The sequence below is a fragment of the Cicer arietinum genome, chromosome 7 (genome assembly GCF_000331145.2).
Source record: "Cicer arietinum cultivar CDC Frontier isolate Library 1 chromosome 7, Cicar.CDCFrontier_v2.0, whole genome shotgun sequence".
Classification (NCBI taxonomy): Eukaryota; Viridiplantae; Streptophyta; class Magnoliopsida; order Fabales; family Fabaceae; genus Cicer; species Cicer arietinum.
Genome location: NC_021166.2, coordinates 59,936,465 through 60,008,553, shown reverse-complemented (window position 1 = coordinate 60,008,553; position 72,089 = coordinate 59,936,465). Strand labels below are relative to the sequence as shown.

At 28.2% G+C, this 72,089-nt stretch overlaps 8 protein-coding genes across 8 annotated transcripts in view; 2 read left to right on the top strand and 6 right to left on the bottom strand.

Annotated features, from left to right (window-relative positions):
• LOC101512780 (uncharacterized) overlaps positions 1-1,572 on the bottom strand; it is a 1,755-nt gene extending 183 nt beyond the window's left edge. Inside the window, exon 1 of the mRNA XM_004510172.4 lies at positions 1-1,572. This exon is cut by the window's left edge and continues 183 nt beyond it. Within this exon, the coding sequence (XP_004510229.1) occupies positions 302-1,414 (1,113 nt within the window). The 5' untranslated portion in view covers positions 1,415-1,572 and the 3' untranslated portion in view covers positions 1-301.
• Positions 1,573-6,033: 4,461 nt separating this feature from the next.
• LOC101513106 (uncharacterized) lies at positions 6,034-7,665 on the bottom strand. Its single transcript, XM_004510173.4, has one exon. It carries the CDS (start codon positions 7,390-7,392, stop codon positions 6,490-6,492), a length of 903 nt encoding a protein of 300 aa, XP_004510230.1. The 5' UTR covers positions 7,393-7,665; the 3' UTR covers positions 6,034-6,489.
• Positions 7,666-29,394: 21,729 nt separating this feature from the next.
• LOC101513433 (transcription factor bHLH62-like) lies at positions 29,395-33,132 on the top strand. The gene is made up of 8 exons (XM_004510174.4): positions 29,395-30,466; positions 30,760-30,993; positions 31,354-31,419; positions 31,539-31,607; positions 31,708-31,779; positions 31,874-32,083; positions 32,510-32,612; positions 32,730-33,132. Exons 1-8 carry the CDS (start codon positions 29,726-29,728, stop codon positions 32,765-32,767), a joined length of 1,533 nt encoding a protein of 510 aa, XP_004510231.1. The 5' UTR covers positions 29,395-29,725; the 3' UTR covers positions 32,768-33,132.
• A 10,848-nt stretch (positions 33,133-43,980) lies between these two features.
• LOC101513981 (probable xyloglucan glycosyltransferase 6) lies at positions 43,981-49,815 on the top strand. The gene is made up of 5 exons (XM_004510176.4): positions 43,981-45,098; positions 46,084-46,392; positions 47,379-47,669; positions 47,752-47,865; positions 48,682-49,815. Exons 1-5 carry the CDS (start codon positions 44,370-44,372, stop codon positions 49,315-49,317), a joined length of 2,079 nt encoding a protein of 692 aa, XP_004510233.1. The 5' UTR covers positions 43,981-44,369; the 3' UTR covers positions 49,318-49,815.
• A 1,213-nt stretch (positions 49,816-51,028) lies between these two features.
• On the bottom strand, positions 51,029-53,694 carry LOC101514314 (small ribosomal subunit protein eS8). The gene is made up of 5 exons (XM_004510177.3): positions 53,543-53,694; positions 53,367-53,439; positions 52,112-52,442; positions 51,417-51,586; positions 51,029-51,327 (listed from the first exon to the last, which is right to left on the bottom strand). Exons 1-5 carry the CDS (start codon positions 53,544-53,546, stop codon positions 51,252-51,254), a joined length of 654 nt encoding a protein of 217 aa, XP_004510234.1. The 5' UTR covers positions 53,547-53,694; the 3' UTR covers positions 51,029-51,251.
• A 3,953-nt stretch (positions 53,695-57,647) lies between these two features.
• On the bottom strand, positions 57,648-58,799 carry LOC101514635 (class II metallothionein-like protein 1A). The gene is made up of 2 exons (XM_004510178.4): positions 58,582-58,799; positions 57,648-58,022 (listed from the first exon to the last, which is right to left on the bottom strand). Exons 1-2 carry the CDS (start codon positions 58,659-58,661, stop codon positions 57,866-57,868), a joined length of 237 nt encoding a protein of 78 aa, XP_004510235.1. The 5' UTR covers positions 58,662-58,799; the 3' UTR covers positions 57,648-57,865.
• A 523-nt stretch (positions 58,800-59,322) lies between these two features.
• Positions 59,323-63,745, bottom strand: LOC101514965 (peptidyl-prolyl cis-trans isomerase FKBP62-like). Its single transcript, XM_004510179.4, has 13 exons — positions 63,339-63,745; positions 63,121-63,207; positions 62,307-62,567; positions 62,141-62,215; positions 61,967-62,047; positions 61,665-61,859; positions 61,463-61,558; positions 61,202-61,377; positions 60,535-60,657; positions 60,298-60,444; positions 60,086-60,213; positions 59,840-59,960; positions 59,323-59,695 (listed from the first exon to the last, which is right to left on the bottom strand). The coding sequence occupies exons 1-13, from the start codon at positions 63,529-63,531 to the stop codon at positions 59,645-59,647; spliced, it is 1,734 nt and encodes a 577-aa protein (XP_004510236.1). The 5' UTR covers positions 63,532-63,745; the 3' UTR covers positions 59,323-59,644.
• A 7,534-nt stretch (positions 63,746-71,279) lies between these two features.
• The window catches only part of LOC101515288 (FK506-binding protein 2), a 3,592-nt gene continuing 2,782 nt past the window's right edge, over positions 71,280-72,089 (bottom strand). The window contains exons 5-6 of the mRNA XM_004510180.3: positions 71,984-72,088; positions 71,280-71,581 (exon numbers count right to left, since the gene is read on the bottom strand). Coding sequence (XP_004510237.1) covers positions 71,496-71,581; positions 71,984-72,088 — 191 coding nt within the window. The 3' untranslated portion in view covers positions 71,280-71,495. The remainder of the gene's footprint in view (positions 71,582-71,983; position 72,089) is intronic.

Below are 72,089 nucleotides of genomic sequence, written 5' to 3'. Positions count from 1 at the left end.
GAAAGTTCTCTTTTAGGACTCGTTTCCATAATCTGTTTACTTAATTAATTTGGAATAGGATTCTAATATAAGCATAAATAAGGTTTAGTGCATTGGCATTTGTAATAACATCCAACATAAAATTTACATCAATACCAGAGGGCTATGAGGAATAAACTTCACAATCCTACATTATTTCTTCACTTCAAGACTTAGCAGCTCACCTGTAACACAAAACTAATAATAAGAATCAGAAAAATAATTTCCACAAAATAGAAATCAACTTCAGCTCCAAACTTATTGCATAGCATATAAAAGTAGTTCAAAATGGGAATCCTCTAGCACGGCAATTCTTTGATGAAGCTGCTAATCTCTTAACCTCTTTTGTCCTTTTATAAAATTCCATTAACTCATCAGCAATTTCCTTGTCATGGCATTTGATAAACAATTTTATAAACCTCTCCTCTGACATCCTCAATGACTTAACGGTTGAGGGTAATTGCTTATTAGAATCCATATCTCGTATCTTCAATGCTAGAAGCACTCGTGGCTTCAAAACAGTCTCCAAATTAACAAACAAGAGATGAGGGTATGTCAAAATCATCTTAGCCTCAAGCTTCATTGTGCCTAAAATGAATGTCATATGCCTCTGAACCTTATCAGTTGACAATGTCAAAATATTAGGAGACTTCCCAAAAAAAGCAAGTATCTCATCTTCCGAAAAACCAAACTTTGTCAAATTCAACATCTTTTCGCGAATTGTGTCGATGCGAGAGATGCCTATTAATGTCACCACATATTTGTACAATTTTGAATCCTTGGAAACCCCGATCCTACTTATATATTCCATCTTCTCATCATCAAAGGAAGTTCTGGAAACAATTGTAGGCCGCAAAATCATCATTTGAACCAGATCACTTTTGCTCACACCTAACTCTTCATATTGTGCAAAAACACCTTTGATGTCATAGTTATTTTCACATAGCAATGAAGGGTTTCTTGCAATGGCTTTATGAAGTAAATCCTTTGACTCAAACAATGACGTAAGCAATTCAAGCCTCTCGTTGAATTTATGGTTAATCCGATACCTGAAAAATCGAGGTCTACAATTGATAATCTTCAAAAGTACAGATGACTCTAAACCCAATTCGCTGAGCAAGCAAAGTTTAGCTTGAACTTGAGAAGGCTCAGCATTACGCAACGAGGGACAACGAGCGAAAATTGTCATCAAATCATCATCACTACAACCCCATTTACTCAAAACTTCAGCGGCATCCTTCCATGTGTCTCCAGATTTTTGCAATTCAACCTCGCTTTGGGCTAGGACTTTCGTCGAATAGGTTGCAGACGTAAAAATTGGCAAGGCTTTCGTAGTAACTGGGGTGAATGTAAAATGTTGAAAAAGATTTGACCCATTGGAAAGAAATCGAAGCATGAGTGATTTTTGTAATCAAGTTAAAAAAAATTGAACGAGATTCAGTAATAATTGTAACGAAACAAATGACAAGTTTCTTCGAATGAACAAGGTAACAAGGAAAAGGGAGAGAGAGAGAGAGAGAGAGAGAGAGAGAGTTCGCAGTTTAATGAATCGTTAGATTTTATAACTTTAAAATCTTAACGGTGAAAGCATGTGCATAACTATAAACACGGTTGGATGTTAAAATTCAAGAAACAGAAAACAAAACAAATGAAAAGAAGAGACATTCCAATTTCATAAATATAATAATTATTAATTTATTTTACTGAATTACTGATATTATTTTTAAATTTCCATTTTCTATTATTCCTTTTTATCAAATTTAAGAAATGCAGTCATTTTTTTTATTATATCAAAATATTTAATTGAAATTATTACTTAATCTATTTTGCAAAAAGTGTTACATTTATAAATAAATTATTTAAAATTAATATTATTTATAATTTATAATGTAATATTAATTATTATATTTTTTTAATTAGTATTATATGCATTATTTTAAGTCTTTATATTTAACTTTAAATTTATGATAATAGTAAATCTATGATTTAGTAAAAATGTTATGCTCTTTCGATTATAATTTTTTTTAATTCGTGTAAAATAAGTAATTATGACAATTATGTAGGCCAAGTAAAATATCTTTAACAATGTGAGGTACTTCTCTACCTTATATTGAACGAAGTATATTTATTTTTCAATTTTATTATTATTTTAAAATATAAATAATGTATTAATTATTTTTTAATACGTCATCCGTTTATAATGATTGACACATTGACAAAATAAATTATCTTAAATTTTTAATGTAATATTAATAATAATTTTCTAATTGTACTATCCAACAAATATTGTATTTGTCACTCAATTCAACAAATAGTAAGTTTTGATAAAAATAAAATAAAATAACTAATCTTGTTAATATTCTCCACTTCACTCTCCATATCAAAGTTCAAAAACTCAATGTACCAAATCATATGTTTTTTGAAAATCAATTTTGAATTGGAAGAATTTTTGTTTTTTCATCTACCACTTCATTTGCTATTAAAATATCATATAAGATTTGAAGTCCTACAAGGAAAGTTGTTTGGTTCTCAATAATTACTCTGAGTTATTATATATTTCAACTTATATATTCACCAACACCTTAGCTAAAATTTTATATATGCAACCATTTTTAGAAATAGGACAAAATTCTAACACATTTTGTGTCCAATCTGTTGTAACTAAGTTGATTTTATATTTAGAGTTTTAATTATAGCAAAAGTATTTTATGAAAATAATATATTTGACTTCAAATAGTATGAAAGAATATTCATATTTTTGAAGAAAATCTAAAATAAGATTTAATTCAAATTTATAATTGAAGAAAATCTAAAATAAGATTTTATTCAGATTTATAATTGATGAAAATCTAAAATAAGATTTAATTTATATTTATAATTGAAGAAAATATTTGACAAAGTTGAAAAGAAGATATGGTAAAGATTTGAAGAAATTTTGATAAAGATTTTTCTACAACAAAATATAAACATAATCAATTTGAATAAATTACAACCGCAATCTTAACAAAAATACGAATTCATAAATCTTAAGTAATTATTTATACTTACATTGTTTGCTGGATGTAGTCAAGTTAGTGGTGAACCAGAATAAATCTGTGTCAAATTATTTATACTTTCATTGTTTGCTCCTTTTGAATATGATTGTTTCTTATTAAGTAATTCATAAAAACTAACTAATGTTCATCAAATTAACAAAAGATTATCAATTTTATCAAATGCAATTCAACTCATTTCTCATGTTTTCAGGTTCACAATAACAAGACAATAAATAAATTATTTACTTCTTTTATGAAACGACTACTGAAATGACATTTTGTCAATAACCTCATAAAATTAGGTATATATCATTCAATTTTTGTCACATATTCCGAGCTCGTTTGATGGACAGGATATGATAGAGACATTATAAGATAAGAAGCATGATAAAGACATAAAGACATGATGTACACATGAACATAATAAGGAGTTATCCTATCATGTGTTTGATGTTGATAATAAACTTAATAAGATTAATTTATCATATTCATTGTTTGATACACAATAGATAATCAAACGATATGATTTATATTGTGATAAAATAACAAATTTGTCTTTATATTATGTTTAATTTTTTTCTTTCAAAATAACATTCATATATTTTTTTTATAAAAAAATGGTAAAAAAAATAGAAATAATTTATGAAGTAATTTTATATACTTTAAAATTTTAAAAATGCTAAAAACACATGTGACATCATCTCAATTGATCAAACTCTCTAAAAATTCTCCCTTCATCCCTCTCTATCAATTAGTCGATTTATAATACTATGATTTTCATAAAACCACATTAAATAATGATTCATTATCATAAAAATTGTTAAATAAAGTCCAACCATATCTAAAAGCATTTGATCTAACATTAGATATAACATTGCATCATTTTGTTCTTGTGAATTCATATTTATGTATCAACATTATTATTATTATTATTATTATTATTATTATTATTATTATTATTATTATTATTATCTCTCAACAAAAAATAGAATATCAATAAATCATAACACACATAACATAGATGTTAGAGAAAAATAATTATTATTCTCCATCATTTTTTTTAAACATCAATCAAAGTTTATTATTAGTAACTATATAAAAAAATAATTAACATAAAACTCAAACATAAAAAATCATAGAGACAAAAGGCAAATATGACAAACAAAAAACAATAAAAAAATCCTTTGAATCAAAGTTTATTTTTCCAGCCTTTCGATATGAACTCAATCAAAAAACATTCATAACTTTTATCAGATTGTCAAATTATCTTCATTACCTCCTTCTTGGACAATTCGTCTACTAACAACTCATTTTAATCACACGTAATATGCTAAAAGAACTTTCCAACATCAATCTCCACCCAATTTTTCGACACCAATCTTCTTCCATCTGTCTTAAATTGGTCACAAAAACAGTCAAATAATGTTTTCTTTAATTTGGTTAATTCATACATGGTCGTTCCAACGGTAAAATTATTAAAATGATTAATTTAGATTTCTATAAAAAATAAATTTTTTATTTAATTAAAAAGATTAAAAGAAACTATTTAATTATTAAGTCTTAGATTTTAATTTTTTTAAATTAAAATATATAAATCATTTTTAAATTTAATATTATTTAATAATATTAAATTAATTTAAAAAAATTACATCAATTATATTAATTTAATAATATTATATTAAAATTTTAAATCTCATATTAAAATTAAATCTAAATCTCTATATATGTTAAATCGAACCTGAATTCGCACTTCATTAATAGTTCCAACATATAATTTGCATCGTAATTTGTAACTTTGTATCAGAATCTATGTTTTCAAACCAACTATCATCACAATTTAGCAAGCCTTTATCATTGATGATACTTGCCACCCCAAAAAAAGTTCATTGTATTTCATTGTTATAATTTGAGACCATATTATCTGCACTGTTATAACTTTTTTAAGACTAAATTTCTAAATTACCTTCGTCATTCTACAATAATTATCACATTATTGAAAAATATGAATGATTTTCTTAATGCTTGTACAATGAATGTTTGTATGTCACTAGCAATTTTTTAAAATTTCATCTTTTTATTTAAAACAATAGTAGATATATATACAACGCTTAGTAAAAAGTAGTTGATAAAATTATTAGTTTTTTTTCTTTCATTTCTATATATATATATATATATATAAATCTATTTTAAAATATAAGTAATTTATAATTTATTATGATTTAAAATGACTTAATTGCAATTTTAGTTCCTCTATTATTATTAATTCACAGAATTAGTTTTCTTATTTTAAAAGCTGACAATTTAAAATCTCTTCCTTTGATTTTTAAACTACAAAATAATAATTTGACATATTTTTAGTAACATAATATACAATTCTATGATATAAAACTATCTAGATGTATCAATTATTCATACGTCATTAGTTTAATTAAATATGAAAAAATTCGAAGTTGAAAACTAAATTTTAACAATATTAACAATATTTTATTATAATTTAATGAATATTAATTATTCTACATCATCGTCGTATTACGTGATTTGAAGTATCCCACATGATTATTTTTTAATTAAAAAATCAAAAAATTAACTAAAATTATCAATTTTTAAAATAGAATGACCAATTTAAAAAATCATTAAAATTATAGCAAGTAAAATTATAATTAAAACATTTAAAATCAAACAGAATAGTATTTTAGTTCAATATTAAAAAACTTTAGAATAAATAACTTTACAAAAAAGAAATTTACATGTGTATCATGACATCAATGGAGCTCAATCTTCAAAATTCAAATCCAACTCAATCTTCAAAATACAAATCCAATGTCATTTTTTTATCATTAAATTGTTTATCATTTTAATTTCTAAAAGTATAAAATATTTTAATATTTGATTCAATAAAAAAAACACAAATCTATCATAAAAATATCAATCGATTTGGTCTGAGATGTTAAAACAACTATAAACTATTTTTGACAACAAATTAAATCTCTAAAAAAAATGTATAATGTTATATATTTAGTAGAGGTACAAAAAGACAATACAAGGACTAGAAATGTTGTTCTAAAATAAATTATTGGAGCTAAAATATTTACCATTACATAATATTGAAATTCAGACATGGTCCTCCACTTCTGTGTTTCATTGAATGAACGGTTTTGGATTTTTCAATGAGACAAAAGTTTAAAGTTCAGGTCCCAACAATAATATTTCCAATGGTTCAACACGCATGTAAATAACCTTCTGCTCGCCGCAGATAAATTATAGACGATGTACATTTGCCGCATATTAAATTATCTTTCTCAAACTTCCATCATTTTCATTCACCTGTTCCTTAATTTAAAAATTAAAGGTACACAGTTTCACAAAATCGACCCAATCCAATTATCTACTTATTAATAATAATAAAAAATTCAAAAATTCACGAGCATTTTCTCTTTCAGACAAACGCAACGCTGCGCCTGGTCTCCGAAACGGCGTCGTCAAACCCCAGTAACCTACATTTGGTTCCGCTGTATGAGGAAACGTTAACTGGAACCGGGTTTCCATGAACCGGGTTTGTGGTTCTACGATACGGTCCAAACCACTTTTTTTGCATGTACCGGTTCTTTCTCCAAGGAGGAACAGATAACCCGCCACTCCTTAAACACCTTTTCACAGCACCACACATAGCCAAAACGATGCGTTTCATTTCCTCCGAAGTTCCGACGAATATTCCAGGAACGTAACTCAAAACCTCCGTGTAGCGGCTCGTCGGCCGCGCAACTTCGAACTGTCCGGCGAAATTGAGTTCGACGAAATACCTAGTCTGCCACGTGGACGATTCAGATCGCACCACATCGATAAACTCGTGGCTGCCGGCGGTGAGTCCGCCGGCGAAATCCCACCGCGTCTTGCAAATCGCCGCATTGTGTCCCTTCTCACGCAAAAACGACATCAGGTTTCGATTATAAACTGAAACGTTTCGTTCTTTCAGAAACGCGAATTTCTCCGCAGCTTCGGAAACATGCGCGCGAAGAAGATTCTTGTAAGAATCAACATTATCATTTTCAGAGTTTAACTTTAACCTAAGTAGATCCTCAACCGAGTCCATGGAATCGGATACCGAGTCAACTCGCTCCGAGTCGAAATCGTTTCCAGATGAGTAGCACTCGTTTCCGTCATCGTCTTCGAGGAAACCATGCACGAGTTCAGAGAGCGACGGTGAAGTGCATTCGCTGTCGCCTGAATGTTCGCTTCCGCTACTGACGCCGCTCAGTGGCCGGAGACCACCGCCGACGAGTCGAGCTTTGGCTTCGTCGTCGAACGGATCTGTGATTCGTTTCTTTCTAGCAAAACTCATCGCTGATAAATTATCGATTCGAATAGAAAACGGGTTCGGGTTATGTTTTTTTTGGGTGCAAATGGGTTCTTTGTTTGTGAAGGAAGGAAAAGTGTGAGAGTTTGGTTATATAGATGATGAGAATTGTTGGAATTTTCTAGAGAATATTCGAGGAAACTATTGAGACTTTAAACATGTAAAAGTTGATGGTATTTTGATTCAATTTTTGTGTGATAAATGAATTTGACCAAGTTAAAGCATTAAATAATAGGTATATTCTTAGATCAAAATTAAAAAGAAGGATATGCTGAGATTACACATTATTACATGTAGTTATATAGATGCTTTGGCATATTCATTTCCTTATTTGGGTTAGTTGTTACGTGTGACAGTGCGATTTCAACAAGTGTGTGTAAGGGAAGGGTGAGTTTGCACGAGATTGGCACGTGTGTGGAATGAGACAGTAGTTGGATAAGGAAGTTAGTGAAAGGTGGGGTCGTTTTGATGGATAGGGGTTGCCGTTTAGTGACCTGGAAGGTCGAGTTTTGTTACAATGTTAACATTTCTGAATCATTGTTTTGTGAGGGGCCAAGTCTAAATAATTTGTTTTGTTAGTTGATAATTGAATAGATTAATTAATGCTATTTGATAAGAACAAGGGAAAAGTTTGCTGTTTCGACGAGGATTGTTGAATGTTAATTACTCTTGTTTATTAATTAAAAGGTTAAATAAAATGTTAACAAGATTTGGTTATGCAATGGATAGATATTCCAAAGCCAATGGAGTCACAATGAACTCATCATGTTGATGGTTATCTTTACAACGCATAGACATCCCTGTCATGTACATTTTGTTATGTTAGACCGTTTCATTGTACGTATTTTGTAAAAAATAAGTTGAACGAAAATAAAACGTGTTATGTTGAGACCACTTTTTAAACATTATCTACTTGAAAATAAATAAATGAACGGCACCAACATTTTGTAAGTTCAAACTTTTAAAATGCTACAAATAAATCCACTAGAACAATAAGAAAGGCTTAACTGTATGTTGTATAACATCGATAAAGCTTTGCAAAATAAAGCAATGCAAATTTGTCAGTTTATTGTATAGTTTGATGAGCTTCAATCTCACTCTCCTCAAATCTAATTCAAGGAATTCTTTATATAATATTGGAAATTTTGATAATACCAACCTAAATATATCTACAACATTATCCAAGATTGTCATTCTTATTAAGCCCTAATACCACAAATGATTTAAATTTCACTCTTAATTGTTAACTCAAAGGATAATAAAAGAGATATATCTAATGAGAATAATATTTTTTTTATGAGAGTAAAATAATTAATTATTGGCCATTGAATAAAAATTTAAGTTGAGATTAAAAACTCTACTAAGTTACTCATGTCACTTATTTTTTTGTCTCTTCCAACTCCCTTCACAATAGGATACTGGGCCATATAGAAGTTCTATCGATTTGGCATTTGGAATTGGATTTTGCACCAAACACAAAGTGTTGATTTAGATTTTGCAGAAATAAAATTTAATAAGCAACTAGAAAAATAATATAGAAACCGTCATAACCCTTTATGGTTAATGAATCCATCTTGCAGTGTGCAATAAAAATTCATAATATTAAAATAATACAAAATTTATATGTAAAAGTTGTAACCCAATTTAAAATTCACTAAGGTAATTAATCTTCTAGGCTTCTAGGCATTTATGATCTGATCTACACTTGCAATAATTGCTGATTGTGGTTTTATTTTTCTTCCACTAAAAAAAAAAACTAGTCTAAAGTAAAAAGAACAATAGATGTCAATTATTGTAATTTGAATGTAAAAAATGTACATCTGGTAGCAATAGCACTAGCCACTAGCTAGAAGATGTTGACACTATGTGAACATGGTTGATTGGATTGCTACTAGGCTATCTACAATTAATAAACTTCTTTTTCTTTTTCAAGATATTTTTAGGAGCTTTAAAAGTTTCTAAAAAGAAATATAATTAAAACATTTCACTATACAAGTGACGTTTAAAGAATTCAAAACAAGTATAATACCGTATAAAGATATGTCAATTATATTGTGAGTCAAATTCAATGTCTTGCACTCTTTGGTGTAAATTGTTCATCTTCGACCTACAACTGAATAGACTTGTCAACAAATAACAATCGAGATTTATAGGAAAAAGATAGAAGAGGAAAAAGAAAAAGGAACATAGAAAATTTTAGTATTTCTTTTTTTTGTCTGAATTCAAATTTTCCAATTCTTTTATATTTACATCAAATAAGTTGAACTATTCACCACTTCACAAACTCAATTTTATTTATAAGGATATATGAATTCAATCATAAATCATCAACAAATAATAATAATAATAATAATAATATAATATATAATATATAATATTAAAATCTAATTATAAGAAATAATTTAAGATTAAAAACTAATTTTAAAACGCATGTTTCTAATATTCTAACACGTTCTCTTAAAATTAAGTTTGTCAAACTTTTAAGATTGTTACGAATATATCTTAAAAGAGAAGATCAAATTAAATCATTAATAACATAACCAATAGAGATAAGTAACCAAAGAAAGAACATCAACTATATCAAGTAATAATAAAGAGATGATCCAACACAACGAGGAGTAAACATTGAAAGATCAACAACCATACGAGACAATCACAATAAAGAGAGGAACAAACAAAAAGAGGAGCAACCAAAGAAGAAAAAACAACAACTAAAGAGTGGAACCAACAACGAGATGAACAACCAAAGAAGGAGCATCATTCATACCAAACAAAGACAATAAAGATAGGAACAACCAACATATTAGCAACTGAAGAAAGAGGAGTCGCTGTATCAAACTATCACAATCAAATTAAGAACCATACCAACAAGAAATTCAACAATAGAAATGTAAGACCAAAAGAAAAACGAGAACATGAGAGAGGAACAGCCAAATAACCAATCACAAAAATATCAAACAAAACACAACCGCATTGAAAAAGAGAAAGTAGAACAACATTGAAATCATAAAAATTATTATTACATTTCCAAATTTTGGGGAACTCGACAATATAATGATGACGAGACATTTGAAAGAGGATTAACTCAAACTCTAGATACCATATAGACAATAAAGATTAGTAGAAAATGAGATAAGGAGAAAATGAGGCTAAAAATCCAATAGAATTCGTAGAATTATCCATTAAGTTGAGTATGATCACAAATGGCGAATAAGTTCCCTTTAAGAGTTTTAATGTTGGTTCATTCTTATTATTTAATTGGAACTCATCACTTTTGATTACGTTGAAACAAATTTGAATCATCTCATCCAAGTACATAATGTCAATATATATAAAATTATATCAATGAATGTTGGTTTAATTCGTAAGGAATCAACTCATATTCTATAAAGAAGCTTAACCTTGAATCTCATTATTAACATGAAATCTCATTGATAGATAGTATATAAATATTCAAGCAATTTTTAAATCTTGGGTGCAATCTTTAAATATTGGGTTTTCCTACCTTAAAATTGAAGAGAGGATCCAAGTTGGCACTATGTTTCCTTGTCCTCCCTCCCCATGGTGTGCCTAACTCCAATAAAGTTGAATGAAATTTATTTTACCGTAAAAAGAAACATGTTATACATGTACACAATAGAGACAAAATTGAATTATGTAATATAAATTTTTTAGTGATAGAGATAAAATTGAATTATGTAATGTTAATTTTTTAGCGCATTCACATATTTTTAACATTTCAAAATATACAAGCGATTGTTCAATTATTTCTGATCGCACGATCTAAAAAGTTATAATTTTTTATTTAAAATTTAAAACACTAAACTTAAATTTGAATTATTCTATATTTGTTGGAAGTAGACAATCCAAGATGACATAGTACTACTACCTTCATGACTTTTTGTTGGAATCTTTGAAAAAGGCGTAACAAAACTATCTTTCAGGAATATTTTCAAAGGTCACTCAATCCTACCTTTGTTATTAAGATAGTGTTATATATGTTAATTCATTGAATACTGAATTGAAATAAAATATGAATCCTAAATTATGATTGGACACTTATCTTTATCAGCTATTTGAGGTGTTGTTAAGCTATGTATGAAAAATGTCACGACACATGTTTGTTCAATTTAATTCAAAAAAGAAAAAATAAATAAAAAAGACAAGGTGCTTGAAGACATGCCAAAATGTTAGATTAAATATTTAATTAATTATAGAATAATAATAATAATTATTATTATTATTAATTTTTTGTCAATTATTATTAACTACTAATTAATTGATTAATTATATGTTGGACATTGTTTTTAAATCCATCGTGATGAGTCAGTCCAACGAGAGATCAATGTCATCGATGTAACTATTTAATTGTAGACCTATAAAATGGTTAACCATATATATCATTGAAAATCTTGACGATAATGAAAATAGTCTACTCTGGTCTCTATTGATCCTAATCATCTCGTCATCTCCTGTTTCTGACTTCTAATGTAAATATGATATAACTTAATTTGTATCTATAATAATTATGAATATTATGTTAAATCCCTCAGAAATTTAGCAAGAACTTCATGAAGACCCAAGAAAATTGGAAGCTGCATGGGTTAGTAATGCCACTATGTTGATTTAGCTAGAAAGTGTGTTATACAGAATGTTGTCTTATAATCCCCCAAATTTATCTTGTAATGCCACACGTATTTCTTTGCCTTTCCTTTCAAATAATTTCCAGACATTGCATATGCTTGCTGTGTGAGTTTTGTCAAAAGTCATGTGAAACTCGTGCTTTACTAGAGAAATAATATCTAGTAGCAAAAGATATTTGTATAACTTCCATTGTAAAAAAAAATGGTTAAATATATTTTTGTCCTGAAAAATAAATGTATTTTGATTTTTGTATATACATTTTCTTTAAATTTTGTTAATAAGAATGAAAATAAGTGAACAATTTTGCAAGTTGATCTATTGTTGGATTTCAAGGAGAGTTTGAGAGATCATTACATTGAACTAAAAATAATTATACAAATGAGTTGGATATTATATCTATTACTCAAAATTTTAAGGATGTGTTTGAAAGATTAAGTCTATATTTTGATATATATTTGATATTTTAAAAAATTAAAAGAATAATATGATATAATAGGCTAATTTACCATGTTGTTCTTTGAATTTTTTTTGACAAAAATACACTTTTAGTCATTTTAGTTTAACTCTATTTTTAGGTCCTTTAAGTTTATTTTTTTTTTTTCCGATCCAATCATTTAAGTTATATTCGTTTCTCAAATTGCTCTAATGAAATGTTAAGATCTAATAAAAACGTCGCAACGATTTGACTATCTAAACTACTTTACATATAAAAGAAGTTAAAAACATTGAATATGTGGACATATATTTATTACCTTATCTTTAAAGTTTTACGTGAATTTAAATTGCTGTAAAGAAAATCAAGAATTTTAAAATATAAAATGTAACATATTGTTGAATATTTTTTGAATGATTATTATGAATTGTTGTAGCATTTAGTAGAATTTTAATGATCAAAATATTTCAATTGAATTAATTATTGTCGAAAATAAGATAAATGACTAACAATGCAAACATAAAGTAACTTAAAAGACCAAATTTTGATTAAAAAATTTTAAAGGACCTAAATAGAAATTAAGTTAACCTCAAAGGACTATATATGTATTTTTGTCATTTTTTTAAATAAATATATTATTAAAATATAAAATTAATCTTTCAAATCATTCCAATATCTAACTAGCAAATAGACATAAAACATCAAAATATATAAATTTTTCCTCTTATATATTTATTTTTAAATAAATAATAGCACAATTACATTACTGATTGATAATATATATTTATTTCTGCTTCATTATCGTTACAAAAAGCAGAAAATTAATTAGAGCCGGGTCAAGAAACTATAAAAGAACAAGTATAGTTTTCATATTGACGTAGTTTTGTACCGCGGTTTTAAGGGTTGGCGTGATTTCTTTACGAAGAACTCAGCCCATCTTAGAGGACAATGCTTTGATCGAGAAACCAAATTTTATATTTCTCACATTGAATTAGCCAAGCAAGGATTCAATATGTAAAATAGGAGTATGATACAAATCTGATTCCAAGCACATGTAACATCATTTTCTCAACCCTGATGAGCCAACTTTCTTGTCTCATACATTATTGCATATCACAAATCATCCAAACACTATTTTCAATTATATAATCTACACTATGACTCACCTTAGCAACAACATAACCGCAAAAAAGACCTTTATCCTTGTAACAGTTATTGAAGGCCGATGATAGGATTATATAAAAATGTTTAATGTGGTATTTAACTTGGATTTGGTTTTTAGATTAGGCTTTTACATAGGTTTAACTCATAACAATTGATATTACATCGCAAATACTGATATGTGGGTGAATTCGTCAAAAAATAAAATGAGTTATTGTCAGATCAATACCGGTAGAGTGAAAGTCGTTCTCCTCCTTATAGACTAGTCTTGTGATAAAGGAGAATGATTGAAAATTGATTTATTCAATCATTTAATTATAAGGATGTCGATCAAAATATTTTTGATATTGGAAGAGAAAAAAAGTATTGTTGTCAGTTGTGGGTCGTGAAAAATTATGCTTTGTTCAAATTCAATTAGACTACATTATTTGACAACTTTTTGTATTAAATAGTTTATCGAAAAATAATAATATTTTGTTTAAATTTCATTGTTATAATGTCATTATAGTTGCTATTTGAGAACACGATTATAAAAAAATTTCTCACTTATACCACATGTTGTGTTATTTTAAGAAGACAATATAATTTGCATGAACTGTTTGTTCAAAATCCTAAAAAAAAAATCATTTTTGATGTTTTAGTTACAATAGTGGATAAGTTTTTTTCAAAAGTTATTTTGTTAAAAACTAATTTTTATGCTGAAAATGAAATAGCTATTTCATTAATAAATGTTAAATAGAGGTGCAATAATGTACCCAAAATTTAATAAACTATTAATGTTTTCTGATACACAATTTAATAAAAAAGTGTTCTCAAATAACAATTATTATAGCACTTTAGTGATGTAAATTGTAATGAAGCAATTTTTGAACAAATACCTATTTTTTTATCTACTATTTGACAATATTGACTCAATATATAATATCTAATAATTAATCTTACTTCAGAACGAAACATCCATCATGAACTAGAGACAATGTTTAATGGAATGTTAGCTGCTTATGTTTTAGGGTAACACAAAATTTAGATTTTTTATATAAAAAAAAAAAACTAGATTTTGCTAAGTGCTAATGCTTTTCTTTTAGAATGTTATAGCTACTAATGTTTAATGGTATTACTTCCTTGAAATTTAAGAAAATTAATTAAAATCATTAATTGATTGAACATAATTATAAGAGTCAACTTAAATTTTGAATTGACCTGAAGTTACCTTTTCAATTGAGCAATGTTGTTGTCCCTTTTTATTTGAGGAATTAGGGTCGGATTCAGCCCAAATCTATTGGGCCTTGATACATTGATGGATTAGATCCAATGTTGTATAGTACAATCGTAGTATACACTATTTAGAACTTTAGCACCTTTTGAAAGAAAAAAATGACTTTAGCACCTAACTAATAATATTTTAGTTTTAACCATTTGGACATAAAAAGCAAAAACCAGGACTTATTAAAAAATGTGTACAATTTTCCTTGCCTTTCAGCACCATCTCTATAATAAATTTTAGGCTTAAATACAATTTAATCTCCCTATTTTATTTTATTTTAGATTTTAATTTTTTTTATACACAATTTTGGTCCATAATTTTTGAAAGGGTTAAAATTAATTTTTATTCTCTACAAATATCAATCTTTTAATTTTAATCTATATAAAATATATATACAACTTTTAATCCTTGCATATACAACTTTTAAATCAACATATATTATTGAATTAATTTTTGTAAGCCTATTTACAACACTATAAAAGGCTTGTCAACAAATAATGAGCTCCAAGTTTGATTTTTAGATCAATATTTTTATTATTTTTATATTTAGTTTTTTCATTTAAAAGTTTCATATTTAATGTTAAAAAATATAAATTTTTGTGGAGGAACTTTTCATAGTATTTTAAACATGCTAGAAAAAAATAATTTAAAAGTTTTAAAATTGAAAAATAATTAAACATGTTTCATTTTAACACAAACTAAAACCGCTTTATAATAATTTTGTAGAGATTAAAATTTGTATTTTTTTTACAACAACTAAAATTAAAATGTTGAAAATTTTGCATTGACTAAAATTATATTTAACCACACAAAAAGATAAACATATTGAACCATTTTTAAAATGTATGACTTTTTTCCCATTTATAGATTCTGAGGCCAAATTTTGATATTAATATGCTTATGTGACAACTGATTTGATGGTGTAACACTATCTATCAAGATAATCGTTTAATAACCATCTCCAGTTTTTACCACAATATATCTTAATTTATATCACAAAAGCAATCAAATTTGATGAAGTAAATTTTCATTTAATAACTTAATTTTATGTCAGCAATTGAGTTGCAACGCAAATAATTATCTCATTTGCTAAATCATCAAAATTAAGCCCTAAAATACATAGGTTACAAAAAAATAAGATATTTTGATAATTAAGGAATCAAAATCATTAATTTTAAAATAGAGAGACCAAAATCGTGATTTAGATAAAATAAAAGACCAAAACTACAACTAACCTAGATTTTATATGTCTTCTCATAATTCAAACTAGTAACAAAATTTGTTGCTACTAAAATTTTAATATGAATAACGGTTACTCCTCTCATTTGGTTAGATGTGTTGGTCAACGAGATGATACATGCATATGGTAAAATATAGGCTTAAATATAATGTTGGTCATTTATCGTTTATCAAATAATTATTTTGATCCTTTATTTTTTTTAATTTTTTTTTTGTCTTTTATTTTTTATAAATGATGAATGTTAGTCATTTTTGTCATACTTCTTTCAAACAACTGTAAGATTATTATCACGAACTGTTAAAATCTAATCTTAGATTAGTTGAAAAGTTAACTATATAATCTGGACAAAGATAAAATGAAAATATAGAGAACATATGTTTCAAAGAATACAAGAAATGTTTTTTAAGCATATAAGAAATATTTTTAAGTGCAAATTTATTATGTGATTAAATGAATATTTTTTTTGAAAGAATATTACATAACGAATATGTATTAACAGATGTCAGAAGATATTCAAATGATCAAATGTTGTTATAATTTGTTGTGTGATTTTTATATAAACTAAAATACATCACTTATAAATTATAAAAATAAATTAATAAAAAGAGATTAATTATTAAAAAAAGTATTAAATTAAAATTAAAGAACAAATTTATATTTAAGTCTATAATATATATATATTAAGTTAATCAATTAAACTCCGCAATTGTATGCAGAAATACATTGATTTACAATTATAAAAAAAAACTCATAATTTGAAACTATATTACTAGGCACACTACCAATCAATGTTTACTCAACCTTGTAACAGAAAAATAAAATTACATACGCATTAGTTAATGTAGACGTTATCACAGTTTCTCTTAAATATAACTCATTAATTATGTCAACAACAAATAAAAATTATTAGCCATCAATCAATAAAATCAAAAGCAAAAATAATTAAAGATATAACTGATAAGTTATAAAACAATGCTATTGTCTTATAATAGGGACACATTACAGCACCGACGGGATTATGAAATTTTAATTAGTACAAATTATCATTGCTTGTTTGGCGTATAGCCACATGCATACAAATAGTCAATAAATTAAGAATTCAATTCTTAATAATTCTCAGTTAATTAAAGAATTTATCATTGTCTAAAAATGTTTAAAAACGGAACAGCTTTAACATTAATTAAGTTCGTACAGTGATTAAACTATAAGCTATACGATGATGACATATTGTGTCGAATACGTCTGTACTGCTTTCTGTGTAGGAGCTGGATTTTGATTGGACTCACATTATAAATCAAAATTAATGGTTCAATAGTTTATGACTGTACGATTAAATAAATTAAAAGCTTTGACAAAGAAAAATGAAAGGTAGAATCTTCGAGTCATTTTGAGTTTCTAATACAGATAATCAACCTTTATGTGACCTATTTATATATATTTGTATTTGATTTATATAGTCAACTAAATAGATAATTAATATAGTATCAATCAATTATAATTATTAAATTACTAATATATTTGATTTTTATGGTAATTATTTTTAAAATCATGATTATAAATAATTATAGTGAATATATTTACACTTACTATACATGAGGTTAAATTCGATGGATGTACAATAGAAATAAAATATATATACTATTTTTGTTTGAAAAAGTAAAAGTTATGCTCTCATCAGCCGAATATAAAGTGAAGATACTCAAGTTACTTAATTACAATTTCACAATTATTATTAGCATTAAAAATTGGACTAATCTACAACGTTACCAAAGGATTTGGTGAGGCCAGCACTAATTTCAGGACATTACCCGTGTAAGTTGACAAGGATGTCAAATAATACTTTTATCTAATAACATATTTTTTTTTTTGGGAAAGGGGTTTAGAGGACCACTGCATTGCATTAAGGTTCATTGTATTAGCTTATACTAGTACTAAATTTGTATGATCAAACAAGAAGAATTTGATAAACAAGCTTAATTATCTCACTATTTTATACTCTATATGTCCCACGTATAATGAGTGATTCATTAAATTATTTTCCATATATTAACATAAATGTATAATAATTAATGAAAAAGAGAATAATATTTTATTAAATTATTTGCATTGATATATGTATTAATGATTATTATAAATGTAAAGTATAATAAATTGACTTGACTTGAGAATGATACAATTAGTATTATTTACATTGCTAAAATGAAAAAATATTAAATCGAAAAATTAAAAAAGGTAATTCATTTTTTTTTTTTGCATGTTAGTATCAAAATAGGAGTAACTTCTTTTAGTGCTATCTATAGAAGCATAAATTTTTCCCTTTTTTTTTTCCCTTCTATTTTACTGACCTTGTACTTTATTTTTTCTAAATTAAAGATCAAGTTAAACTCTTAACGATTATAGCAAAAAATTAAATAACATATTCTTAATGTCGTTTTACATTTACCAAATAATTGAACAATTATATATAAAATAGTTAAATAACGAATTTTATCAAATACTTTTAATTTCAATCATCTAATATTTTTTAAATTAACCAGATTAGTTTTTATCGGTTCGAATATTCTTAATGTTTTTATCTTATGAGAAATCCATACGATAATATGTAAAACTTTATAATCAAATGGAGATATATGGTCTCTCACGGTGAGAGATATGACATAGATATGCATGCTACTATTCACCTAATTTGGTTTTCTTTTTCTTCTTTTTAGCCACTTAATTTGATTTTGATTTGTTAAGTTTAGATCCATAAATTTTAAGAAATTCACACAAGAATGTGAGTTCAACTTTTACCGTCAATATAAAGAATTTTTCAGTGGATTATTTATAAATATTTTTATAATTTTAAATCTTTAAACATGTCTTAACTTTGATGAACTTTTAAGACTCGACTCATCTAAATTTTTTTAATAAAAAATATAAAAGTATAAGTTAGTTAACTTATACAATTTATGGCCGAAAAATTTCCTAAACAATAGAAAAATATACAATTTATGATTTATATTGAAATAATATAAAAATAAAAATTGTATATACATAATATGGATAGAGTTTAAAATTGTTGCCTATAAACTTTAGCAACATTTTATTAATGTTCTCGTTGTATTACTTTAAGACAACATTTATCAATTGTCTTAGATGTGTTAAAAAATTGTTTCTTATATTATTTCTATAGTTTAAACAACATTTATAAGTAATATACTCATATTGTCAAAAATAATAAATAATATTAAAAAATATTTTTCCGTATTTTGACAACATTTTTCAAATGTTGAAAAACAAAAATATTGTAGTGATTTATCTTTAATTTAATTGAAATTCATTAGCAAATGGAGGATTTGAGCTCAATCACATAGTTTAACATTTTGAAATTCATTTCGAATAGTTTAACAAAATTGGATCCGAACTACCCAACCGAAATTCTCAGCCCTAGACCTGGAACCAGCCAATGCCCCTTTGAAATTTGAAGCACCAATAAGAATGCAGCATCCACTACATCTAATTAATTCACACTACTACATTAATCAAAAGCAAATGTGAAAGCATACAAAAAAATATTAAATTTCATTCTGCATGCATATTTTAGGTATGCATTATAAATACTCCACTATTTAATTGCTTATGTACGGTGGATAGTCACTCATGCTTCATTGATAGGTCCATTCTCATATCATTTAATTTACTATATAATTTCAGCATGAACAATGTGTTGTTGCCCATGAGATTTATTTGAACACAAGTGTAAAACTTGGACTTGGACTCAAATACATGGTCCAATTGGTGTATACTACAAAATAAATGTTGTGGTTTTAATGATATGGATATAGTATTAGTGCGATACACTGTCACAGGAAACAATTGGAAAGTAATAATTATTCTACACCAAACGGATATAGGCCAAATAAATGCAAGATAATATTTATTTTCCTTGAATTTTAAAAAAGTACAGGTGGATGAGATTTTTTCGTTGAAAAATGGATTACATGCATTCCAGCTAGTAATGATCTTCAACTTTTCCATTGACTATACTACTTTTTTTTTCTGAACAGTTTTATTGAATGTCCAATCTATTACAAAATAAATTGCTTATATTGAGTAAAAAGAAAAAAAGAATTGATTATTAAAAATAAAATAAAAACTCATATTCCACCTTTTAAATATAACAATACTATCTCATTGACTAAATTATTATCAATATTAAGAAAATGGAATGATGATTATAAAAATAGTGTTTTTTTACTCCTTTATTCAAGATGTTAGTTTTTTGTTCGATTTTTTTTTTTTAAAATAAACAGTAAATATCATCATAAATTTATATATAATTGTAAAGTTTCATATTCAAATCTGAAATAAGACATCCAATCTAATAAATTAATTAAGAAAATTAATGTAAGAAGTGGAGTATATATGATTAAATTTATTGGCAATGTTAGTATTATTTTTTAAAATCATCTAACATAGTATTTGTTGCTCACTTAATTATTTGTTGATTACAATGAAAGATGTAATATTGGAGATTTTTTATAGAAAATTTATTTGATACATATTTTAATTCGACATGTACTGGTACATTTGATTTTTAAATTAATAGTTAAATGATTTTTTTAGAAAAAATATTTCTTATCATTTATATAATTATAATACTTAAATATTATTTTTCAAAAGTATCAATAAAATAAAATAATTTTTTAAATTTTTTTTACTATTAAATATTATTAAGATAAAATGTAAAAACAATAAGTGTAATGCTTAATTGCTTATAAACAATGAAATCACATTTTTTTTTCTTATGATATGATATTTTTAACATACAAAAACAATAAATAACTCTTTTATTAATAAAATAATCTTTAATTTATTAATTTATAGAATGTACTATAAAAATTTCCCTCTTTACGATCAAATTCATGGTATTGATAATAGGAAATACAGAATGTTACTAGAGGGATTAAAAAGAAACTATATTTTGTTGGTTATCACACTTTTGTCCAAGTTTCACTTTCTATTTGCCACTGTATGTCTATATATGGTTAATTTGGCATTATTGTCAAATTTGGCCATGTTAATTTCAAACACTATTAGTCATTGTAGAATAAGTATCAAATGAACGAACTAGTTGTTGTGGCAACACGCTAACGTATAATTTTAGTTTTGCGATGGATTGTCAAAACAACGATGAATCACAAGTTCGTATAAAAAATATAGATTTAATTTCAGTTTTGGTCCCTCTATTTTAGCTGAATCACGAAAGTAGTCCCCCCATTTTGTTTCTCCCCAATTTTGGTCCCCCAATCAGAATTTTGGTCCAAAACTTCATGAAATTTCATTTTTTTGCATTTATTTAAATCACACAATGCCTCAATATCTCATTTGCAACAATTGTACCTGAAATATATGATCATAAATGGCGTCGTACGGCTTTAAAAAATGAAATTTCATCAAATTTTGGACCAAAATTCTGTTTGGGGGACCAAAACTAGAAAGAAACAAAATGGGGAGACCAAAACTGCAATTAAGTCAAAAATATAACACTAGTTCGTATGTTAATCACTTGAAAGTAGATAAATGCACGTTAATAACAATATTATTGTGAAAATACAAGTCTCCAAAAGCACATTTTTTGACGTGGATTTGAGTTGTTTTTACATGATATGGTGGATCTATCTAGTGATTTCTTCAAATAAAGTGACCAATAAAAATAAAAAAGAAAAAGACAAATATGAAATAGATTGAGATTATGGATCTATTAAGTGATTTCTTGAAATGGTAAAATAAAAAGAAAAAATAAAGAAACAAACATAGATTAAATTGAGAAGATGAAGAATGCCCTGCAATCAATAACGATTGAGTAGCCAACGAGTAATTGCCACAATAGAAAGAAAACCATTGGTAAAATTTAAATAAATTCTAATTCAAAAATTCAAAGAAAAGACATAGCTCGTTGAATATTCTCATTAAAAGAAAATTCTAATTCATTTTAAACATCTCAAATGAGATTATCAATGTCTATTTATAACAGGATTGTCTCTAAAGCAAAACGAATCATAAGAGACACAATTCTTTAAGTCTATATTGGACATACTTCATATTTTTCTATAATAAATTAAACGCAAGGAAGTAAAATATTTTCACTTACCAATGACATTAACTAAATCTAAATTAAAACTATTACAATTTTAAATTAAAACAAACTAAGAATTATTATAAATCAAATAAAAATAAATAAAGTTCGTATTAATTTATTAAAATATGAAGCGTCTTCGTGCTATTGAGATTCTTATCACACTTAATTTATGGTTGGCTTTGTGTTGTATTGTGTATTATCGCGTTCCTATGCATTTTGAAGGTGATATTCTCAAAGCTAGAAAGTGTAGTGTTTAGTAATAGAGAGTTTTGAACAAGAAAATCCCTTAGTCTTTGTAAAATTATCGTAGCTCTATGTGATTTTGGCAACGCACTATAGTATATTTTAGTTTTGCGGTCTATTGTCAAAACAATGATTAATCACCGTAGTTTAGTAAAATATTAACACTAGCTCGTATGATAATCACCTAAGAGTAGGTAAACATACCTTAATAATGATACTACTAGTTGTAGCTTTATGTTTGATGTGGGACTTTACTCTGGGAATATAATTAAGTTTCCAAATTATGTTTCCAAACACACACTTAATCTATGGTTGGTTTTGAGTTGTATTGTGTATTCTCGTGTCCCTATGCATTTTCAAGCGATATTTTCATAGTTAGAAAGTTTATTGTTTAGTAATCGTGAGTTTTGAATGAGAATACAAACACGCCCTTAGAAATCCTTCCTCAAGTGATGAATATAAGATAAAGTTAAATTAATAAAAGTTAATATATTTAGTCTAAAATTTAAGTCAAATACATCTATTTTTGTTGATTTATTTATTTTATTTTATTTATATTTGAGACTTGAGACCAAATAAATTACTATTTATATTTGAGACTTGAGACCAAATAAATTACTATTCTTCACGAACAATCATATAGCATAACAAATGTTACGGTTTCAAAAGCATGAATAACTTCTTCTTTTTTGCCAAATAATAAATAACTTATAATAAAATAAAGACTTAATTGCAGTTTTGGTCTCTCTATCTTAGTTGAATCGCAAAAGTAGTATTTCCATTTTATTTCTCCCAAATTTTAGTCCTTCAAACAGAATTTTGATAAAAGATCTGATGAAGTTTTTTTTTTTTTATTTAAATCACATTATGCCTTAAAATTTCGTAGTACAACAACTTTACCTGAAATCTATGATTATAAATGATGTGGTGTGACTTGAAAAAATGAAACTTCATCAAGTTTTGGACTAAAATTCTATTTGAGGGACCAAAACTGAGAAGAAATAAAATAGATGAACTACTTTTGCGATTCAGCTAAAATAGAGGGACCAAAACTGCAATTAAACCTAAAATAAAAGTTAGGATTTGAGATATATGAAAATCTTATAAAGGAATCAAAACCCGGCTAGAGAAACTAAAGACCTGGAGAAAATAAAAATTTAGACGTTTCATAAAATGACCAATATTCAATCAATTCAAATGAATGGCATATTATTCATAATTCATATAATATTTTAAAAAGATTATAAGTTTTTTATGAAGCTTTTGTATACTAATTTTGATAAAAATAATGAATTAATTTATGATTCGTTTGGGGTGGTAGTGAGTTTTTAAATTTTCAAAACTAAAATTTATTCGGATAAAATGGAGTTGAATGGATTTTTTAATTGATTTTAAAATAGTTTTTCTAGATAATTGGCACCCCAAAAAAATATTTATAATTCTTGTTTTTAAATTAACATGTCACACATAAATACCACTCAAACAACCATCAATTACCACCACCGATCACCACTTTTGACATCACCACCATTTACTTCCAACCATTGCTATCACTATCGACCACTCACTCCCGCCACAACCAACACCACCAACAACCACCTCCGACATCTACCCACCACCACTGACCTCCAACCACCATCTGCCATCACCCACCACCCACTTCTAACCATCACCATCTCGATCACCTCCATCGTCACCATCCACCCACCTCTGACCACTGTGAACACCACCGACCACCCACCTCTAACTACCTCCACCACCATCTTCAACCAGTGATTATCCACTCTGGCCACAACCACCACCATCTCTGACACCCTTCATCATCGTCGACCACCCATTTCCGACCACCACCACAATCTTTGACACCCACCACTACTAATCACTTACCTCCAACCACCATTCACTACTACAATCATTGTCAGTCACACTCTGACCACAATCTCCAATATCAATTATCCGTTTTGACTGCTACAACCGCTTTCAACGATCGATCACTTCTATAATAGTCTTTTTTTCACAACTACCATTTGCAACTATTATTACTAAAATTATTATAATTAAAAAATTAGGCAGAGTTATCTGTATATAGTGGAATTCTATAACCGATTTGAGCAAAATCCTCGTGAGCGGTTCTAATCCGTTCACTCAAAACGGATGACTCACACATGCAATAATTGACAAAGAGAAGTTGAACATATTGGAGGAGGACTCAATCAAATAAAAACAGACGTGGAGAGAGAATAAAAAACACACGCATTAAAAAAATATTATTTTGTGTACAAAAAAAATAATATACAACCCAATCTCAATTAATCAGAGGTGACACGCACGTATAGTGTTTAATTTGAATGTGTTTTTTCTCCCCACAAAATTAGATATCTTATGACACTTTCCAAAATTCATATCTCTTATTTATAAAATACTATTAGATATATGATATTTCTCATACACGAAACTTGTTAATTCTTTTAATTCACATATCACTGACTTTAAATTACAGCACTATCTAATTATTTGTTGTTATGTAAATTATTATTGATTATCAATATAAAACAATTTAAAAAGGATAGTAAATGACCACAAAACAACAATAAAAGATTTTTTGTGTTTTCCATTGCCATAACGAAATTACCGGTTTGCCTAACCAGATCTAATTGGCTATGAAATAATGAAGAAAACCTGTTTTTCAGTGCCTTATTTCAAGGAAACAATCGTAAAATATAAAAACATAAATTTATACTTCTATGTTCTGAATTTTTTTATTTACTCAATATCTGTATAGTTTAAATACTATGTAATTATAAAAATTATTTTACATCATACTCTTACATTCAATTAGAATATATCAATACATATTAATAAAATATTGAAAAAAAGAAGTTATGTAAGTATTTGATGTATTAAAATATTTTAATCGGTAGTCAATAAAAAATAACTTTATATTTACGATATATATTCTTTAAACTTTATATAAATATATACTCTCTTTATCACTATAACAGTGAATATATATTTTGAAAATTGTGATACGCTTTTCTTGCACTTCTCATTAATTTTATTAATTTTTTTTAACAAGTTAAGGGGAAATTCAATGATTATCTATGTGAACCCGACAACGACCCGGTTAACCGCCTATTTTCAGAATTAAATGCAACATTTGACTCAACCAAATCATGTTGAGACTTATTTTATTTTTGTTTTGACCAACTTCAAACAATTTTTAAATAAACAAAAACTAATTCTTTATTTTGTGTCTAAAACATATGAGCAAATGTTGGTGTTTATCAACCGTCCAATAGAATAACCAAATTAAATTTGGTTTGACTTTTTATTTATTTTACTCCTCAAATTACTCCTTAATTCATTAGAATTAGTAATTTATTAGCATAACTAAGATTTTACTCCAATCATTGGTAAATATGAAATTTATTTGTAAATTTTAATTCGAAGTGACAAATGTTGATGTTGTTAAGTTGAATATTTTATTCCGACTTTGAGTTTAAGATTTTGTAGTTGTGTAAATTAATTATAATGATATTTATTGTATATTCTAAGATCAATAAAAAACTTGTTTTGCTTTAAAGAAAAAAATACAAATGTAAGTGGTTAATTACAGCAGTGAGGAGGAGAAAATTTAATGATAGAGATTTAACCTTTATCTTTCTTCTCACTATTTCATTGGTGTTTCAATCAAATCATTGAGCTAAATATTCAGAAACATGTTATTTTTCAATTAAATCACACAATAATATAGATTTATCATATTTGTTGCATAAATATCTTCACCATTGTTTATGTAGTAAGACTCTAATTGTATGATCTAGTGGTAAAAAAATATACATTGAATTGACAAGTTGCAAATTCAAACCCTACAATTTTCATTAGATGAATGCAAATGTAAATTCTTTTGTAAGTAATTCCTAAAGTTTTCCATACATTTGATTGAGACATCATCCTCTTACCTTAAATTTATTTTATCACAAAATTATGTGGTGAGATATGACTATAGATGCATATGTAAAAAAGGAGTTTAATGATTATATATTGTAAGTGTAAAATAGATTTACATAGACATCCAAAAGGTCACCATATTTAAAGTGCAGGATTAGTAACAAGTCAAATGTTTAGAGATCTCTAAAAGATTTTCACACCACATCTTAATCCAAAACCTTAGTAATTAATATATGAGTCACCAATCATATATATTCAACATTTAACTCATTTTTAGTTGATGTGAAACTTAACCACTCACACTTGAATCCAATATTTTCATGTCATATAATTGATTTCAAAATACTCATACAAAAGTGGAGTAATTGGAAAAATGAGTGACTTTTTATTACATGTTAATGTAAAATTATTTTACACTAATGATGTATATTTTTTAATACTGTAAAAAAGTATGTCTCTTCAAATTACAATACATTGACGATGTAAATTTTTGCATCCCCACAAAATATTTCTTGAATTGTGGCATAATGAGGAAGTTCACGATCCTAATTTCAAACAAATTGAATCACACTTCAAGGGTGGCTATGCAGCATGTTGGTCCTTACTTGCATGGTGTGTGTCGCATTTGAATCCAAAGTGTTTTTAACGTGGTTGAGTATGTGTTGGTCACCTCCAAAGTGTGGGTGGACACTATGTTTTGGGTTCTTTATAATTTTATCTTAAAAGGAGTGTGTGTCATGCTATATTAAACGATAGAAATAGGCTAAACTACATGAGAGCTCTCGCCAACAAGTGCAATTAGTAGTTTGGTTAAAGCTGCCAAAACTTCAAACTATTCCCAAACATATTCATTTGAGTTGACATATTTTGAAACATAATTTCCCCACAAAAAAAAAAAATATATAAACTTTCTTTATAAAGACATGATACTAAAGCCTTTTGTCATAGATGAGGTTCAATTGAGGAAGATACTGACCATCTTTTTAAGGATTCAATTTGAATTGAAGGAGTCTACAATTTCTTTTATTCATTGACTTGAAAATGTGATCAATCATGACTTAAATATTTTGTTTTATCTTTAGGCACAAGTCTCAACTATTTTTTTTATAAAGTTAACGTGGATGCAGTTGAACTAATAAATAATAAATGGAGAGTTTGAACCGTTATTCGTAATACGAATGACTTATTTATAGTTGTTGTCACTTGGTATTTTGAACCACTTTCAAATTTTGATATTACAAAAAATTTAAATTTCAAATTAATCTTTTAGTTTATCCTAAACATTTAATTCATATAAGGTGTTTTTGAAGGAGAATGTCTTAATGTGGTATGAAGAATTCATATCAAATCCAAAAATTTATTCTATTTTATTTTGGTATTTGCTAATTGTTAAAAGATTAATAGTTATTATTATTTTTTTTTTATATGTTGTGCATAAGCACATCCATTTGTGTCTTGATTTTTTAAAAGAAAAACATTTTTATAAAAAAAAAAAAAAAAAACTTAATTATGTACTATTCATCCTCGTTTTTATAATACAAGAGAATAATAACATATTAAAATATCAATATTAATACATCAAATTTTTACATTGATAACAAAATTTTAATAAATCACACTCTCATTTAGCTAATTTTACCAACTTACTAATAAATATAGATATGCATCATTACGAGTACCTTTACTTCTAAATTTACCTTTGTCAACTATTAAATAGTTGAAATATCTATTTATTTTATCCACATAAATCCATTAAACTATCTACTCTATATCCATAATAAATGGTTATTATCTAAACCAATAAAATATTATCACATAAGATTTTGATATTTCTTTGACTAACTTTGATAACAATAAACATTTTGTATCGATAAACAAAGCAAACAAAAAGAAATAGTAAGAATATTAAAATAAGTTGAATGGAGCTGTCTATCTTCCCTGGCTTGCATTAGATGGGATGTGAAGTGTAGATTCTACTAATAATAAAGTTTAAGAAAATGAAAGGAGACATTTTGGGTGTTTGTTTCTTTTGACGTCCAAGGCCCGGCAGCATACACCGTCTTCCGTATTTTACGGAGAGAGATGCTCGTCACTCTAAAATAAACAGACAGATTGAGAAACATAAACTATTTCTTTATTACTCACTCACTCTCCAACCCAATAATACCCTATCAATTCTAAATTAGTTAGTACACATTTTGTCTTTTACTTATTTAATACATTATTTCTTTTTTTTTAAACTAATAGTAAGTATTTCTTTGAGATCCATTCGCTTATCATACACTAACAATATAAAATAATGTGTTCTAAAAAAATATTTCATGCATTATCAATATTAAAAAATTATATTCGTATTCACAAAAAAAATGACAAAAATATAATAAAACATACATAACAAAATTTTAAGGGTATAATGGAGGTACAATAATATTTACATAAAATTCTAAGAGTATAATAGAGGTGCACTGAAGTAAAAATAATTTTATTCCATCATTTGTTAATCATTTATGTTATTGCCGTATATGCATGTTACAAAACTTTTTTTAAAATAACCGTCAAATATTTGATTTTAATTGGTTGTTTGAGTAAAATAAAATAAATTTACACTAATATACGCTTTATTTTCTCAAATTTTAACATGAAATTATTTATTTTTTAAATATTATTAACCAATCCTTAAAAAAAAGGTATAATTATCACCCCAAAAAATAATTAAAATATTTTATTATTATTTTAATGTCTTCATTTTTTATTAAATATTCTTTGGAACAATGTACTTTTGAATAACAATTGTTCTATAGACTATAGGTACAGTTTACCTGTATGATACCTTTACTAAAGTGCCTTTGATAATAATAATAAATTAAAAACAAATATTGAACCCAAAATTTCTATTAGTCCTTTGTGTCTATTTAACCCATGATGGCCTAATCTTTTTTCTTCCCTCTCTTTACCTTTTCTCTCTTTTCCACAAGAGCTTATTTCCTCTCAAAGTCTCAATTCCAATTCAATCCCAATTCATCTAAATCTTCCAACACCCTTTTCTTGAACATCCCTCCAATTTATCTCTCTTTGCCACATTGCAACTATACCCCTTTCTTTTCTAATGTATAAATTCACAAAAGTCATAACCATTTTACTTCTTGTTTCAAAGACATAAAAAAGACAACAACAAAAAACAACTATCTTCAAATTAAGTTCATTTTATTTCTACATCATCATAATTAATCCTTGATCTGAAAAATTATTTATTTCTCTATGGAAAACCAGTTCTTTTTGAATGCTGGATTTGAACCTTCAATGCCAACATGGCAATCACTTTCTTCAGCCATGGAAATTCAACCAACAACACTTCTAAATTGTTCCTCTGACCAAAACCAAGATTGTTTTTTCAACCCAAATTGGGAAAAGTCAACGGATCAACAAAATCATCACTTTGATTCTTCAGCACTTAGTTCAATTGTTTCATCCCCAATTTCATCATCACCACCCAATGAAAATTTCATGATGAGGGAATTAATAGGAAAGTTAGGAACTTTTAGAAACTCTTGTGATGAGATCTCACAACATTTTGTGAAAGAGAATATGCAAAATATGAATTCAAGTGTTGATCTTGGTTTTGTTGAAAGGGCTGCAAAGTTTTCTTGCTTTGGAAGCAAAAGTTTCAATGAAAGGAGTAACAACCAATTTGTGATGAAAAACAACAATGTTGAGTTTGTTCAAAGATCTGTTAAAGTAATGGAAAATGGGAAGATACTACCAAGAGTTTCAAGTAGTCCTTCACTCAAAACACTTGTGTCACAAATTAATAACATAGAGAACAAGAATGAAAATGGGAGAATGGAAGTGGCTAATTCTCAAGAAGAATCTACAATTTCTGAGCAAAATACACCAAATGGAGAAATGGGTGTCAAAGTTTCACTTGATATTATGAATTCAAGGAAAAGAAAAGCTTCTTCTTCTAAGGGAAAAGCTTCAAATTCTTCCAGTCCAAAGAAGGTAAAGTTGCAATTTTTTAAGAATTTAATTTATATACAACGTCATCATCCGTATGCATTTTTTAGACTATTAATCGATTACAACGGTTAGATTATAAAAAACATTTAATTATAATAATCATAAGTTACATATATGATTAGGTGTGATTTGTTGATACTATAAAACTTTTTATATAGATGATCTAGTAAAACTAATTTTATTTTTTAAAGTCAATCTTTTATTTTTGTTTTGGGTTTTATGATGAGGGGAATTTTCTGAATTTTATAGTTTTTTTTTTCTTTTTTTTACTTTAGGGTGTTGAAGGTAGTGGTGAAGAGTCAAATGCAAAGAAAAGTAAGTCAAATGAAGGTGAGAGAAATGAAAATGGTGGCATGAATATGGAGGAAGATTCCAAAGAAGGTACTACTAATGCAGGGGAAGAGAAACAGAACAAGAGTAATTCAAAACCTATTGAACCTCTAAAAGATTACATCCATGTCAGAGCAAGAAGAGGTCAAGCTACTGACAGTCATAGTCTTGCAGAACGTGTAAGAACAACTCTTTCTTTTTTTGTATGATTTTTTTTTACCAAATAAGTCAAAGGTTTTAAATTGTGGTTGTGGTTCGGTCAAAATCTTTGATGTTGCATGTAATTATGAATAAATATTTGATTGTGATGTTTACTCTTAAAATTGAATTTGTATTAAAATTAAACGGTTCAAGAAATACGTATTTTTATTTTATAAGTAAAATATCAAATTTGAATCTTTATCGTCTAATTTTGATCGAACAATTGTTAAATTCATAAAAACTTTGATATTCCACGGTTGCATAGTGTAATTAAAATCATAAGAAACATGTGTCAAGTTTCATGTTGATTGACATTATATGAAATTGTTTGTAAACAGGTACGGAGGGAGAAAATCAGTGAAAGGATGAAACTTCTGCAAGATCTTGTACCAGGTTGCAATAAGGTATGAAGAATTTAATTAATAGTTAAATCATAATACAAAAAAGAGTGATTTAATTTCATGTTTCTAAACTAATTTGATATGCCTATGATTATGAAATAATTATTTATGATTGTTTGTAGGTTACTGGAAAAGCACTTATGCTTGATGAAATTATAAATTATGTTCAGTCATTGCAACGTCAAGTTGAGGTAATGAATCTTCACCAATAAGCATCTCAATTATGAAATCTCATTATTTTTTGTTTTCTTGCTCATTAAGTTATGCTTTTATTTCTTCATATGATGGCAGTTTTTGTCTATGAAATTGTCTTCTGTTAACACAAGGATGGATTTAAGTATTGAAAGTCTTGTATCAAAAGATGTAAGTTTCAAGGCTCTAGACAATGCTTTGCTTTTTGCAACAAAATATGTTGCTTTTTTATGTTTTTTTATTTATTTCCTTTTTGTGATTTCAGGTATTTCAATCAAATAATTCATTGCAAAATTCAATATTCCAATTAGATTCCCCAGCACCATCCTTTTATGGACAAAACCAAGCTATTCATAATAACATTCCTAATACAACTGTGACCCATTGCTCAGTGGACACATTAGATCCTTCTTTGTCCCAAAATGTTGGCATGCATTTACCTCTTCTAAATGGGTTTAATGAAGCTGCCTCACAGGTAACAAATTTCTTCCACTTTGTTATATTAATTATTTAATTAATTAATGAGTAATGTTATTTATCACAAAAAAATTCACGAATTATCACATGTCAGACTAATAAAAGTAAAAAATATTATCATTTGAATTTGATTGAAAATATGAGTGTACTGATCAATCAATCATGCATCGTGATTAAATTAATGTTTCGCAAATTTAATTTATGAAATTGTAAAGAATTATTTATTTTGACCGGATTAGTCTTTTTGTTAATTACATGACCAAATTATCCCAACCATACTATTTCAATAAATAAATTGGTGATTCACTCCTAAATTAATTAATTAATTAATTAATTGATGATGTGTAATGTAAAGATGTATTATTTAGCTAATCTTTTAAACTTTTCCTAATTAACTCTGTTTATTTTTTACAATGATTCTCAGTATCCATTAACATTTTGTGAGGAGGACTTACACACTATTGTTCAAATGGGATTTGGCCAAACTTCAAACAGGAACACACCAATACACTCCCCAAGTTTCAACGGTAATGAATAAAGCAGAAAAAGAAATGTCACAAATTATTGACAGATTAATGAAATATCATTTTCATTAGGCACAAGAAATTTGACCTTAATCCAAATTATTTTTTGGTCCAATGCAGGTTCAAATCAAGCATCACAAATGAAAATTGAGCTCTAATCACCTTTCATTATGCCTGAATTGAAGCCCAAAGGGATAGGAAAACTGCTGTACACAAAAAAAAAAAAAAAATTAATTCCAACTACCCCATGGATTATTTAAGCCATTCTTATTAGGTCTATTAAATAGAACTTTTTTTTAGACTTTTAAGTTAATCATTTCACTTTTTTTTCTTTCTCTTTATATCATTTCAGTTTCTAATCTTCAAGTTTTTTTTTTCAACTTATTTACTAAATTTTACCATTATTCAATGTAAAATCTTAGGACCGATTATGTATTCTATGGTGCAAATTATTATTGTTACATAGCACCAATTGTAAGATATAGTGCTAATTAATTAAAGGAAAAATTTGAAACAAGTTTCATTATCCCTGTACAATATTTCACTATTATATAGTTTCAATAATTCGTAGATCACATCAATCCACTGAGAATTTTCGTGGGTCTTCGAAAAAATCTCGTTAAAGGTCATGTCAATTAACCTCTGCTAAATTGCACAATCTGGTGGATATGATTCTCACTTGTGTTGTAACCAGCTGTATTAATAGTGGGGTCTCTTTTTTATGTCTCAAAAGTCTAATTATAAATTATGGCTAACTTCATCTATGGTCAACAATAACTTCTTCCATTTTTTGTGTTTTTTTCCTATAAATTTTTCTTTGGTTCACCAATTATTACAAGCTTCTGTATTTTTATTTTATTTTCTCCATTACAAAATAGTCAATAAATTTAATTATTATGCCCAATTAATATGAAATATTATTACACTAATACTTGATTAATTTTATCATTGATTTAATTCATATATATTTTTATTATAAAGAACTTTTATTTTATTAATCAATTATAATGGTTAGATTATAATCACAAATTTATATGTGCATCACTTTTAATATAAAAATAATAAAAATCAATTTTTTTTCATATAATTTAAAGTTGTTTATTAATTGATAGTATAAAACATCTCTATATTGTAAATACATAAATTAAGTCTTAATTTTTAAATGACACATATAAATGATTATAATATGTTGATACTTGTAAAAAAATTATTTTCTTTTATTATTTAGATATTTGTTTTGTGAAAATACTTTTAAAAGATAATATTACGATATGAAGTCATGATACAATATGATTGGATGTTTACCTATTTTTTACACCATCAATATAAAATTGTATAAATATCATAAAATTTCAAAAAGTAGAGCTAGAGGTTAGAGGTTAATTATAAGTTAGAACCGCTCCATTTTAAAGAAAACACTAATTTTTTAATTAACTAATATATTATAATATATGTGAACATCAAAAGAATACCAGGTTGGCAGTGGTGAGATTATGACTAGGCCCAATGAACCTTGCATGGGGCTTTTTATGATCTTACCAACTTTTGATATTAACTTGTGAGTATGAAAAGGGTTTGTAGTGGAGTTCTGGTTTGGAAAGATACACTTAATATATTAATTTACACCAATCTTTTTCTAAGGGGGTTGTTAGGAAAAATCCAGTGTTTTGGGTTTAACAAAAGATATAGGGGTTGAGGTCTCAATAATTTTTATATTGAAGAGTGTATTATTGGATTGTAGATTAGTGTGATTTAATAATTAGAAAGATGCTTTCAACGTAGTGCTCTGTTCAGAACAGTTGTGCATTATAATGTATTATCACAAACTAAATACTAATTATGTAATAAGAATTTAATTGTCAATTAATCACAATTATTTATTTACATAATTTTATTAATTTTAGATGAAATTATGATAAAAATTAAATTTATTTAATAATTTAGTAGTTGTAGTTAAATGATTATGTGAATTTTTTTATCACTATACATTAATTAAGTTCTTTATAATAATGCTATTTCTTAGTTATAAAAAAATAAATAATTAAAATGTTAAATCAGAATAGAAAATGTTAATCTGACAGTGTTGTCGCCTAAAACTACAAACGACCAATCATAGAACGACGTGTCTAGGGATTAATTCTTTATTAGTTAATTTATCTTCCTCAACTATACATGCTGTTTTATTCTTCTTTAGAGTTCTTATATATTTTAAATTATGCCAATCATAATGGTAAGTAACTAATGAATAAAATCAAATGACGTTGACAAGCAACATCTAGTGGAGTTGATATCTGTACCTCAAATTTAATATGTTACTTTTTTTTTCAGTTAACACTTTCCTACAATATTTTTCTTTCTATATGTACTTTCTAAGTTTAACCCATATAGAGAACTTGGAACTACAATCAATTGAGTTTGATTTTTTATGTTTAAGCAAGAATTTGAAATCTCTATTTAGTTAGTATATGAAATTTTGTAATAGAACTATTGAATAAGATTGAAACTTAAGTGAATTTTTTAAAAATTTATACTCAAATTACTGATCCAGACACTATATATATGTTCAAATTTAAAGTTAAAAAAATCACATTTTCGAGGTATTGTCTATTTTGAATCTGTTGTGAATTTTTATAGTTTTATCTTTTGTAAAAAATGATCTAGAACTTTTTGGTTTAACCAAAGTAGTAGTCCTCCATTAATTCAAGGCTAAAAGTAGGGGTGTTCAAAAAACCAAAAACTGAACCAAACTGCCGAACCGAACCAAACTGGTTTTGAACTGAACTGGTTTAAGAATCGAACTGTTTTCGAACTGATTTTTGTAAAACTAGAACTGAACCGAACCGGTTTTTCAATTCAAAAAACCAAACCGAACCGGTTTTTATTTCATAAAACTTGAACTGGATTTTTTTTAGAAGTAATTAGGGGTAATTATGTAAATTTTGGCCTATATGAACAAAAACATTAAGTTAAACCAGTTCGGTTCGGTTCAAAATAATAAACTGGTTCACCACTTTTATAAACCGGTTCGGTTCGGTTCTTTGAACTGAAAACCAGTTCGGTTCAATTTTCAAACGGTTCTCAGAACTAAACTTTATCCACCCCTAGCTAAAAGGTGAGTTTGTCACTTTTGTGGTAGAGACCTTGTAGGTTTGTTCCGACTTACAAGTTAATGTTTGAATTGTTCTGACCTCATATCTATAGCACCAAATTTTTTAGATATGGTTTGTTTTAGATTTATCATATTTGTAAATTCTCACAGTTTTGTATTTTGAAATAATGTGTCTCACTAATTTAAAGATTGTAAAAGTAGTATATAAATTATCTTTTAACTTTGATTATCAAATAATGTGAGACTTTTTTACATAACTGGAACATTAAGAATTTAGATTTTTTTATATAAAAAAAAATAGATTTTAATTTAGATTATATTACTTAATTAAAAATATTTCCATGTTGTTGTTTAATTCAAAATTTTAATGACAAAATAAGAAAATTTATTTAATTTTTGTATTTTTTCTATCACGAATGATGACTTAGGAATGAAGGTTTCTTCAAATCTAATTTTTCAAACCGTGCATAAATCTATATCAAGCTTTGCCTAAAATCACTTTTCACTTAAGCAATAACTTTTTATCATTGAAATTTTAGAAATGAAGAGTCGTACTCATCAGGGATTCCATTTCTTTTTTAATTATTGCATAATGTTAGTACAAAATCATATTCTTCTTAGCTTCTTCAAAAAATGTTAGTGCAAAATCAACTATAGAAAACTAACATATATATTAATGAATTGGCCAAAGGAAACAAACAAAAGGGTAAGCATAGATCTGACAAGATGGCGTGGCAGTGTTTTTATGATCAGTAAATGTCTTGTATAAGCACTTGTGAAAGTTCCAAACGCAGTTTTCATAATATTTTATGTTCCCCTTTAAAAGGTAATAGATAGACCATAATATATCCTTACTTTTTTTTCACTTTTTAATGTCTTTTTGGTTTGTTCGTTTTCTTCTCCCTGTGATTTGTTCTATAAACTATATCACCTTTATTAGGTACCAATTGAAACAAATGAAAATCTACACCCTTTAACTAACGTGGGTCTTCAATTTACCTAATTACAAATAGAAATTTGTAGTTCAATGGTCATATTCATATATACTCAAAAAGAAAGGGAAATAAAAAAGCATGCATTCAGTTTTTTCAGTTAAAAAAAATTCAATGATCAAGTAAAAATAATATTTTTACACGGACATTCAATTTTATACAATTATCTATATATATATATATATATAAATAAATAAAAAATAAATAAATAAACATTATAACATGATGTAGTGTGTAAAAATATATTAGATTGAAGTAAACTTTGCAAGACTTGTAAAATCGGATTAAATAAATAAAAAATATAAATCTGATCAGTTGTCCATCATAAACTTATTTTTTATGTCTGATCTAACATCAAGGCATATTTTGTATTAACGTAAATTATATTTAGATAGATAAACTAATGAACTAATATAAACTATGAGATTATAAGTTATATTTTGATATTTAACATGATATTTTAAAGAATCTGATTTTATATGACATTAATTTTATAATATCTTTAAATTCTTTAAAAAATAATATAAAATAGTATGCTTAAATTGCATAAAAGATTGACAAAATTGTGAAATAACACAAAGTACAAAATTAATATAATAATAATAATAGTAAATTTTAATGTACCAAAAAAATTAATAGTAAATTTTATATTTTCTTAAATAGGTCAATTTTGTAGTTTTAAAAAGATTTTTTAATGGTTCATTGTCTAGTCTTGTTAGTGAAATATACTTCCAAAATTAGAAAAGCTTTGAACGTGTCTATTTTAAAGAAAAGTTTGACATGATTTGAATATGACATAAGTTATGCTATATTAATCGATCTTACTTATTTTTACTTATTTCTGTTGTTCTATAATTATACTATGATAAAATATATTTTTATAGGTGAGTTTTAGTATTTAATTTATTAATAGGAAAGATAAAATGTTAGTAGTAGTGATCAAATAAGTGACTTTTTTGTTTACATATTTATTCATAGTTTTTAATCTAACAAAAATGTTCTCTCCATGAAATAGTTTAATTGTCCCACTAAAATGACAAGAAAATTAACTAATGAGGTCCTACCAAATGAGAATGTTTTGGGAGTTTTAGAAGGCACTATAATGATCATTAGGGTAGGTACCCTACTAAGCAAAGCTTTCACGGTTATATTCACCCACTTCTCACTTTCATTAGGGGACCCCTCTTTTACCTTTTCATTTTTGGGGTCAATTTATTCATCTATTTTACCTTGAAATGTAGGAAATAACCTATTTTTTTGTGCTTTTAGCAACTTTGTTTCTTTTGCTTGGGGTGAGAAAATACTAAGGCCCTATATAACCTATCATTTGTTTTACCTACCATCCATTATTGTGTGCTCCACAACAACAATAAGATAATTTCATGTCATAGCTAGTTTTCTGCATTTGCAAGGCTCTCACTATCAATGGCCAATTTTTTGTTCCCCTAAAGAAAATTTGAAATTTGTGTCAATGTCAAATGAATTCTCGTTGCTCACCTGAATTTCATTTCAATCTATGCCAGGTATTTTAGATAAGGGACACATTTGTGTCAATGTCAAATGAATTCTCGTTGCTCACTTGAATTTGATTCCAATCTATGCCAGATATTTTAGATAAGGGACACATTTACTTTCTGAGGTGAAATTAGATGAGTTGCTTCAATCTCCAATCACCATAGGTATAATTTATCTATCAACGTCTAGTTCGTCTGGCTGATAAAAGATTAAGACGCCTTAAACAAGAAGTTAGAAGTTCGATTCATGATTTTTCTATATAAAAAAAATTCGATTGAAAGGAAAGAATTCACTTATGTATTAGACAATTTTTCAAAAATTAGTCATTTCTATTAAAAAAAGTACAATCTATCTATAAAGACAACTGATTTACCTGCTAAGAACAACTAGTTTAATTTTAGTTGGTTTCTAATTATATTGTAGTTACTATATCTATTACTAGTAGCTGAAATCAACCGGTTCACTTCGAGAATTAGATTCTCTTCTTACGTAAAAAAAGATTTAAATATTTTAATATGTGATATATCTCACTTATTTAAATAGAAATGACTCACTTTAAAATTGAGAAAATATAATATTTTGCAAGCTCATATTAGTCATCAAAGTGAGAAATAAATAAGAAAAGTGATATATTACCGTCATTTAATCTACCTGCCATTAATTGTAAATCTATGATCGAGGCTTCAACGGTTGGAACAAATTGATTTTTAATAATAAGTGTTTCTTTGTTTTCAACGGTTGGTATAAGTGTTTTTTTGTTTTCAACTATTAGTTTGATTGACTCAACAAAATCTAAAACAAGATATACAATGATCATATAGTAGCTTCGAGTTTTAGTATTTTTCATCTTCTTATTTTCATTTGTAAGTATTTGTGTTTTGTTATTTTAATTGTTGTTGATATTATTTGTACATCATACTTAAACTCTCTTAAACTATTATTTAATTATAATAGTTATTTTTTTTTTAACATATTTTTTACTTTAAAGAGATTTTCACATTAAAAATCTTAGTGCATTTGATTTGTTATGTTTTTCTTTATAATTGTTTTTTATATATATATATATGTTTGTTGTTTCTCTTTAATATTTTTGAAATTTAGGAGAATTTTGTTTCCATGTTGTATAACTTTGCTATTACTTATGTTATTGATTCTCCATGAGTACACATTATTGGTTTAGGCTCAAGCATATTCACAATATACAAGATGTATATAAGCATGAACTTCATTGTAAAAATAAAAAATAAAAATAAAATAAAATAAAAAACAAATTTACTTTTTAAAACAAAATCAGGATACATAGTCATGTTCAAAACAAAAAACAAACAAAAAATTCTTTGAAAAAAACAATATGTTTTTTATGTTTTTTTTAATGTTTCAATATCGCACAAAGATAATGATGATATAAATGGCGCTACTTCGCTCATTGTTGTCACGTCGCTTCATTCTGAATTTGAATTTTAAACTTTTAAAATAATTGATGAAAAATTATAACTAATTTTTTATTTAAAAATGATTGTTGGTTGTATTTATTTAAAATTTCAACTTTTAAAAGATTAGTATACTAATTATATTTCAAACAATTGTTGGTTGTATTTGTTTAAATTACAATTGAATCAAATCAATTCTAGTTGTATGAAATGAATTCGAGATATATAGTAAACGAGAACATGTTAAATCAATACAAGCTATTATGCAAATTCTGGTTTTGTTTGAATTTAGGGACCAAATTGACATTAAGTTATGTCTATTAGCGACTTTTTTTATAATAAATTGTATTTTTTAAAAATTATTTTGACAGTAAATTTATTTTTAAGGACCAAATTGATATAAGTTACTTTTTATTTCGCCATAATTTTTTTTTCTAAAAAATAAATATTATCATTTTAGTATTGTCAAATCAGCCGCACATGTATCGTAAAGATAGTGTAATATGTCATCACCACGCCAATAAATTCATAAAATTAACAGTTAAGTTACTTTAACGTCACATACTAAACTATCTAATGTAGAGTTTTTACTAAATTAAAAATCAAAGTGATAACTAGTTACTTTTTCGGAGACTAAAAGTGTAGTTTATCAAATAAATGGTCTAAAAATTCGGTATAGTCCAAAAGTAAAGGCACATTTTTAGGGGGGAAACGGTGGAAATTAAAATAATGAGGGGGTGTAAATATCAATTCTCTTGACCAAATTGGCTAACGAAAAGGTAGGTTTTGAAATATACTTAGCTAAGCCCAAAAGAAAACCTGAAGAAAGTTGGCTTTTGTATCCCCACAATTAATCTTATACCCCTTCAAATTGTTAAAAACTCAAAATTATCTTTAAAATTTTCATTTACTGAATGGAAAAAAAAAATATTTTAAAATTTCACCTCCTCAACTAAATTTCTGGTACTTAAAATTTTTCCATTAAAATCTGGTACACAACTATTCACTACCGGAAATTTCGTATTTCAAATTTCGGAAATTTCGCCAACAAACAAATTTCTGGTAAAGTATTTATAATACTGGAAATTTGTGCTATAAAATTTTCGGTAGTTACATTTTCTTTACTGGAAATTTCAAATTTTTGAAATATCCGATAGTTATATTTATCTAACCGGAAATTTCAATGAAATATCCAGTAGTTATTTTACTATTAAAATACTATTAATAAAATAAAATATATTAAAAAAATACATCAAAATGATTGACTAAGTGTGCCAAAATAAATAACATGTCCCTAATATTTTGTCCATAAAATAACAACATATTTTCTTAACAACTCTCTCCTATCTTTACTGCTAATATTTTATAAAATAACAATTTATTTTTTTAATAACTCTCTCCTATTTTTATTTCTCCTATTTTTATTCCGATCTAATAAATAAAATATTGTTAATGTAATTAAAAAATAGTAATAAAAATATTTTAAAAAATAGTAATAAAAATATTTTAAAAAATATAAATTTTTAATAATATAATTTACTTTATTATTATTATTAATATAATTTATTCTATAATTTATTAATAATATTTTGTTTTTTAAAATATTATAATTATTTTTGTTTTATTAAATAAATAATTTTGTAATTGTAAAAAATGAGAAGAAAAAATATTTATAAACACAACTTGTGGGGTGAGGGAACTTTTTGATTTTTACAGTTTTATTAAGGGTATTTTGGACATTTCAAACATAAATTTTTTAAATGAGGGGGTATAGGGTTAATTGAGGGGGTACAAAAGACAACTTTCAAACCTGAAATGATCGGAACTAAAAATGAGCACACGAACCATAGAAAAAATTTGTATCGCGCAAGTATCGAAAAATGAAGCAGTAACTTCCTACACCTTTTCTTTTCTACTTACACACCTTCATTTTTAATTACCGTTACTATGTTGAAAAAATTTAAAAGTTGAGAAAAAAAAAATAAGAGCACAAATTTAACTAATTTTTTTGCATTGATTAAGTTTCTATTTAAAATTTTGTTCTAGTTATAAGAAAAAAAAGTCTTAACCCATTCAATAATCGAGATTAAAAATAATTTGTAAACTATTTTCGCACTTCTCAAATGAACGAGACATTCATAAATCACGTCTGACCCAAAGCAAGCAAGCAATACTTTGGGAACATTGTGATGCAGACTAGATGTCGAAATAACTAGATGCTCAAGTACGGAATACCTAGACACTCAAGTACTATGATGGTTCCTTGATTTTGGTGTCTCTTAGTTACATGTTTTTTAGACAAACGTAGTTGACTTATCGGTATCCCATATATTGGTTCCAACTACAAAATTGTGGAACACATATCTCATTATAGATTCATTCGAGAGTGAATAGACAAATTGATCCTTAAAATTATAAATATTGATCAAATTAGTCTATAAATTTTGCAAATTGACAAGTGCATCTCTTAAATTTTAAAATATCAATCAAAATAGTATCTCAGTAAACTTTTGTCTTAGATATTTTGATGTGACACTATAACTGAATATGTGGCTTATAAACATTGACCATACATCAATGTCATCTTCTCGAGAATAAATTTGTCAATTAAATTTTATCATTTCAAAGATAAATTTGTGAGTAATTGTAATTATACATTGACTAATTATTGACAAATTAGTCCATGAAATATTTAAATTTTATAGAAAAATTAGTTGATGTTGTGATGAGATATATATGAGATCAATGCAGAAGGGTCGCATATTAAATTCACATGTCACATCATATTCTCTAATGATAAAAGTTTAAATATGAATTATTTTGATTAATATTTTATAATTTTATATATGCATTTGCCAATGTACAAAATTTCAAAGACTATTTTGCCCAATGCTTACAATTCTATAGATGAATTTGCATATTCACTCGTTTATTCGATAAAGTCGTTGCTAAGACACTTTTAAATACATATTTGTTTGTTTTTGTTAGGAGTATAGGATGATTTGGAGAGTTGAGAAAGATGGAGGATATTCAATGAGAAGTATTTATGGCATTTGCAAGCTCTTCCTAAAATTATAAATAAAATAAATAAAAAGTTTTGACATATTTGTAGACATTGTTGTGTGTCATAACTCATCCTGATAAATTATTGGGTTGATTACACTACTAAGTGTGTGAGCGTTTTGTGAAGATGAGTTGGAGTACAACATGCACATCTTCTTCTATTGTCCAAAGAATGGTTGAGTTCAGCATTATTGAAAAAACTCAAGTTCTGCATTGATAAGAGATAAAACTCAATAATAATTTATAAATAGTGACACCCATCATTTCACAAGTTAGTTTTGTAAAAATGAATTAGGCTCAATATAAACTAAGAGGAGTCACCCCTCCAAATTACTTTAAGTAATTGGTTTACTGCATAAATTTAGTTTTTTTTTTTCTTCGTGTTTTATCTTTGATTTTATATTTTGAGTGCAATGTTTGGTTTGTCTGTCATCATGGTGTGACATCATTTGTTTTCTCGTCTAAGTGTGGTGTTCACAAAGCAAAAAACGTGTTTTGTCTATACCGTATTTTAAGTAAGGGATTTATGAAAACTATTACTAAATTCAACACCCTCTTAGTCTTACAAATGATTTGTTAATACGTTGTTGAATTAATGATGTCAAATATCATCTATAGTCGATATGAGCGAATACTAACAAATATTTTTTTTTTACAGATAGATTGAATTAAAGATTGTAGGTTTTACATTATTTTTATCATTGACTATATGTAGAAGAAACTAGTTTAGTTGCTGTAATTAAAATTTTAATTTGATCCTCTCTGGTTGACTTATAAAATATTTAGATATATTGGTTGCGTATTTTTTACTTTTTTTAATTATGTTTAATATCAAAATATAGATGAAAAATATTTCAAATTATAACAAATTTACTTATATTATTCTTATTTACATTTAAGCGAAACTTATTTTCCCGACAAAAAACTATATAAATTGTAAAGTTGAGTTTGTTAAAAGACCCCGTTCTCTTACAAAAATTATAAATATCCTCCTATCTTTACCTGGTTTCCAAATTTTGGTTGGTGTCTTAAATTGTCGATATGCATGAAATGAAATGCTATAATGAATGAAATGTCATAATCATGTTTTTACAATTTAAAAAAAAAAAAACACTCAAATTCAGTAATTACTTAGTTGTTGCAAAAAGAAAAATTAATAATGAGGTAATTAATTAAAAATAAAAAGACTAAGCAAATCGAAATCAAATTAGCATAGATTGCAAACTCCCTCCAACTCCAAGTGATATATTAAACAAGTAACACTAAAACAAGGTAGGGCAGTCTTAATTGAAGTGAAGTCACATGAACCTCCTCACTCTTGTCTCCTACTTACTCACTCACCCAATCTCCCATCTACCACTGTCATTCTTTAACCCCTCCAATTCTTCCACGCGCCACCGTCCTCTTTAACAAACCAAAGCAGCGCGTGTCTTTCAACTTCCATAACAGAAACCCAAAACAAGAAACATAACAACCTAAAAACTTGCTTCAACCTTTCCAAATTTAGTACACTTCCCTTCCCCTTTGGATCGCACCAAAAAAAAACCAAAAAAAAAATTTGAAAAAAAAAAACACCAAAGATCTCTCTCTTTCTCTCACTTTGTTCATAGCTTTGGATATTTGCTTCATTCTTCATATTTTTGGTTTCTATATGTCTCGTGCACCAAACTATGAATTTCAGGAATGGTGGAATAAACAAAGAGAAAAGGAAAATCTCGATCTCTTCGAAGAGAAAATTGAACAGTCGTCTTCTCCTTTTATCGCCGTAGATGTCGCCGGAAACGGCGGCGGTGGAGGAAGCAGCAACGTCCGTTCGAATCCGTCGGTGAAAAAGGAACGTACACGGAGTGCGCGACAGTTATCATGGGTTTGTTTATTGAAATTCCAACAAATCGCCGCAACCGTTGGATTCTTATCCAATGGTTTACTCTACCTTGTAAGAACGGCGAACCGTCGAATCATTTCGCGTGATTCGCCAGCTGATTCGTCTTCTTCGAGGCTTTATAGAGCGATCAGGGTGTTTTTGATTGTTGTGATTGCTTTGTTAGGGTTTGAGTTGGTTGCTTATTTTAAAGGCTGGCATTTCCGGCCGCCGTCGGTGGGGTCGGCCGATGTGTTGGGATTGGTTGGGGAGTTTTACGCGCGGTGGATTGATATTCGGGCGAATTATTTGGCGCCGCCGTTGCAGAGTTTGACGAATATGTGCATTGTTTTGTTCATTGTGCAGTCGGTGGATAGGATTGTTTTGATCTTGGGGTGTTTTTGGATCAAGTTTAGGAGGATTAGGCCTGTTGCTTCTGTGGATTATGATGGGAATGTTGAGAGTGTTGAGGATTATCCTATGGTTTTGGTTCAGATTCCTATGTGCAATGAGAGGGAGGTAAGAACATGTAGGTTTCTTAGTCCTTTTGAAACCCATTTTTGTTTAAAATTAAATGCTGCTGCTACTGGTTTTATTTATATGTTTATTTATTTTTAGGATTCATGCCTTAGGTTCTTAACATTTTATAGGGGATACATGATCTTATCTTTTTTTTTAAATGACTAATGTTAGTATGTTAATTTGTTAGTATTATGCTGGAGATGAGAATCGAATTCCAGACCACCATATCACTCCACACCTTAACTCTTCCACCCAGGCACTAAGTCAACCTTATATCCCCTGATACATGATTTTATGTGAATCTTGTGAAAGAGTAGAAGGATTATGTTTTATTCATGTATAGCTGTCAGTGATGAATAGTGTTATTAATATGGATAAAATGGGCCTAAATTAGGTGGTTGTGCGCACAAGTGTTTTTGTTGTTTAAATGTGTAGTGGTGCTGTGAACCAGTGTTACAGGGGTGTGTTGTTTTTTTTTTCCTTTTCAGATAGACATATGTTAATAGTTAGTCGTCAAGGTTTGACCTTGGACCTCTGTCTCAAACTCCTTCGGGTGTCCCAGATCAACCCCTCAAGCTATGCCTTGGGGATATGGGTAAAATGGACCTAACTGATGTGGGTGTGTGTTGCTGATTAAAGTTAGAGCTTTGTAATTTGCAGAAGGGATAATGAAAGGGTTTTTGTCTTGGAGGTTAGAGCTATGATAGAATGGGTGTTTGCTGTTACGTTGTGAGTGGGATCAACTGGGTAGTTGTGTTTTTGTTGCTCCATTTATTAAGTGGGAAAATGAGAGAGGATTTTTGTGTCAATTGTGTTTATGTGGTTGTTTAAGAGAGTTGGTAGGCGTGTGCGCTTTCATCAGAATACTTGCGATGAATACTCAATTTATGCAGATAGAGACTATATATAGAAAGTGTAATTATTGACAGAAATAAATGTATAAGTGGACCATTACTTACATTTTTTCGTTGTTGTACCATAGGTTTACCATCAATCCATTGCAGCAGTTAGTATCCTCGATTGGCCAAAGGAGAGAATGCTTGTACAAGTTCTTGATGATTCTGATGAAGCAGATATTCAACAGCTCATCAAGGCAGAAGTGCATAAATGGCAACAAAGGGGTGTTCGGATTATATACCGACATAGGCTTATACGTACAGGATACAAGGCAGGGAATCTTAAATCTGCAATGGGTTGTGATTATGTCAAGGATTATGAGTATGTGGCAATATTTGATGCTGATTTCCAGCCAACGCCAGATTTCTTAAAGAAGACAATACCTTATTTCAAGGTAATTAGTCAATAAATTTGAAGTTAAAAGTAATCTTGATTTCAGTAGATATAGCAACAGAATATGTTATTTATACTAGAGTCTAGAATAGTATGCTTCCAATGCCTTTGTTATGTCTTAGCTAGAGTTTTACTTTCAAAATATTTGCCCCACCCCAAACGCTCAAACTAGAGGCTGATGCACTTTTGAATCTCAAGCATCCAATACAGTGTTATGTGCAATAATCAAGTTTCTGATTTTAAATCATATATTCATTCAGAGGGATGTGTGATAAGTTGTACCATGTCCTTCCGTCCACTACTCTCTCATTCAAAACAAAGTCTGATTCTGTACCATTTTCCAATATTTCTTGGACCATTGTTGTTAGTGTAATTCATCCAAGGATTATAATCTGAAAAACATATATCTTGTTAGTTGAGTTTTCTTTTTTCTTCTTTTTTTTAACGACAAATGTTAGTATTTTGTTAGGGATGGGGATCAAACCTCTGATCTCCTTTTCACTTCATATTCCTTAACTCTCTCACTCCATCCACCAAGCCAACCCTATATCCCCACTTTTTAAAATATTATAGACACTTTTGGGAATTGGGAAATTGAACTATATAAATTCGATAATAGGTTTTCTTTTGTAATTCATTGAATATATTAAGCATTTTATTTTTGCAATCTCCAATTCTAAACTAATTTGAATGAAGAATTCTGCCCAATTGTCATCATTCTCATTAATGCTGCAACTGTCTTTGCTGTTTATAAATCATTCGCTATTCCATTTGTATGAGCTGTAATGTTACCAAATAATTTCAAGATATAAAAAAGATTTGTATATGACAAAAACTAAATAAAAACTGGACAGATGTTTTCGATTGTCTAAATAACTAGTAAAAAAATATGCTTATTTATTATGGGTCATTTTAAATGAATTATTTATTGGGTCCTGTACTAAGCATCCATCTAACCGATTTTTTCTTGTTTTGTTCTAACTGAAGGGAAAGGATGATTTGGCATTAGTCCAGGCAAGATGGTCATTTGTAAACAAGGATGAGAACTTGCTTACAAGATTACAAAATATTAATTTATCTTTCCACTTTGAGGTTGAACAGCAAGTGAACGGCATCTTCCTTAACTTCTTTGGTTTCAATGGAACTGCTGGTGTCTGGAGAATAAAAGCCCTTGAGGAGAGTGGTGGCTGGTTAGAGCGAACAACTGTTGAGGACATGGACATCGCTGTTCGTGCTCATCTCTGTGGATGGAAGTTTATATTTCTCAATGATGTTAAGGTACGGTGCACTATATTTCAAATCTTCGGGTATAATCTGAGATGTTTGAGAGTTTTAAATGTTCACTATATGCTTCTTGCAGTGCCTCTGTGAGCTTCCAGAGACATATGAGGCGTATAAAAAACAACAGCACCGCTGGCATTCTGGCCCAATGCAATTGTTTCGATTGTGTTTTGTTGATGTACTTCGTTCAAAGGTATTTAGTTTGTTCATTATTTTCTTTCTAGAGCAGATGAATTCTTTTGAATTTAGGAGACCTATATTAAATCCTTATTCTGTTATTGTTGCTTTATTTTTGTTTTAAGAATGATATGCTAAATTTAAACCTTTTAAGTATTTTAAAGTCGGAACTTGATTTCCGATGTGTCTTTCAATAATAATATTCAATTCTTGGTGGTGAGATTTGAATAGTTGTTGCATAAATTCACTAACTAAAATATCAAGTTCATGCTTATTTGCTTCGGTAATAATATGATTGTAAACTTATTACTTTTAAAAAAAATTATTGTAAACTTATTAGTGAGCTGAGGAAGGGTTGATGGTATTTGATGTTGTAAACAAATTAGATACGTGATTTATTGCTTAAGTGCATTTATGCAGCTATTAATTTTGTACATTTTACTCTGTTGTTCAATCTGTTATCAAACTTGGCATTCAAGTTTAGTTTGTGTATCACTTGCCCATGCTGCTCCATGCCGGCAGACATTAGATGTTAAAAGTTATAAGAATCTGAGCCTCTGTATGAAGTAAATTATGTCAATTACTGACACTATGACATATTTAAAGCCTCAATCCTACATAAAAAAATGCTACTTTAATTTGTATAAAACTTTTGGCAATTAAAATCTCATATTATGCCCCATATATACTTCATCAAGTTTTTGTCCACATCCTGCATGCATTGTATGTAATGCTAACTGGTTTGTCTTCACTTTTATTAAAATAATTTGATAATTTCATTTCAAGAATGATGTACTATGATGCATTGCTGATTGGATTCTATTTGTACCAGGTTAGTTGGGCAAAGAAGGCCAATTTGATATTTCTTTTCTTCCTCCTGAGGAAGCTTATTCTGCCATTTTATTCGTTCACCCTCTTCTGCATCATTCTTCCATTGACCATGTTCCTTCCAGAAGCTGAGCTCCCAGCCTGGGTTGTTTGTTACATTCCTGGAGTAATGTCTATCCTAGGTGTTCTTCCAGCGCCGCGATCATTTCCATTTATAGTGCCTTATCTTCTATTTGAGAACACTATGTCAGTAACTAAATTTAATGCCATGATATCTGGATTATTTCGCTTCGGAAGTTCTTACGAGTGGGTGGTAACAAAAAAATTGGGTAGATCATCAGAGACAGATTTGGTTGCCTACGAAAAGGAATCTGAACCTCTAATGCGATCCAATAGTCTTCATAGATCTTCCTCAGATTCAGGCATTGAAGAACTAAGCAAACTAGAACTGTCAAAGTTAGCTCCAAAGACCAAGAAAAATCGTCTCTACAGAAAAGAACTTGCTCTTGCATTTATTTTGTTAACTGCCTCGGTTAGAAGCTTATTATCTGCTCAAGGAATTCACTTCTACTTCCTATTATTTCAAGGGATAAGTTTTCTAGTTGTTGGTCTTGATTTAATTGGAGAGCAGGTTAGTTGAGCTCCAGCTTTTAGTGGATGCAAAACCTCCTCTCAGATCCTTATTGATTCAAATATAAAATGTCACATTGGGCAAAACCTTAACTTATCACAGAACATATTGATTTGAGCCTCTGAGCTGTTCAGTGGTTTTGGGCTCCCAATTTAAATCAAATCAAGTTCTGCTTGGCACCAAACTTGCAGTTCTGTTTGTTGTTTGGTTTAAAGATCACTACTGCCTTCATTGTTGTTGCCAAGTTAAGCAAAAGTTGTTTCAGTTCTGAATGGCAAAATGTGTTATGACACTTGGAGAAAAGGGGTTGACATTTGTGACCTTTATTACCAATATATAAAGTTGCTTGCCTGCCTGAATTGAAAAGGTCGAAACTGTTATATTATTACATCATTTGTTATTCTTTTTCAATATTGACAAGGACAAACTGTACAATCACATAAGTTACATTGTGTTGTTGCTTAAATTGTATTTGTTATTATCAAGAAACTGAGATTTCTGGTACAACCCGTAGCATATGTTTTCATCGTTTTTCGTCAATTTTATTGGTTATCTTCATCAAATCAAGACTGAATCTGAACCTTGTAAATCACAAGTACATATCTGACAAAGCAAACTAGCATGGTAATGTATTTTTTATTTTAATTTATATTCAATACAAAGATCACGTTTGTTTACAACTTAAGACTTCACATTTTCTTAAAATGAAAAAATAATACAAAACATGTCTTAAGCTACCATCTTATCACATTAAATATAATCAATTAAGAATTGCATGTTCATTCGCATATTTATAGCAAGTACAAAAAATGTACTTCTTAGCCGATGGATTGGGAATGCAACACAAACATAATTAAAAAATCAGTCAGAAAGTCTCATTAGAGTTATTTAGATCTGTTTTCTATTTGCTCAAAAGGAGTGGAGCATTCTCTCCTCATAAGTAGAGTTATTTTGAAAGTCATCACAGTTCAAACTTCCAACTTCCAAGCATGGAATAGTTGCATTCTTTCTACAACATATTCATAGATATTGCCACTTGTGTCCTGGTAGCTATGGGAGCAAATCTGGCTCCTCCATGTACTAACTATTCATGTTAAATAAGTCAAATTCTTTTGCACGACTAAATACTCAATTTGATCCATAAATATTAACCTAGTGTAATAAATAATCAAAATTTCAAAATAATCAATAAAACAACAAAACACTAATCAGATAGGTCCCTCTATTTGACTTTGTATTAAAATAGAGATGCATCTACAACATGGATTTAAAGTCATTATTGTCCTTCCGAACATCAATTGTATTTTGAAACTAGATCATGATTACGTTCATTGGCAAATCAGTTTTAATCAACCTCTAAAATTCAAAATTTTGAAACTTAAGAGAGTAACGTAGATTACAAAAGCCTTTAAAAATAATGTTTTATACTACTGTCAAAAGCCTAGTTTTATACTACTGTTAAAAATAATGTTTTATACTACTGTCAATAGCCCAATGGTCAGAAAGAGACGAGATATAAGGAAATAATACAGCGACATGGAAGGAGCTCAGAATATGGGTCCCCGCAGACGATTTCTCTTACGGATAGCGATGTTTGGTGGAGAAGTGAAAAGTCTAACATACGAAAACTTTGCTTATGAATTGTCGACAGCAGAATTTTGTAAAAATTGATCCTTTGAAATTTAACTTATCTATTGCAACTCACAATTAGACATTGCAGTTTAACAAAGTAAAAGAAAATTACGATTGAAAACATATTGAGTGACAAAATTGTTAATCATAAATATCACAGTTAACAACAAAATCAAGAAACAACTGTCAAAAAACTAAACAGAACGTTCGCACTAAATGCCAGATGGCATCATATCCAAAAGGAGAATGTTGACCATTGGCATCAAATGAAGCACAACTAGAACGATAATAAAAATTTGGAAACAGTACAATCAAGCAGCACCCTTGCCCTTCTTCCTCTGGAGTTTCTTCATGTAAAATTCAAGCTCTTTTCCTTCAAGAATGTAACTACATAAAAATAAAGGGAACAAACAGTAAAGTCAGATGTACAGTTAAATAAAGGGACTTGAGCAGAACAATGGTAATTTAAGCCTTACCCATCAGCCCTGCCACATTGACCAGGTCGAGATGAAATGCATGCAAGCAAACGCCCACCACCAAACTGCTCTTCAATGTGGGAATCAAGCTGGCGTTCTTTCTGGCGTGTCTCTAATTTTCTTTGGACATGGTTACTCTTTTTGGCTTCTTCTGTAACAGCTTCGGCCTCCTGCAAGTTATACATCAAATGGAAAAAGAAAAAACATCAACTACCATACAGAATAATACAGTTTGATCAAATCCATAAATTGAACAACACAAATAATGTTTCCATTCATTTTTCAGTATTAACCAGTATTCATAATTCACATCAAATAAAGGCGAATAGTTGGTATAGCTATTACATATCAGACATTCATTAGCCCGAGTCAACCAAGACGTTCAAATTAAATTAAACCCATAATATTTAAGCCAAAGAGTAAACATAGATTTGATGGCTTGAAAACAATGTGCAAACTAGCTTAACAAGGTGTTTTCCTAAACATACAGTTCAGAAACCATATCTGATTCATCAAACTAAAACACATCAGATTATTAACTACCAGTTTTGAAATTTCTCGTGGTCATTTTTATTTAAAACAATAATGCAAACAAAATTGGATTCATGAACAAAATGTGCCAAGCGTATGAGTTAACAGTATAAGAACAAGGGAGCAGGGTTAATAGTATGCAGCACAAAGTCCAAAAATATTACCTCTGGTGCATCTTTTTTGGAAGCAGTTTTCTTTTTCCTTCCAATTTCAACACCGTAGTGTTGAAGATACCACTGCTTGAAAGGAGCAGCATCAACCTGCACGATAGCACTCTTCACAAGGGTCTGAGTTCGCACAAGCTCATTGTTGGAAGCATTGTAAACCACATCCAGCAAACGGGTTTTACGAGTGACAGCTTCACTTCCCCATGAGAAATTTCCAGTATCCAATCTGAGAGCTCTCCACTTCACATTGCCCCCTCTAACACGAATGCGTCTAACAGTTTTGTTGCTTGATAGCTTGGTGTTAGCTGGCTGGCGACCAAGCTCGTACCTAAATGAAATAATCAAAATATATTAGACGAAAAAACATAAGAAAGAAATTATAACATAACAAAATAGCACAAACGTTAATCCAATAAGTTCCAACAAATATAATTTACAAACCTAAAGCAAATTTGACATAAATAATAGCTATGAAAAGAACTCAACTGTCAAATGATTACTCACCTAATTAATTATCAGAAAATGTGTTTTGCCCATAAATTAGATACAGAAACTGTTGAACCAATAATGGTGTTGGTCATCATTAACATAGACAAACTAGGTTTAGTTTCCGTTTATTTATACCACCTTAAAATTTACTAAATTTCACGAGCCTAATGTACGTATAGTGACTCCTTTAAGCATCGAAACATGAACTGTTGAAAAAAAAATCAACAACATCTACGCAGCCCACTTAGATCACATTACAAGAACTGTGATCAGATTATACGTTATAGACTGTAATTCTCGAGTGAAGTTAATAAAAAAGAGAAGGTATGTTGTTGTAACATCAAAATAAAACAAAAAAGTGAGAAGAAAGCTTTTCAAAGTCAAAAAAGAGTGCAAAATTTCTAATCTATTATGCAAAATAAACTAAAACTAGATCTTGTATACGCTCTACAAAAATAAAATAACATCTCCAATCCAAACATCATAATAAACCACAAAACTCAAGAGCCAAACAAAAAAAATTGCCATCACTAAAAAAACTTATTACGTTGAAACCGATTACATTTTCATCAAAAACCGCCAGTTCGACAACAAAGTAAAGAAAAATTATAAAAAATCAAAACGCCCAAAAAATCTCAACAAACAGATCAACTACAGTTAGAGGAACTAAACGAAGCAACCAAAAGCAACAAATAAATGTCGAAATAAAAAAATTCGAATAATAAATTGTATTAAAAGAGAGTAAAAGGGTTTTGGAACATACTTTCTCTTCTTCCTCCATGCCTTCTTCTTGCCACCAGTGGCACGCCTTTTGTGCATAGAATCCCTAGAAATACCTGATTCATTATAATAACAAATCACATTAGACAAAAATTGAAGCCGCTAATAGAGATAATCGGTGTTTGAGATTGATCGAAAATGTGAAAGATTGTTACGAACCCATGGTGAAAGATGCGAGGCGCACTCCACTAGTTGCTACAAGGTCTCTCGCACCACTCAGAGTGAAAACCCTAATATTTGTGATGATTTATATATGTGCCAATTAGGGTTGAACGGACCCGGGGCCTGTTAAAAAATGGCCCAACTTTCTTCCTTGCTTTTTTAAAAAATAAACATTAAGAATAAGGACTTTTGTGATTATTAGAAGAAATAATCTAGATTTTTAGAAAACATAATATTTTAATATTAAAATAAATGTAATTATTAGAAGAAAAACAATTATATTTTTTTATATATTTTTTTCCAGCCGAGAAAATATTTTTATTTATTATAATATAAAAACAACTCTTAAAAATTAATTTATCTTGACATAGTACAAGTGTAATTACCTGAAAAAATACTCATACACCTATATTTTCTTTATTAAATATATACATATAAAACATTCAAAATGTTCTATAGAGATTTAGGGCTTGTGTTAAATCAATTTTTCATTTTAGTTTTTAAAATTGGTTTTATAAATCAGTTTTTTAAAACTACTTTTAAGAAGAGAATAACAAAAAATTGTGTATGGTGATCTAATTTTTCAGAACAATTAAAGAGATGAAAAAATGAAACAAATTGTTTGTTAATCTAATTTTTTTCAATATCTTTTATTAAATTAAATAATAATAACTAAAAAATTCATTATATTTTTTTTTCCAAAATGATATATTTTAAATAAGAAAAAAATTTGTACTTAATATATTTTTTACAAACCTAATCGTCTTACACTTCTCTTTTTTCATTCATATGAGATAAATGTTTTATAACCATTATTTTTACATCAAAATAATTTATTTAAATTATTTTTCTCTCATTTAGCTTTTAAATAATATATTTAATTCACTTATTTTCATAAAATTTTAATTTATGCGTGGAAGAGAGGTTTAGAATATTTTAAACATATTTAACCCTTAATCTTTTTATAGTAATCATATTTATATTTGTGATAAATGTGTGGACATTCTTATAAAAATATTTCATATCTTCATAGCTTATAAATTAATTAATTTTTATATAAAATTAAATTATATGATAGAGGTGGATACTAGTGGATACTATAATGCTCACTCAATTTTAGAGGTAGTTATTTGTGCTTAATTTATAGTGCATATTTTAACTTTTATTTTTATAAATATTTTTTGTGAGTATCTATTAGATCTGAGTTCAATTGTCATATTTAAATTTTATTATATTATGATTAATAAAGAGAAATTTATCAATATCTGTAAGTACAACTCATATGATTATTATAAAAATATTTTATATACAGATACATGTTCGAATCTATAATTTTTCACAATTAGTACGTGTGAATTTAACCGCTGTGTTTTTTTTATATAAAAAAAGAATGAATTTAAACATTATGTTTTTTTTTTATATAAAAAAAAATACATTTATCACGTAAGTACTATTAATAATAACATTTACCAAAAAAAGTCCAAAACACTCAAACATAAATACCACCCAACACATCCACTCACAACAAAAAATGAAAAATAACACATAGGCTCATACTAAGTAAATGGTCACTAAACTTTAACAAAAAACACTACATTATAAAATTAGAGTAATTTTTTCATATATTTACATTAATATCACTAATGAAATATGTCAATTCTCCGTGTATTTTTTAAACTCAAAATAGAGAATCAAAACATCAAAAAGATGTTTCCATTTTTCTCTTTTTTAAAAACATAAAATCAAAACAATTTTAAAAACACTTGAATATAAAAAGTATTGTTAAGTGGATTTTTTAGTTTTATTATTTTATAAAAGTGAAGTACAATTTTTAAAAACCCAATCAAACAAGCTCTTAACAATTGTCATTACTAAAAAATAAATGGTCTACATAAAATTATATGTGTATGAAATGTCTAGTTATATTTAGGGTGCGTTTCATTTAGTAAAATACATAGAGCGGGAAAGAATAACTTGTTTTCGTATTTTGATGAGATTGGGATAAAACAGGGATCATATGACACTAATTTGAAAAAAATTCAAACTAAAAAGACTACGTGCAATATTTAATATATCTTAAAGGTTAATGGTGCAAATGAATGTAACTTAACGGACATAATCGGAAAGAAAAAAAAATATAACTTACGGAACCTAAGTGAAAATTGAGTTAAACTTAAAAAGATGTATGTTTGTCTATTTTCTACTAAAAAATTATTATCCTCATTCATCTCTCTCCTATCTCTATATTGTATTAAGTCCCTCCATCTTTCTCTACTATGTCATGTCTCTCTCCCTCTATTTTCTCTCTCCATTTTTATCTTTCTACCTATTATTTCATGTCTCTCTTCCGGCTTTCTCCCAACTCTTCTCCACCCTCTCTATCTCTTATCTCTCTATTCTCTCACGATTCTCTCATTTACCTCTCTCCCTCTCTATTATAGTAAAAATTACATTTTTTTGGGTGAATATACCTATCAAATGAAGTGCACTGTAAAATTGTTTGTATTGTACATCGACCATCGTATATAGTGGAATATAAAATGTTGTCATGCACATTTTTATATTGTTTTATTTAATATTTATTGTTTTGCGAATCAAACATTATAGTGAAAAAAATAAAAAATATTGTAAGTAAATAATTATAATTTATAAATTGAAAATCCCAAAAATAAAATTAGATGGTGTTCTTAATACCCAATAAAATTTATTGATTTCCCATTCAAGCATGTAAATTTTGAAAAATTCCAACTTATTCTGAAGGTGACTTTCGACCTAATGAATTTGTGAACATTAGCAAAAGGAGTGCCCTTCTTAACTCAAATTCAATTGTGTTATCCTTTCTATACACAATGTCTTATCGAATGGTTTCACATGTGATAAGGTTCGTGCAACCTCAACTGTGAGATCCGGATAATATTATATTCTCAAATCTAGTTGGATAGGCAAATAATACACTTTTAATATGGCGTTGTTTTTTAATTATTTGTAGTAATAAAAAAAATATTCAGTCTTATTTTCAAATATTTTGGCTTTATGTAAATATTGTTGAAACTTAGAAGTTTGTTAAGAAAAAGCACCATCTTTTTTATGAAAGCTAATAACTAGTGTATTACGATTTTTTTTTTCTTATATTTGAATTTATGTATTTTATTTCTTTAACTCTTAACTCAAACTAGATAAATTAACCTTCTAACTCATTAAGATAACGATAGTTGAAAGATATTTAAAAAAATAAATTCCATCATTCTAAAAAATAAATAACTCATTACAGTAAAAAAATCGAATAGATTGAAAGAATTTATATCTCAAAATAAAGAAAACAAAGTAAAAATGAGTATCATTTCAAGTAAAAAAATGAAGATGACAACAATATCAGTAGTGTTCACATCTAATCGCTTAAAATAAAAATCACAAAGTAAAAAATAAAAAATAAAAATCATACAAAAACAAATTTCTTAGATGTCTTTAAACTTACTTTTGTAAAAACTATACAAAATAAACAAAAGCTAGAATTAAGTAACTCATAAATATTGCGTCAAAAAAAGTAACTCATAAATATTGCGTCAAAAAAGTAACTCAGTAATATATGTTTTTCGCTACTAGATTATACTTAAGTAACTTTATTAGAAAATCATTCAAGCAATTATATATAAGTGGTAACACACATTTGATGAAAACCAAAATCCAGTAAAAAAGAAAAAAGATTACAAACCAAAAGAACAATAAATAATCAATTGCAATTTGCAAGTCACCCTTTTTACTCTTGTATATGTTTAAAGGGAAATTAGAGCATCTCAAATGGTTATAGTTTAAGTAACTCGTTTTGGGTTTCATATACTACTAGCAAGTGATTCACACAATGCTACATCATACTTGGTTCGATGAAACTCAGTTTTGTCACCTTATACTTCTCCAATGGAGAGAAATAATAAGGAACAAGTTCATTCTCTTATGAAATCCTCTTGAATACTCCATTGAAGATACTCTTAGTGTCATAAAATAAAATGTACATTTAATTATTTTTTTAGTCATGTACTTTTAATTTCTAGCACTTGATTTTGATATAAATAAGTGGTCACTAACATTTGATAAGAGTGAGCGAGAGAATTGCAACCATTTATCTTGTATTTTAACTTTTAGAAAGAATTAAACTTCAATATTCAATTGCATATGCATGCATTCTTATACATACACAGCTTCATATTCAACCACAAAACCAAGCAAAACTAGTAGTTATTATTGTTAACATTGCATAAACTAATAAAATAGCATAGTTGATCAATATCTGGTGGTAAACTGATTCACCTAGCTTGCTAGCTATTAGGTGTGACATGAAGTACATTTGCAAGTAGAGGAACATTTGCAACCAGTTCCAGTTGCAACATTCTTGGGACATCCACATGGATTGCATCCACAGTGCTCCCCGCATGAACATGTTGTGTGATCAACTTCACTTGCGGATTCACTCCCTATGCACCTGCAGTGAATTGTTGAAAACATCTTAAGGGTATAATAGTAATAATAATTATATACTAGTACCAAATTTGAGAGGGATATGGAAATTTTAAGAGAAAATGGTTTTTGATTAAAACATAATAATAGGGGTTCTTTTGTTCATTGGTCAGTCGAATGATCAAATTTGTCATCAAACTTCTTCGGTTTTGTTGAATCGGTTTTAATACAACTTTTGATCATCATAACAAAGTGAATATAATAGTGTGCTTTGATTTGAATGGTGTATGGAAAAAAATATTATATTGAAATAGATGTACAAACATTTGATATATTATTGAAATATATATTTGAAATCCGAGTTTTTTCACAAATATGCATTTCGATTTTGTGATAAATGTTTATCTTGTAAAAAAATCCATTAAAAAGAATTGGAACATGTAATATAAAATATTCTATGCATCTTGGCCTTTTCCATTTGTAATAAACTTTAATAGGCATAAACGATTATCATTTATCACAATAAATTAGAACATGTAAACAAATGTAATAAAAAAAGAATATAAAAAACAAAAGAAATTAACCTGCAAGTGGAATCACCAGCACATGGAATTGTGCAGCCGCACACATTGTCACATACCCTTCTAGCTCCCGTATCTGCCATTTCTCTCTTTCTTTCTTTCCTAATTTCTCAAATCTTCTATAATTTATAAACCTTAATGTTCTTCTTAATTGAGGTTTTATAATATTGGCTTCATTCAGTTAAGGGGCTTTAGTGTCTTTTTCTTGTCAAGTAGGGGGATTTAGTGACAAATGTCACCTTTGCCAACCACTTTTCATGCCAACTCCTCGCTTGACCCAGCCTACTTAAAAGAAGTTAGATTTGGAGCACATGTAAATGACCTACTAATTAAACGTGCTATTTAATTTTACATTTTTTATTTATTTATGTTGATACTATTCATCAACATGTGGACAATAGAATATTCATAAGTACGTTTCACAATTTTCGGTTTAGTTTGTCTACTAAGTTGGAGGATAATGAGGAGATAAAGGGGGAGGAGTTATTTGGAAGGATGAATATACCTTTTTGAGCCAAGTTAAACCTCACTACAAAAGTGGAAGAATTTAGAATTTGTTTGAAATTATATTCAAAATATCCTGGTATAAAAAAATACAATTCATTTTTCAGTTTTTTATAAAACATTTTTCTCTCGTAGTTAAACAAAATAAAATTTCGTACATAGTAAACCGAAACTTTTTAACAAATGAAATAATAATTTTAGGATTTATGAGGCTCGATGCATATAATTAATTACTTATAATTGAGTTAAGAGAGAGTGTATATTGATCAGTAAAATTCAGGACAATTCAAAGTTTCAAATGCTTTAACTGTTTCCTTAAACTCAATATTGCGCATAGTAGAACATTATGATCCAAGCACATGAATGTGGTCTACTGGTTCCACTACACAATGCGGAATCCAGTGTCTAGCATAATTGGTAACTAATTTCATCAACATAACTTTCCCTATTCATGATAATATAACTAAACCTGTCCCAAATGACATCCCTTAAAATCCATCACAATTATCAAATGTCGAGAAACAAATAAACTAGTTTTGATAAATTTTCCATGGTGCTTGCTCTATGCCTTGCTGTCAATACTCATGGGTTCCGCATCCTTTGGTGCCGATTTCTGCATGTAGTAAATAAATGCAGAAGATTAAACACAGATACATAAATAAAATAAACCATACTTCGACTCCAACTTGACATCATCAGTAATGCATTGTCCAGAAATTAAAATTTACTAGAGTATCAATAGAGATGGAATACTCACGCTATTGTCAAGTGAATCCAACTTTTTCATTTTGCTGAACATATTCCCATAAAATTTTGCATCTTTCTTATTAATCTCCTTCATCTTTTCCTTCAAAACCTTGTACTCCAGCTTCACATCCCTGGTTTTTAAAAATCAAAACCAATTTTTTTTATTTACAAGAAAAATCCAAGTAAATCCAAAATACAAGAAATTCTAATTATATAAAGGCCTACACAGAAGTAATTTATTTAGAATATTTATTACCTGTTGTCAGGATCAATCTCAAGGGCTTTCTTGATATCAAATTCAGCCAAATCCAAGTCAGCCAACTGAATATATGCCTGCGCCCTTCTATAAAGGGCCTTCACACTAGTGCTCTCAAGCTCCAGAACCTGCTTGCCCATGTAAATATCAGTTATTGATTTTGGGAAAACAAAAGCAGTGATTTTCTAAGAGATTAGAGACATTAGCCATACCTTTGTGCACAATTTCTCTGCCTGTTTATAGTCTTTCAACTTCAGCTTGCATGCTGCATCGTTCAGATTACAAGCAACCTTCAAAGCCTTGGCACTCTTCTTCTGCTCTTCACTAAAGGAAGTATCATACTCTATGTACTTCACAGCCTGCATTATGGTTTCCGTATTATAAAGAATGTCTCAAAGCCTTGCATTGAAGTAGATGAGGGTGAAAAATACCAATGTAATTTTGATTACCTTCTCATATCTTTTAGAAGCTCTGGCATATTTCCCAGTTTTAAACAATGCATTCCCTTCTTCTTTCTTCTTCCCAGCAGCTTCTATCTTTTCTTCAGTGTTCATGTCCCAGGACTCCTTATCCTTAAAGCAAGTAAGGAGCGATTCATAAATGCAAAGAAAGCAACAAGTCAGAGAAAGAAGAAAAAAAATGAAATCATTCTTATATGATTCCTGCTAACCAGTGTCCTGAAAACACCTGACCAATTTGAAAATTATTCATTGAAAAGTGTAATGTTTAACTCTGTTAATCAATCTACATTTTTTTTCCAAGGATTGATTTCCATTGTTTGAATCTTTACCCAAAGAAAACTGTTAAGCCTTTGTCTCTTTATTAGGCTAAGAAATTATGTCAAGAAATTCAATTTGGGGATGAGAATCAAAACAGCTAATATTTTATTAACACAGAAATGAAAAAAGAGGGTACAAAACTGTAAAGAAAAATCCCAAACTTGGAAGTGGCAGGAAGAAATAATATATAAAAACAAAAGGCAGTTCCCTGCTTTGGTTTGAATCTTTACTCTCTTAATCTTGTGAACTTTGTTAAACTAAAGCTGCCAATGTTCCTCTCCAATAATTGAAATATATCAATGCATAATTGAAGATTATCAGTAAGTTATTTGTTTACCTTGACGAATGATACTAGCTCAAGCTCATAATACAAGGTTGAATTAGGAGGAACAACTGCCAATTCCTTCTGAGACTCTGATGAACCAAAAGCATACTCAGGCGCAATGGTCAAAGATGCTACCTCACCCTTCTTCATGGTCATTACAGCTCTATCCAGCCCATCAATCACTTGCTCTGCTCAATACAACAGACATTCTCTTTAGTTGGTATAAAAACAAATCTAGGCGAGAGGGTAGGACATTGGGACAACTCAAATTACCCTCATCTGTTTTGAATTCAAACAGGTCGGCTTCATCATCACTATGGCCCTTCTTCAAAAATACAGTGCCATCTTGCAGCTTACCAATTAGTTTCACTGCAAAAATGCAAATTGAATAAAGATCGTATCAGAATCCATGCACTAGTTCCATTAAAAAGATAATGAACACAAAGAGTCATCATTTGCATTGATGAGGATTTACATTTCACAACAGCTCCCTCATTTGGACGCTCATATCCTTCCCCTTCTTTGAGGATCTTTTTTATGACCTTCTTGTCGTCAGTTACTTCAGAAACAGTCTTCCAAGAAACTAACTCGAGAGCAATCTGCAATGTTGCATTGGGTGGAACTGCACCTTCATCACCATGTGCTGGCTTGCCCTTCTCACCAAATCCATCTATAACACAATAATGAAAAGCATAAGTATCACGATTACTAGTGAAATCCTTGAATAATAGTATTGATATATAATCATTTCCTAAAGAGACTTTGTAGACCACTTACACTGTGGCTTCACAGTCAAGATCACTTTCTCTCCTTTTTTCATGGTCTTAACAGCCTTTGACAATGCAGGACAAAAATGACCTGTCACATGGTAATGGTAAACATAAATGTAAGACACCCCATACAAGAAAAGATTGATAATTCAAGAGACTGACAAGAATTGTGACCACTGACCATCCTTGACTGCGAACTCCACACCATCAGATTTTGCTACAAGTGTTCCGTCATCAAGACATGCTTCGTACTTAACTGCAATACCATGTGTTGAGCTTATAGTTAACACCGAGTCACATAAAAGATTTGTCTGATGAAAAGTGAAATATGTTAGAAACATGTATACCAAAAACTTCATCAGGATCCTTTGGGTTTTCCCATTTCTCCCCCTCCTTAAGTATCTTCTTAAACAATCCTCCATCCTTACATATATCCTTGACACTAGTCCAGGACAGCAGCTCAACATCGAACTGGAGAGTAGCATTGGGAGGAATAGTTGGAGGAGAACCAGATTCACCATAAGCCAGTTCAGCTGGGATTGTGAAAAGGGCATTTTCTCCTTTCTTCATTGTTTTAATACCTAGGTCCCATCCTTTGATAACTTGCCCTGCAAGCCCAAGGTAGCTTATGTTTGTAAAACAAGGATTGCACATTATCAATTAAAACATATAAACTATCATTAGTAATTAGTAATAGTAACATCTGCATTGGAGAACTAAGCAAAGTAACAATTCAAAAACTGCAATCAGAGACTGTGAAGGAATCCATGTACATTTGGAATAGCATATTAACCGCTTAATTTGTATATCACATGACATAAGCATTAGTGCAAGTGTTTTGTGTGAAAATAACTTTATGCCATATCTATCTGCTTTCAACTCATCAAAACAGCTAAAAATTTATACATAAAAACATTTAACTACATTCACTATTTGATTACAGAAACAGCTTATTCATCATAAGCATCGATATGATAATCACTTATTCAATAAGTACTTAACTAAACTATAACTATATACCCAGACACAACCTCAATCAACCATGGAAATTAACAGATCTAATCATTTACAGTATCAATCAAATTCCAGTATCAATCAAATTTAAGATAATAAAAAAATTGAAGAAAGAAAAAACAATTAAAATCGTTCCATTGCACTCACCTTGTCCAAGCGTGAATTTGAAAGGAGTTCCCCTATCTCTGCTGGAATCAAACTTAGTACCATCAAGCAACGTTCCAGTGTAGTGAACTGCGCATCAACAGAAAAATTGAACATTATTTAAAAAAAAAAAAAAAGAATAGAACAAACCTAATCCAATTCAATCTAATCAACGGATAATTAACAGTAACATATAGCAAGAGAGAGAGAGGAGGAGGAACCTTGAACTTCATCGCCAACATCGGGGGTTTCCCATGCTTCACCTTCTTTGATAAGCTTTTTCTTCAAGCCTTGTTTACCAATCTCCTTCTCTTCGCCGACCTTGAGAATCAGATTCTCGTCGTCACCGACGCCGGCGAAGTCGAAGTCGTCGTTCATTGGCTCGGTCGCCGGGATGTCGAAATCTTCGTCCATGATTTACGAAATGTGCGAAATCGAAAAGTAGAAGAAAATGCGGAGATGAATGAATGCAAGGAATGCGTGAAGAAGAGGGATGATATAAATGGAAATGAAAGTGAGTTGTCGAGGGGTTCGAGAGAGTTCTATGGCTAAAGTCTCAGAAATAGAATGGGTAATAGTTTCCAGAATCGAGGGTTTAGATGCTTCCAGACACCGGAACTTTTACTTTTCACCCTCCATTTCATCTTATTATTTCTAAGGTTTAATTTTTTTTTTTTTATTCAATTTCAGATTTAATTTGGTTTTAAAATCGTTTTTCTTTTTATTAACGACGGTTAAATAAAATGAAATTGCAAATGAAAGATAGAAAACATACAAAATGTAAATTTACAAGAAAAAAAATTTAAATGAAAGTATATATGTTTAATATATGTAAATTTGTGTTCTTTTTATTTTTGTCAGACATAAATTTATATTTTTTTTTATTTGTGTCCCTTGTCCGATTAACAATCACTAACATTAAAAATGATTTTAAAACAAAATTAAATTTAAAACAAAAAATATTTAAGAGATAAAAAAAATAAAAATAAAAATAAACACTAATTTAATTAAAAATACAAATTATTATTGAAATTAAAATAAATAAATAAAATATTAACTACGAAGATATAAAAAATGTTTAGATATATAGAATTTTCGGATGTTAATTATATTATTTCATCTATACATTAAAAAAAAAATATTCTGCGAAGGTTAGTGAAATGATAAAAATTATTTCATGTTTTACAATAATTGATTCGTTTGTATATACAAATATTTCAAAAATAATTTTTCTTTTTAATTTTCTATTTGGTTCTTATTAATTATATTCTTTAATTAATATTATTTATATTTATATATTTTTTTTAATATATGTAAAATGATAAAATAATTTAATTATTTTAATATAAAAAAATATTACTTTTTGAATGCGAAGTAGTTTTGAATGTGGAAGATACATAGTTTGGATGTTGCATCTTTTTTAGGAAATAAGAAATTGTATTTCTAAAATGTAATGTTTGGGGAAGAAAAAAAAATTGATGCTAAAAGGTCAAATTAAAAACGCACATCAATTACTTCTATTGTATCCCCTTTTATTATAGAGGTTTATTTAGTTATTATATCAAAGTAATTGATTTATTTATAAAAACAATATTTTGTTAAATAGTAGTATTTTTTTTTAATTTTTGAGATACATTAATTATATTTTTTTAATTGTATCATCTAATTAATATTATATATAATTTTTAATTTAATATATTTTACTTTTTATTATAGAGTGAAAGGACTAAAGATGAGAACGGATAAGAACTGAGTAGAATGCTACAATATCATCACAGTACATGCGGGTTGAAAAATTGTTTGTACCCAGACTCATACTCGTTGGTAACAATGTTATTTCTCGTACTTGTACTAAACTATCTGGCACTACCAAAAACGAGAGAATTATGGTGGTTCAATTACGGCGGTTGTCTAAAAGTGCCACTTTTTAATGTATAATTTTCAAATCGACATACTATTATGCAAGTTACGGCAGTTTCATCCGTCAATATCAATGATAATCTATTTTTAAGTTCAACTTAAGTAGCAATATCAGTCTTAAGAAAGTGACATTTAAATTGTGATATCTTTTTAAAATATTAATTCATACTTTTAATTTAAATAACTTAAAATTAATTTTGATTATAAATAAAAATAAAAAAATGTTATGAGTAAGATGAAAACAAATAAAATAAATTATTTTTAGGTTATTGGTGATAGTGGCTGATAAATAAATAAGGATATAGATAAGAAAATCACACAATAATGTATCTTGATTCACCCAAAGTGTATTACGTTCAATCCTCATAATATGTAAGTTTTTCCACTAATGTGTTTGACACATGAACTTTTTGCTTACACACTATATTTCTCCATCACTCTTGATCAGTTACCAAATTCACATTTCAACCTTGAAATGATATTACAGTTATATTTCAATCCATAAATGATTTTTACAAGTTACTTTTTAATCACTAAAAGAATTTTTACAATATACTCAAACTAGATAGACTTGAGTTTCAAATTATGTGTATGATGAAAGATTTTAGGATCAGAATCTACTTAACATTGGTTTGAGATTAATTTTCAACAACAACTTAATAAAGAGATACTTGAATATAGTAAGAGGAAGTTGGAGTTTTTGCTTGATTGAAGAGTTTTATTTGTTTGAGTATGATACTTTGAGTATTAGAATGATTGCACTGAAAACTCTTGTCTTCATCTTGATGTTCTTTTTACATGTACGGGGAAGGCTAGGAAAGACTTGTTATAGCTGTTACTAGTCTTGAGGAAAACGTGTGCTCATAGTGAGATCCAATAGACACATGTGTTATTCAATCTATAACATTATTCTTCGAAACCTGAACGTTCTTGGTTATGTGTTGTATGAAAAAAAAAAGTGGATGAGTGATTTAATAGTTGTGTAGTGTCAGTCATTTGTCTCAAAGACATGATAAGCTTTATGTAAAAAGTGCAACAGCAGTGTCATTTCGTCCTTGATATCCTTGCTCACAACTCATCAATCTGGATAGCGATCTAGAGATTGTTTTCACTACTAGAAAAAACACTTTTAGAGACCAATTTTTGATCACTGAATGGAAAAAATCGGTCACTAAATCCAATAACGACCGATTTAGTGACCAATTTAAATCAGTAGGTAAATTGCTAGTCGCTAGTTGTTGCGACCGTATTTTGTGACCGATTTTTGAGACTGAATTAGTGACTAAAGTTTGAGACTGATTTAGCAACCATTTTGAATTAATTTTCTATGTAATTTGCGACCGACTTAGAGACGAAATTTCTGACATAAATTATTATTTTTATTAAATATTTGGTCACCAATTCCGTCTCTAAATATTACTGTTTTTTTTAATACATTACTTTAATGTCCAAAAGAATAATAAAAATAATTTTTTAATTTATTTTTAATATCTAAAAAAATTCATACACCAAAATCATTTAAAAGCATTAAACATATCAATGTATATAACTAAAGAACATAATATATTTAAATAATATTTGTAAGTACTCAAATTAATACAGATAAAATTTTAGTTTAAACATAATTAATATATTTAGTCATAACAAATTGCAACATATTGGTTTTTTAGATTAGCTTATCACTATTCATCTAACTCTTCATCATCATGATCACGAGCATCATGATCACCCATCTCACCATCATCATGATCACCAATCTCATCATCATTATCATCAATCTCATCTTCATGAATTTGATTTATAGTATATGACATGGATTTAAAGTTCAAGCTATTCATTAGTTGTTTTATCAAGCGGTTGTTGCGCTCAACTACTCTGTTTGTATTAGTCAATTACTCTCGAAGTTGATATCTTTCATTTCTCATTTCTTCAAATTTTTGTCTTGTTGATCTATTTTATTTCTCATTTCTTCAAATTCATGTATTTGAACCTACTTTATTGATGAAGAACACGACCCACGATAATATGGTCTCCCTAACAATACAACAAATTTTCTTCTTTGAGCCTTCAACTTGAATTATGGGCTTGATTATAGTTTTGAGTAGTCTTGACATTATCTTATCTTGAGCTTTGAACTATGGAGAATGATTTGTTTTACTCACGTCCTTAAAATGAAATAACTATAATGATCTTGATAAACTAGAATGATAATTTGATAAACTAGAATGATCTTGTAATCAATTTTCAGTTCAATTAAGGTAGGATGTGTTTAAACAAAATCCTAAATTAATATTTTGATGATAATCAAACAAAGTTAATTAAACTTCTACTTATGATTCTAAAATTGTTTTGCTTTTTAACATGTGTTTTTTAGTGTATTAATTGAAGATAAGCATTAAACACATCAACACAAAAACATTTTGGAATAAACAAGATTATTTTGAAAATCGAAGAATATTCTTATTTATTAAAAATTCAAGTATGGAAAAACGGATATCGTTCTTTTTCACAACCTTCAGTCTTATCAAACCAAGAACGTTCTAGTTCCCGAAAGAGAAATAGACAATATCGTTTCTGGTTTGCTAAGGAACCAATCTTCATTACAAAGGTACCAGCCGTATGTATAAAAGATCGTATCAGAAAGATCCATTCCAAAAGTCTAACAAAGGCAATAACTAAGCATCAAGAACAAAAAAGCAAGATCAATCTCCAAATTAATAAAGCAACAAGTACAACCATGACATACATGATAAGACACTACAACTGCACCTCTGAGCAATCTACGCACAAAACAACAAAAAGTATGACATCTAACAGCTGTCAACTATTCTCAGTCCATTATTTACTCAAAACATAAATGAAGATCGTTCTGGTTATAAATCAAGATCATTCTTGCTTTTTTAACAACACTCATCTGTCAAAGCAACACTTGGACAATTGGATTTCCAACGACTATATGAGTTATCATCAGTCTTTATGAAGCCTATAAAAGGAACCTCAAGGTAAAGGAAACAACAAGGGTTTAAAGTGCAAGCAATCAATCACTTAAGCAATCATACTTGAGAATCCTAAAGCTCTTCAATCAAAGTAAAAACTTAAGTTCTGACTCACTGTATTAAGGATCTATTTGTTGAGTCTTTTGTTGAGAATCTAAACTGAAATAAGGGTTGAGTATATTCTGATCAATCAACATGTTTAAATCATTTCATTTGAAACTTAATACTATTGTGTTGAAGATAGTTTGTGTAAATTCTAAAAAATATTTTATGGTAAAAATGTGATTTGTAAAAACCTTTTCTAAGATAGAAAGGAAACAGTTGGAAATTTTTTCAATGTAGAAAGGTGAAATATAGTAACTAATCAAGATTGGTCTGAAAAGTTGGTGTGAAAAGCATGAATGATCCTGTTTGAACACTTTAGTGAAAATACTCATAAATTGTGAGGATTTGACCTAACCCACTTTAGGTGAACCAATATATATTACTGTGAATTCTCTTTCTCTTATTTCTATTTATTTCTGACTCGCTAACCATAGATCACGTAGGAAAATTTTCTTTTGATTTCACTAACCAAGAACGTTATGTTTTTGTTGTGTTTAAAACTAAGATTGATCTTGAGTTAACTAAATTTAAATTAAGTAGGAATTATTTTTAAAAAGGAGCAATTACAATTCAAATTATATTCCTTGTAATTGACATTGTCATTTCATGATGTTTTTTTATTTATATCATAGTGAGACCGTTGGTTGTTGTATGAATATATTTGATCACCTATTTTTGAATAAATAACTCAAAACACAAGTTAAATAGCAACACAATCAAAATCATGATTATAGATTAATTAACTTATTTGTTTATCATGAAAATGTTTGATTTGAGATTTTGCCTCAACACAGGTTCCATTGACGCCTTCATTGTTCATCTTCCCACTTTATGTTTGGTGTTCCAAAACTTTCCCTCTCACTTTTTTAACCCTAATTTCACATCCCCCTTTTCACTTTCGACCAAAGCACATTGGTTGCGCATATTTCATAATGCATCATAACAATATCGAGTTTCTCTCTATTTATTTTCGTTGATTTGTGTTTGTGTTCTAATTTCATTTTGTAAACCAATGAATCTGAATATATGAAGGATAGCCAAAGAGGAAGTGAAGTAAAGGAGAAGGGTTATGTAGCTTTGTGCGAGAGGTAAACGAACTACAAAGGGCGGTGTGGTGGCAAAGATTGTAATGGAGAAAGAGCGGCATGATGTGAGAAAGTTAGCACCGGTGAGGGGGAGCCGAGAAGGTATGACAACACTGCGGCGACGGAGGTTGTGATCTTTTTCATCTTTACGCATCTTCTCTTTTTGTTTGTATGATATTGTTCTTTTGTTTTCTACTTTGTTTTGTTTTTTCAGTTTTGTTCTCCTCCTTCGATTTTTTTTTTCTTTCGGTTTATAGACTTTAATTTCTATCATTGATAAATTGAGAGGTTCAAGGTGGGTGGTGTGATGGCAGCAGTGGTCATAGATGGTTGTTAGAGGTAGTAGTAAATAATTGTCGGAAGTGATGTTTATGTCTAAAGATAGTGGAATATTAATTTAAAAAATTATAAAATATTTTATTATTATAAGTTATTAAGAAAAACTATTTTAATATTAAATAAAAAATTAATGAAATTCAATTTTACTTAAATATGTTTTGATTTTAAAATAAACTTTTTAAATCAAAAATTAAAACTCACGACCTCAACAAACTGGTTAACAATTTAGCCTAATTTAACTTCATCCCCCGACTACCTATTAATTGACAATTATTATGAAATATAAATTATTGTTTATTTATTATTAAGCGTTGCGTTCACGTGATTAATACTATTTTGTATTTGATACACACATAATAACCAACATGATAATATTTTATTTTATCATGTATTTGATACACATCTCATCATAATATGATATAATAGATATTATATTTAAATAACAAGATTACCATCGTAAACAATTACATATTAGTTTTTTTTTTTCTTTTAAATTAATTTATTATATTTTAAATATTAAAAATTAATAAAAAAATTAAATAAGTAATGAAATGATTTTATATTAAAACTATCTATTGACACTACTAAATAAACAATTCAAATTTTGAAAACAAAATCACAAGTAACCAAATAATTATATTTTATTTGTTAGAATGTAAATAAAGATATGATTATATATATATATATATGTGTGTGTGTGTGTGTGTGTGTGTGTAAATGGCAATAATACCTTGTAAACAAATTATACTTATTTTAAAATTTCAATTAACGTTCATATTTTTATAATTGTGAATATTAATTTATTAAATTATATAAAAAGATAAAATTATCCTCGTGTAAAATCATAAATATTTTTTAAATTAATTACTAATATTTTATTTTTAAGTTTAATATTAAATTCTATTAATTATTTTTCTATTTGATTATATTTATATTTTTATATTTTAGATTATAGTTTATAAATTATTTTTATATTTATATTTTATTATATTTCAATTTATATTTTAAATTATATTTTATAAGTGTAATTGAGTAAATTATTGTTCTTATTCTATTTTGTTGGTTTTTAACCCAACTCATATTTGATATAATAGAATTTTAGATTAACTTATCATATTACGTTTGTTCATCAAACACTGAATTGAGACATTAGGTTAGAACGATTCACATTAGACTACAATTACAAGAAAATAAGAGGAAAAAAAAAAAAAAACAGATAGACATGGCAATGCGGCAAGTTTTGTACTCAATCTCGCATCCAATCGGAAAAAATACGTCCCCGCTCTTATTTTACATGTGTATGAAATTTAAGGATGAGATTTGGGTTTTCTCGCCGCAACTACTCTTATATATAAATAATAATTTAAAATTTTTATTTATTATAATTAATATAATAAAATTTAAAAATATTAAAATCATATTTTCTATATAAAAGAATTATAACTTTTGAGATTTAAAAAAGATTAAATATATACATAAACATAAAATTTAAAAATGACAATAATATTAATAGCGGAATAAATACTAGAAAAGGGTAAATATCAACACCCAAATCTATCCCCGCCCCTTAATTTTAATTTTGAAGAAAACCCATACCCAATCAAAACGAATTTTCTCCATCTAAATTGAGATAAGATCACGAGAGTACATGCAGATGCGGATTGTGTTGCAATCGTTAAAATCTGGCGACAAAGGACATAAGCAAACCAATGAAAACTCTCACCAAAGCTTAATCGCTAATAAATACCAGATAGATTAGGTAACAACAGCTAAGTCTTTCAAAATAAGCCTCACTTAGAGTTTAAAAACGAAAATATGGTGATTCCACTATCATATAAAAATAAAAAAGGAATTGAAACCAAATATTATTGAGGTACACAAATAAGCTATCAAATATTCCCGAAAGTCTAGTTATCCATTTCTTTTGATTTGTCTACAGTTCGGAGTTTGATTTTTCTTCGCTTAAACTTTTGTCGTTCACTCCCACAAGCTCGGTATCAAATATAAGTGTTGCACCCCCTGTAGGTTCAAAGTCATATTATATAAGCATACATTGAGAATATAGTTGGTTGGTTATGCATAAAATGCTGAAAAGCAATACAAGCTAAATAAATGGAATATCAATGGTGACATCATAGCAGAATGCCTTCACAAAATTATGTAATTAATATGATATAAAACAGATATCCACATAAAAAACAATTGCATTCTTCCTCTAAGTTTTAATGTTGCATATCCGAAGGGGGATAAATAAAAATAGAACGCTGATGTAATTCAGTAATGAAAGAAGTTATCTTGACTGAGTACAGAGGGCAACCAGATCACTATCTAGCTGTTATTAGACATTAATTTCACTAACTTGAAATTTGAAAGAGGTTTTGGCTCTAAAGCATTACTATCATTATCAACATTATAAATTACCTGGAATAGTGGGTGGGGAGCCCTGCTCTCCGTAGCCAAGTTTTGCTGGTATTTTCAGTTTCCGCTTCTCACCGAGACACATTCCCAATAATCCTTGGTCCCATCC

Coding starts and splice junctions, on each gene's coding strand:
- LOC101514314 (XM_004510177.3), bottom strand. Junction 51,587..52,111: donor CCAAAAAAGATGCACCAGAG/GTAATATTTTTG, acceptor TATAACTTGCAG/GAGGCCGAAGCTGTTACAGA. Junction 51,328..51,416: donor CAATGTGGCAGGGCTGATGG/GTAAGGCTTAAA, acceptor ATTTTTATGTAG/TTACATTCTTGAAGGAAAAG.
- LOC101513433 (XM_004510174.4), top strand. CDS start 29,726: ATGGAAAACCAGTTCTTTTTGAATGCTGGATTTGAACCTTCAATGCCA. Junction 30,467..30,759: donor ATTCTTCCAGTCCAAAGAAG/GTAAAGTTGCAA, acceptor TTTTTACTTTAG/GGTGTTGAAGGTAGTGGTGA. Junction 31,608..31,707: donor CATTGCAACGTCAAGTTGAG/GTAATGAATCTT, acceptor ATATGATGGCAG/TTTTTGTCTATGAAATTGTC.
- LOC101514635 (XM_004510178.4), bottom strand. CDS start 58,661: ATGGCAGATACGGGAGCTAGAAGGGTATGTGACAATGTGTGCGGCTGC. Junction 58,023..58,581: donor GCTGGTGATTCCACTTGCAG/GTTAATTTCTTT, acceptor AATTCACTGCAG/GTGCATAGGGAGTGAATCCG.
- LOC101513981 (XM_004510176.4), top strand. CDS start 44,370: ATGTCTCGTGCACCAAACTATGAATTTCAGGAATGGTGGAATAAACAA. Junction 46,393..47,378: donor AGACAATACCTTATTTCAAG/GTAATTAGTCAA, acceptor TTCTAACTGAAG/GGAAAGGATGATTTGGCATT. Junction 47,670..47,751: donor TATTTCTCAATGATGTTAAG/GTACGGTGCACT, acceptor TGCTTCTTGCAG/TGCCTCTGTGAGCTTCCAGA.
- LOC101513106 (XM_004510173.4), bottom strand. CDS start 7,392: ATGAGTTTTGCTAGAAAGAAACGAATCACAGATCCGTTCGACGACGAA.
- LOC101514965 (XM_004510179.4), bottom strand. CDS start 63,531: ATGGACGAAGATTTCGACATCCCGGCGACCGAGCCAATGAACGACGAC. Junction 62,216..62,306: donor GGATCCTGATGAAGTTTTTG/GTATACATGTTT, acceptor ATGGTATTGCAG/TTAAGTACGAAGCATGTCTT. Junction 61,559..61,664: donor TGAGGGAGCTGTTGTGAAAT/GTAAATCCTCAT, acceptor GCATTTTTGCAG/TGAAACTAATTGGTAAGCTG.